At 35.3% G+C, this 72,089-nt stretch overlaps 4 protein-coding genes across 6 annotated transcripts; 3 read left to right on the forward strand and 1 right to left on the reverse strand.

Moving 5' to 3' along the window:
* Window positions 1-8,720: 8,720 nt before the first annotated feature.
* LOC145049868 (external alternative NAD(P)H-ubiquinone oxidoreductase B2, mitochondrial-like) lies at window positions 8,721-13,715 on the forward strand. Its single transcript, XM_078998211.1, has 12 exons — window positions 8,721-8,847; window positions 8,956-9,081; window positions 10,209-10,488; window positions 11,192-11,386; window positions 11,525-11,775; window positions 11,862-12,081; window positions 12,176-12,280; window positions 12,352-12,449; window positions 12,526-12,700; window positions 12,936-13,057; window positions 13,180-13,299; window positions 13,391-13,715. The coding sequence occupies exons 2-12, from the start codon at window positions 8,993-8,995 to the stop codon at window positions 13,476-13,478; spliced, it is 1,743 nt and encodes a 580-aa protein (XP_078854337.1). The 5' UTR covers window positions 8,721-8,847; window positions 8,956-8,992; the 3' UTR covers window positions 13,479-13,715.
* A 19,968-nt stretch (window positions 13,716-33,683) lies between these two features.
* LOC145049870 (transport inhibitor response 1-like protein Os04g0395600) lies at window positions 33,684-37,908 on the forward strand. Of its 2 annotated transcripts, none has more exons than XM_078998213.1 (4): window positions 33,684-33,824; window positions 34,156-34,697; window positions 35,956-36,448; window positions 36,563-37,908. In XM_078998213.1, exons 2-4 carry the CDS (start codon window positions 34,162-34,164, stop codon window positions 37,313-37,315), a joined length of 1,782 nt encoding a protein of 593 aa, XP_078854339.1. In that variant the 5' UTR covers window positions 33,684-33,824; window positions 34,156-34,161; the 3' UTR covers window positions 37,316-37,908. The 2 variants fall into 2 exon arrangements, with proteins under 2 accessions (XP_078854339.1, XP_078854338.1); XM_078998212.1 differs by having other exon boundaries at window positions 33,684-33,820.
* A 3,623-nt stretch (window positions 37,909-41,531) lies between these two features.
* Window positions 41,532-44,727, forward strand: LOC145066607 (protein FAR1-RELATED SEQUENCE 5-like). Its single transcript, XM_079013902.1, has 5 exons — window positions 41,532-41,556; window positions 42,069-42,870; window positions 42,984-43,242; window positions 43,364-43,780; window positions 44,095-44,727. The coding sequence occupies exons 1-5, from the start codon at window positions 41,532-41,534 to the stop codon at window positions 44,725-44,727; spliced, it is 2,136 nt and encodes a 711-aa protein (XP_078870028.1).
* Window positions 44,728-46,232: 1,505 nt separating this feature from the next.
* Window positions 46,233-47,551, reverse strand: LOC145072767 (uncharacterized). 2 transcript variants are annotated; one of them, XR_013691146.1, is made up of 3 exons: window positions 47,182-47,252; window positions 46,738-47,092; window positions 46,233-46,655 (listed from the first exon to the last, which is right to left on the reverse strand). XR_013691146.1 is itself a non-coding variant. In XM_079019246.1 (3 exons), the coding sequence occupies exons 1-3, from the start codon at window positions 47,498-47,500 to the stop codon at window positions 46,613-46,615; spliced, it is 459 nt and encodes a 152-aa protein (XP_078875372.1). In that variant the 5' UTR covers window positions 47,501-47,551; the 3' UTR covers window positions 46,233-46,612. The 2 variants fall into 2 exon arrangements, 1 of the variants encoding a protein (XP_078875372.1); XM_079019246.1 differs by lacking the exon at window positions 47,182-47,252 and adding an exon at window positions 47,440-47,551.
* Window positions 47,552-72,089: the final 24,538 nt, after the last annotated feature.

Below are 72,089 nucleotides of genomic sequence, written 5' to 3' on the forward strand. Positions count from 1 at the left end.
AACACATAACACGTAACATTGTAAGCATAAGCTTAGTGAGTTCCCCAAAATACCACTCTAACATATAATAGCCACTCGAGGCTGAAACTCTGTCGACCCTCTGGTCAATGTGTCTCAGTGGGGCCCTCCAGCCCCAACTCTCTGTGGGACCTCTGGCCCTAACTCTAGGGACCCGAAAGTCCCAACTCTGTAACTTTGAATCATGCATATCACATATCACAATAAATCACAACACATAAATAACATGAAAATACACTGGCATATAACTCTATAGTACTCTGTTACCACACTAGGTAAAGTATAGTGCGAAGACTCGCCTCTGGTATCTCGGTAAATCTCTGACTCGGTAAACACTGGCCTAGCCTCCGCCTAATCATATGAAATAAATACTCTATTTAATATAACTCTCAAAGGCTAGACTATGTCCTCTTATGACACTCTCAGAAGGGTAAGAGACCATTTTACCCCTCTCATAACTCAAAAGGCCCCACAATAGACCATACCCTAAAAGTCAACCAAAAGTCAACTTTCCGGGTTATGCTGCGTGTACCAGATGTGTACGCTGAACGTACCCGGTTGCATCTCATAATTGGGGAACGCCACCCAGTACGCGGCGCGTACTGGGATTACGCCCGGCGTACTCCCCAGCTCCAGCCCCTTAGCTCTTGAGGTCTTAAACAGTTAAGACCCACGTCCAAATTTTAGATCTGACCACATCTAAGCCTCTTAATCCATAAAGTTGATGACTTTAAGCCTTTGCATGGCTGAACAAGCCACCAACTCCCATAATGCTCCATCCTTTAACTCTATAAGGCTTATTACACAAGCATGACCTCAAACTAAGATCCAAGATGGAAACTTTATGGTTCTAAATCACTAATACCACTGAAAAGGGACAGATCTCAGACCATGGAGCACTTTACACTCATAAAGTCTCCACCTTTGGGGTTTTTAGGCCTAGAAATGGCACATGCAACAACAACCAAAAGAAGAGGAAAGTTTTGAACTTTATACCTCCAAGTGTAGCCCTTTCCTCTATAGATCTCAGATCCAAAATGACACCTTAAGCTTTAGCTTCCAAGAGCTCCTTTCCTTCTTCTTCACTAAGTCACCAAAGCACAATTAGCTCCAACAACACTCTCACACACTAAGGACGATGGGAGGATCTTTCTTAGGGTTTCACTCACTGATATGGATTAGCACCCTTTAAATAGTGCACAAGACGGATTAGGGTTTTTGCACCTGGGCCGGGTACGCCCAGCGTACCTTGGTGACTCCGCGTCCAAATTAAGCGCATGAGTACGCGTAGCGTACCCCTCTGGTACGCCCAGCGTACTCACTTGCTATATCCCCTTCACTCAAGGACTAATCATGACCAATCGACAAAGAATAAGGGTGAAAGAAATGCACCTGAATCTCGGGGTGTTACAGAAGCGTATGGGACACAATGCATAAGGTCTTACATAAAGATGTGATACTTTATCAATCTTCTGCCATAATATTTTATGTGTCACATTCTCACAATTCGAACTATGAAGAGGGATGCCGTAATCATAATCGAAATTTGAGAACAAACTATGTATCCTAGACTAAATTTGTTAACATTCCACAGTCTAAGCCTTTAGATTTGAAATGAAGCATTATATTCTCTCCCTTGATTATAGCAAAACAACTTTTCAACCCTTACCACTTTGCAAAGTATAACTCTTGTTTTCTATAATTAATATTGCTAACTTGCAATACTTGCCATAATAATCATACAAGCATAACATTTATGCTCCCACTATCATGATTGATTATTATCATATAATCATAACACTTATGCTCCCACTAGCTTTGACATGTATTCAGAAAACAACTTAACTTCCAGAAAATAATACCTATTGAATTTCTTAAGTTCATATTTCTAATACCTAATGCTTTGATAATCCTTTATATAAGCTTCTCAAACTTATACACCTTTGCCTTAGATAGTTCATGTGTGTCTAAACAATTCAGACTAATTGCCAAATCTCACAATTCGAATTATGGAAAAGGATACCGTAACCATAATCGAATTCGAGAATACAATTTCACAATCACTATCTTCTTAAAATCTCTCTTGGTGAAAGCATTTCCTCACAGTCATTTTCATGAAGGAGGGAATCTTATGACACCTAGATTTCAGGGTGTATGTGTTCCTATCCATGTGAATTTTCCAAAACCAAAGTTTGCGACAAATCCAAACTCATATGGACCGAACTTTCTCAATCTTGATCTCTTGCCTTATGGTAACACGAGTGCCCACCATGTATTCCAAGTAGTTAAGCAACTCATCCTTTCCTATCTATGTACTTTTCATTGATCAAGGTGCTTGCCTTTTATGCGTTCAAATGAGAACTCATAGAGCTCACGTGCATAATTAACTCAATTGGAACGGCACAAAAACAAGATAGTGTCAACACGATAGGTTGTGAACCTCAAGTCGTGTGCTAGTGATGATCGATAAGGTTTATTCTTGATTAGTTCTTGAACTTTTCAAGACCATTAAGACTCCCACTGACTCCTTGACATATAAGATTCTCTTGTCAATAAACATTTCTCGACAAACAAATATTCAAGAGTTATTGTAGCTTTTATCAAGACAAAACACTTCACAAAATTGGTCTTAGTTGGTCTTTGTCTTATCTAAGACATCACAACTTTCCACATTTGATAAATGTTATAAACCTTCTTAAGACTTGCCACTCAATGTCACAATCTTAACTCTAAGACTTGTTTTTGGAACGAAGTATGATTGACTTCTTGATTTAACCATTTCTTCAATTCTTGATTCCTCTTCTCAGACATACAATTGTACTAAGACTCATTTAGAGGATCAATTGAGATATGGTTCTTAATCATTAAGACCTATCATAAAACATAATAAAAGGTACTCTCCCTTCTTCTTAGAATAGAGAAACTTTTATCTTTCTGCCTACTTGATTCTTCTTTATTTGTTCTGCTATTTATTGAAACTCTTTCAATCAACTTAGAATTACACTTAATCTTATAAATATAATCATATTTACTAAACCTTAGTAAATCATGACGAATATCTTTGTTACTCTTGTGGTGCACTTGATCAACACACAACCTTGTGTACTCGATTTCCTAGTCCTTCACTTGACACTTTGTTAACGAATTAGTCTAACTTCCAAATATGAAATTTCTCATTCATCACGCAACCAAGTTGTATGATTCCAAGTTTCTGTCCAATTGAAACTTGGGCAATGAGAAACTCTCCCTATTTGGTAAATTCTTGACATTTCCACAAATAACAAAAATTAAGAATCAAATTCATTATTGCTAATAATAGAAACCTTCAAACATCAATTTTTCATACACGCCATTGCAAGGATAAATAAATAATATAAAATCAAAATTTATTTTATTGCGGAAAAATTTGTCCTTACAATGCAATCCAATTGAAAAACTATGTCAATACATATTTCTTAGCAATCTTATTCTAACTCCAAGTAGTGGCTTAAGAATCTAATCTTCAAGCAATGCGATCGAAATCCATTTCTTCACGATTAGATTCAGCTCACTTCTTCCCTTAGACTTCCTTTCTTTTCTTCGATCCTACAAAACATCAAAATGTAATCTTATCACATCATGTATCAAGAATCTAGAATAGGAACTTAAAAGAGTTAGTTAATGGATTTTACCTAAAGTAGATCCATATGTTTTGACTCTCCCATCTCTTAGATCTCTTAGGTAAATAGGGCAGCTTCATCTCCAATGCTCCTTCTCTTGGCAATAAAAGCAAATGGACTCTTTTGGAATGGCCCAAGGAACTATCTCAGAATCTACCTTTTCTGGATCCCCAATGTCACCATTTCAATATCCATTGAAGTTTGGGAGTTTGATTTACCAGACAAATTTGCTCAACCAGCTCGCCAAATCATCGCTGATTCAGCGGCTATAAGCAAACAGGTCAAATCAATGAGGGTCACGTCATGATCCATCATATAGTACTCTCTAACGAACTCACTATATGATTCAGGAAGTGATTGAAGAACCCAGTCAACAGCCAACTTACCTGAAATCTCGACACCTAACATCCTTAACCTATCAATGTGTGACTTCATCTCTAAGATGTGTACACACATAGGTTTCCCATGTTTACTTGCCAAAAGGGCTTGAGTGAGCTTGGACTTTTCAAGCCTTCGAACTTGTGGGTTAGGGAGAATAATTGGAGAAGGTGGAGGTAGTGAAGCATGATCTCTTGTTCCTCGATCATATCGTGGAATGTCATCTTCGTTTGGAAAGCTTGTTCCATGGGATTTTGGGAAGACCATGATTGTCATAACTAGACATCTACAAAACGGGAGAAAATTCAAGTTAAGTTGATTAGAATCCTTGATGTGACACCCAAATGAAACATCAAGGCTAGGATCCAACACAATACTCTACAACCTAGAAGAGGGATGCCGTAATCTAGTTGCAGAATATTTGAAGGTAGGTAAATGACGATTTACCAATTTCCACCATGAAAAATGAAAAAGAAATTTAAGTTTTAAATCTATTGAAAATTCCTAGATCTTTTGAGATTCATTGAACATTTCAATGGCATGTTTAAATCTCGATATGCCCCTCGATTTGTGACTGGGATGCCGAGGATCACAAAACAGGGTGTGAATAACCATGCAAACTTACATGGTGCCCCCAATGTTACAGTCACCTATTCAGTGTGCCGGTTAACCACACACTCTCCACCGAACTATGACAAACATTGAGTCACCATTTGCTACCTTTGCTTAGAACCATTAGTGTGCCGGTTAACCACACGCGCTCCACTAACGTCTTCGCAAGGGCACAAAGTGTAATTTCATGGAATTGCATCAATTCACTTTTGACTAAAGTAACTAAGATTGAGAATTTTGTAAAACATTTAGTTACTTTATACTTCATTATACTTTTAATGGAAAGGATTTTCCCTATCCTACCCGTTCGGCTAACGACCCTCCACCAATCAAGGAAGCGGTGGGTGAGAGTGGACACCCATTAAACAACCATTTTATAGGTCATAACCTTATACCCCCCTTATAGATCTGCTTCGTGAATGATGCATACTAACGGTAAGACTAGCATTTAAGTTATACATATGTAATATTAGACTTTTAATGTTATACATAGTATAAGGGTGTATTTTACACTTTTAAAATACTAGGTGGTTTAATTTTATAAATTACACTTTTAATTTAATTAAATATAAACCATATCATTATGGATTTATTAACTCTCTTTTAATTATACACTTAATTAATTTAATAAAACCATAAGGGTGTAATTTGAACTTTTCAAAATTAGGGTTTTAGAATTTAGGCTTTTTCAAAATTAAACTTTTTATTCAAACAATTTAAATTCCAAAACTTGAGGGCAAGTTTTGAAACTTTTCAAAACATAAGCAAGAACATTCTAGATCAAATTCCAAATAATAATAATTAACCAATTAATTAGTAATTATCTAAATATGACCTAATTCAATTTCTTGCAAGATAATCTATCAAATAATTCAAATAAATCAAGTTTATCACACAAGGAAATGATTATCTAATTAATTTGACAATTATCTTTTATTTTGGTAAGGATATCTTTTAAATTAAACAATTAATTTAATCTAATCCCTTAAATCCCCTAGATTTCGAAATTATGGGATGAGATAAATCAAAATCTTTAATTACCAAATTTAAACATTTAAAGGATAATTACAAGATATGACATTATCCAAATACCTAAAATTTAGGATCTAACTTAGGGAAGGAGCCAATTTCGAAATCCAAGGGTTGGATAACCCTAGATTTCAAAATCTTGGAGGCTAAGGAAAGGGTTTAAAACCCTATCAAAAAATCGCCAACTAGGGTTTTGCAACCCTAATTGCGAAACTTACCAAGCCCTAAGGTTTACTAGCAATAAACCCTAATTTTTCGAGTTCATACATTAGAATAATGCTAATTAAAAACAAAAACCAATGGCTCTGATACCACTGATGGGTTTTATACAAACAATCCTATGTGTGCATGCAACCCTAGAGTTGGATCTATGTTTTCACTATTAGTTATACAACTTTATGAACACAAAAAGAAACCTGGCATGCTACTATTATTTTTTAAATTCATATATAAAAATAGAATACATACCTTTTGTTGTTATATAGCAATAACAACTAGTTCCTTGAATTTCCTTAGCTCTTGAAAGCAAGTACCACAAGTATAGTACCTCTAATGGCTCACAAACACACTAGGTGAAAGGATGAATATGGGAGAGAGGAGAGAAGGGTATCTTGCCCTAGATTTCATCCCTTTTAGGGTTTCCCAAGGCTTGGACGAAATATTAGTGCCTTAGGGTGCTATTTATACTTAAGGCTAACTAGGGTTTCAAGGTGTAAACCCTAATCCCTTAGCTTAGGGCCTAAGCAAGTCCATGGACTCCTTTCCTTAAGCCATTGGACGAAAACTCCTAGATCCTTCTAGGATTTTCGTTCAAGCCTTAATAAAGGTGATCCAATGGCCCAAAGCCTCAACTATTGAATAATTACAAAACAGCCCCTGTACTTTTAATTAATTCATTTAATCCCGAAATTGATTCCTAATTAATTTCTGATTAAATAATATGATTCCAAATTAATATATTATTCATATAATATATTAACAAATCATATTTATACCCTAATTTATTATTCTTAACAATAAACCAGCCTCTCTCCTCAACAATCATCCTGTCTAGTCACCAGTGTGAAGGCAACCTAAAAGGACCATGCACAATCGGGTTAAGTACATACCAAAATAGTTATGGACTTAGACACTAATGCAACAATATATATATATATATATATATATATATATATATATATATATATATATATATATATATATATATATATATCGTTTATATCTTTGATACCGTTTAAGTTTTATCAATCTTCAAATACAACATTTTATTGCAATCGAACATAAACAAACGACATATTAATTAAAAAAATTGTCTTTGAATGTCATTTTTTACTTTATTATAATGTAACTTTTAGGCATGTAATCTCGATAAAATATATCAATTTTTTGATCTCACCATAACATTAATATAACACATCCGTTGTGTTTTACGATCAGATATATTACACAAAATATCATATCATCAAAAATTAATTATACTATTATTTAATTAGTTTCATAGACAAAGACGTGTTTATAAATGTCTCTAATAACGATATGAAAAATGACATAAAAACATATGTAAATCTTAAATTGTAACATATTTTAACAACATAATTGCTATTATGTGCAACATGCGGAGATTCACGTAGTTATTTATAAACATAACATATGTATTTATTATAGTTAAACAAAGAGAAAACATTTGTTGCTAATTTTTAGGAATATAATGATGAACTAAGTATGCCTCTATTGTTTGTTGACCACTTCAAACTCTCAAAGCTTCTCCTATGTATCGTTGTGAGTGTCATAGTGAGATGTATTTTGTGAATGTTCCTCTGATGTTGGTGTTTATTTTATGTTTTTTAACCTAACTACCACTCAACATCCAGACATCACCTGGTAACAACAATCGACTAACACATATATCGAATGTGAAAAGTGAACTATGAATGATAGTTTATATGGAAACAAGTGAAGGGTGCTTATCTATTTAATTTTCATTCAAAGTTCACTTTTCACTCATGATAAATATGTGTATTTCGATGGTTCTTACCAAGTAATATATCGAGGTTGGATAGTAGTTAGGTTAAAAAACATAATGAAAGATTTATATGTTCAAGAATTATTATGTAATGATATTTTTAATAACATGTCGCATGTGATCCTATAGCATCACACCTTATAGTAAGTAGACATTTATTGATTATTTATTAAGTAATTTGTATTTAATTGGAGAAACATACATAGTACATCTCACCATGACACCCACGGCGATACATATGAGGAACATAGAGAGTTTGAAGTGTTCAACAAACAATAGAAGAATACTTAGTCTATCATTCTATTTTTAAAAATTAGCAAAAAATGTATTTTCTTAGTTTATAATAAAAAATATTTGTTATGTTTATAAATGATTTATTAATAACAATATCTATTAATTTCATGGTAATTTTCAAAAAAAAAAAAAAAAAAATCTAAATATTTTGGTTATTGGGTAATTTTCAAAAAAAATTTCAATATTTTGACAAAACTAACGAAAAATAACAAAATATCGGCTAAATCTATGAAATCGGCCAAAAAATGTCTTTTTTTTTTTTGAAGTTTTAGCCAATATTTTGTATTTCTATGAACAAAATTTAGTTTGAGATTTTTTATAAATTGAACTAAAATATTAGAATTTCTTTAAATTTTTTTAAAAAAAAAATACCAAATTAATATATTTTTGAGATTGAACTCATTAAAATTCTTATTAGAAACACTTTATTATACATCTTTTTAACCTAGCCCTAACTTTTTTTTTTTTTTGAAGATTTCTAAAAATTATAATAAAATTGATTATTAAACTTGAGACGTCTCTTCCGAGAATACAAAGTAGACCCGGAGATATTTGTATAACTTTTCACCTTTGACAAAGGGCTAGTCAAAGTTAAATAATAATTTTCAATTTTCAACGAAAAAAGTGCTGAACACGTGCCACGTCCCGACACCTAACTGACGGCCGAAACATTGCTCCTCCGGAAATCCTGGTGACAACCAAAATCTTGCTTTCCAAGTCATCTAGAAGATTCGCGTTCTCCCAACGCCAAAAACTCCCTAAAACCCCTCACCATTTTTCATTCCCCTCCCATATTTTTGGCAACTATCTTACATCTTTTTCTCTCTCTAAAAAGTAAGAACTTCGTTAATGTTTGATTATGTATATGATGAATATGACGAATGACTTATCAACTATCATCGATGTTTGATCCATGTTGCTGTTATTGATGTTGTTTTGCAGATCTGAATTCTGAGTTTTTGCTATATTTGGAGCAAAAATGAAGAGTTCGAATATCTACGAGAGGTTTTCTCAAACGTTTCGTCAACATCCTTCTCTCTCGAGATTTCTCGTGGTTTTCGCCGTCAGGTAACACCAATGCTTGTTTGTTTGTTTTTTTTTAATGAACGAACTTCAATCTGATTGTTGTGAATGCTGCTTTATTTGGTTAAACGTTGATTTGAAGTCGATTAGATCTGGATTCGGTGTGAAGTAGATGTGATGTTCATACTTCATAAGATGTAACGTTTTGGAAATTTTAACCGAGTTTTGAGATGTATTATCGATTACAGCAAATCTTCAGAATCGTGTGGTGGTTTTTATCAATTTCTGTAGAGGTTGATTTGATCTTGCAGGTGGTTAGTTTAGGTTGATGGCTCCTTTGAGTGGTTAATTCTGTTTAATGTGTTTAAGATTGATGGCTCCTGTTAGTTCTGATTGTTTTTTATAGGAACACAAGGCAAAATATATGTGGAACAAATTAAACATCTAACAGGATTCAATGAAGCAATTATCAAGTAATGACATCATATAAGATCGAATCATTAAAGTAAAAAACTTAGTTGATGATAATACTGATTTAGGATTCAAGTTTGATGATGAAACCATTATGTAAGAATGAGTCAAACTTGAGGAATTGATGCCGATAATATAATGGAAGGGTTCTCTAATGTACATTATGGTGTTCTTGAAGGAAAATTTCTTAATTAACAACTCCCAAGAAACAGACCACAATCTACTATATAATTTAGTTAGTTAACAGCTTTTGTGATGATTAAACCTATAAAAGTCAGAAAAGTTTAAAAAAATCATTTTGGCCATACTTCTCTTTCCAGATCTGACTTTTTTCTTCAAGGGATAACACCTCCCTCTCTTTCCTTGATTTAAGGAGTATGTGATAAATTTGCTAGATGATTACCTTTTGCTTGTTTTCTACAGCAGCAAAAACCCACTTTTGTTCACTCATTTCAGGTTCTAATATCAGCTTTTGGCAAAAGCTCATCACTTTTGTTCACTCATCTCCCCTGTTTTCTCTTGTTTTCTTTAGGAACATACTTTCAGTTAATCATTCATTATAATTTATAACATCCTATTCTCATTTCTTTCTGTTACAACAATGAACATCCATTTTTTTTCTTCATCTATAAAACTCTACTTTCTTTGATTTGTTTATTATGTACACGAACTTATAGCTTTTCATATATGTAACTTTGTAGTGGTGGAGGTCTTGTGGCTTATTCAGAGGGAAACATATTAAGTAGTAGTCCAAAGATTGATGAATTACCCGAGGCAGGTAACAAGAAAAAGAGGGTAGTTGTACTTGGAACTGGTTGGGCTGGAACAAGTTTCTTGAAAAATTTGAAGAATTCTTCATATGATGTCCAAGTGGTTTCACCTAGAAATTACTTTGCTTTCACACCTTTACTACCAAGTGTCACTGTTGGCACTGTGGAAGCTAGAAGTGTTGTGGAACCCATTCGCAACATTGTCAAAAAGGTAACTGAATTTGTTATATGGTGTTTTGCAAAAGACGTAAATACCCCTCTCATCATCATCATCATCATCTAAAATAGTCCTAGAAAGTCTTTCCACTTCCTTCCAGTCGAGTCCATTCCTATTGTGTTGTGGTTGGACAAAAACTTTCTAGGGCTATTTTCGTCTTTTCGATGACATGGATGAAAATGGGCATTTATGTCTTTTTTCACAGACGAGTTTTCAATAGCAAAAGTTTATGTTCTATCTATTTGGGCGGGATAAAGAAAATTGTAAATTTTGTCCCATTGACATCAATATGAAAATTTCTAGGGCTATTTTCGTCTTCTTGATGACGAAGATGAGAAAGGGAATTTATGTCTTTTTCCACAGAAAGAGATTTCTTGAGAAAGTTTATGTTCCACCTTTTTGGGAGGAATAAAGAAAATTGAAAATTTTGTACCATTGACATCAATATGAAAATTTCCAGGGCTATTTTTGTTTTTTTGATGACGAGGATGAGAAAAAGAATTTATGTTCTTTTTTTCCACATATGAGATTTCAAGAGAAAGTTTATGTTCTATCTTTTTGGGTGGGGTGAAGAAAATTTATATATATATATATATATATATATATATATATATATATATATATATATATATATATATATATATATATAATATTTGCTTATTGGGTACTGATTAATGGCTGTTTTAATATGTAACAGAAGAATGTAAATGTTAATTTCTTGGAAGCTGAATGTTACAAAATTGATGCAAAAAATAAGAAAGTATATTGTCGTTCAACTCAAGATGAGAAAGAAGAATTCATTGTTGATTATGATTACCTTGTTGTTGCCATGGGAGCACGTGTTAATACCTTCAACACTCCTGGTGTCGAAGAAAACTGCCTCTACTTGAAGGTAACTCTTTCAAGCTCATCTTAATATCTTATTTGTAACTAATCAAATTCATTTATTATTATTAAATAATGTAAATAGAGTAAAGTTAAAAAGTTCAAATGAACATTTATTCGATTTCATTACTTTGTGTTATTTCAGGAAGTTGAAGATGCTCTAAAGATCCGGAGGAGTGTAATCGATTGCTTTGAAAAGGCAAGCCTACCAAACGTAAGTGAAGATGAGAGAAAAAGGATGCTTCAGTTTGTTGTTGTTGGTGGTGGGCCCACCGGTGTTGAGTTTGCAGCTGAGCTTCATGATTTTGTTTCTGAGGATTTGGTGAGATTGTATCCAGCTGTTAAAGATTTCGTCAAAATATCACTTCTTGAAGCAACCGACCATATTCTCAACATGTAATGTAACTAAACCTTTTCTACACTTGTTATATGCTACAAACGAGAGATATGTAACATTAATTATTCCACTTTTTTGGTTGCAGGTTTGACAAAAGAATTACAGCTTTCGCAGAAGAAAAGTTTCATAGAGATGGTATAGATTTGAGAACAGGATCAATGGTGGTGAAGGTGACAGATAAAGAAATTTCAACAAAAGAAATCAAATCTGGAAAAATCTCTACAATACCTTATGGGATGGCTGTCTGGTCAACAGGTATTGCAACTCGCCCTGTTGTCATGGACTTCATGAAGCAAATTGGTCAGGTTTGTATTTTTCTCTTCTTTAAATCAACATGACATGTCAAAACCATTGTCATTTCAATAAGATGCTGACGCCTTATTTCTTTCTGTTGTTTAGGCAAATCGACGTGTATTAGCAACTGATGAATGGCTTCGAGTTGAAGGAACCAACAGCATATATGCTCTAGGCGATTGTGCCACAATCAACCAACGCAAAGTCATGGTACCTTTTTTATAAAACGAAATCAATTCAATAGGATCCCATAAACATCAGAATTACATTTGATTTTGCAGGAGGATATTTCGTCTATATTTAAAAAGGCTGACAAGGACAACTCTGGAACCCTTACAGTTAAAGAATTTCAAGAAGCCCTTGATGACATCTGTGACAGGTAATCAAGTATTTTACAAAAATACATACGTTTTCCATTTAAGTAGTGAATAACGTCTTACAACACTATCTATCAGGTATCCTCAAGTGCAACTTTATCTAAAGAACAAGAAAATGAGCAATCTTGTTGATTTACTAAAGGAATCCAAGGGCGATGTTGCAAAAGAATCAATTGCACTCAATGTTGAAGAATTTAAATCCGCTCTATCTCAAGTTGATTCTCAAATGAAGAATCTTCCCGCAACCGCTCAGGTAAAAACCATTATCTAAAACTTACCAGTTAGCAACTAGCTTATCAGTTATCAGCTAGATGGAAAATGTAAAATGACATCAAATGACTTTAATGCTCTCACCAAACACTACATTGCAATAAGCTTTATGTTTCACTATACGCAACCTTAAGTGTTTATCTATTTGTTGTTTTCTCAAATATTTTATAAACATCATTTATCCAACAACACTTAACTTAATGATAATTGGTTTGCAGGTTGCAGCTCAGCAAGGGTCATACCTTGCGGATTGCTTTAACCGCATGGACGAGTGCGAGAAACATCCGGAAGGTCCTCTCCGTTTCCGAGAGTCGGGACGCCATCGGTTTCGTCCTTTCAGGCACAAATTCAATTTTAATTTAAAATATATATATATATATATATATATATATATATATATATATATATATATATATATATATATATATATATATGATGTGAATTTATTGGTTGTTTGTGTAGATACAAGCACCTTGGCCAATTTGCTCCATTAGGAGGAGAACAAACAGCAGCACAACTCCCTGGGGATTGGGTTTCCATTGGCCACAGCACTCAGTGGCTCTGGTATTCTGTCTATGCAAGGTACCTACGTATTATAATTAATTAATTAATTACTTGTAATTATTTATGTTGTTTTAATTTTATTTTGTATTTGAAAATTGAAATTGAACAGCAAGCAAGTGAGTTGGCGTACAAGGTCGCTAGTGGTGTCCGATTGGATGAGACGTTTCATATTCGGCCGAGACTCAAGTCAAATATAATACCACACCAAACACATCATAGAGTTCTTCCAATTTTGTACGCCGATTTATTATTATTATTATTTTTTTGGTTACAGAAAATCATAATTATTCTTCATCTATTATTTACCTTTTTGTTTTTGTTTTGGTTAAATAACGGAAACAATGTTTTCCAGGCATACACTTATTTTTTTACCTGAGCTGTTTTATTTCAAATACAATTATACAAATAACTACCTTTGTCATGCTTACATGCTATTATCGCTTGTACTTGTTGTTTGTACTTGTTGTTTAAATGTTTTGACCAAGTCAAAGTGAAGTGAAGATTGCATGTTTTAACATGTGGCGTAATAATATTCGGCCATAACTGTTTTGCATGTACCTTCTCAATAATCATGTAAAAGGTTTTCATCAAATTCAAAACATAAATAATAAATAGTTTAATTAAAATAAGAGCCCAAGTAAAAAAAATGTAGAAAGAATATTAATTGATTTTGGTAACTATTATTTCTTAGTTAAAAAGTTTTAATAAAATTTATTTTTATTTATGTGATTTTTAAGTAATACTAATATTTGACTATTTCTAAAAAGGTTGAATACAAAAAACTTCTAGTATAATCTTAATTTTGTGTGATAAGGTTTTGTTATATATTAACTTTTTATGCTTTAAGAAAAAATGATTAGTTATAACTTATAATTGATATACGAATTAAATTAAAAAATTATATGGTTCAATTGCTTGTCCCATCTAGTTACTTTTTTATTCTATCAAACCATGCAAACCATTACTTGTGGCATGTGGAATCGAATGTTGTACACATTAGTCACACTTCAGTTGCTGTGATGGGATGTCTTATGGTACATATCTCTCTCTATATAAACTCTATGTGTTGATACTTCTCATTGTGGTTCTACCTATGGGAACAATAGAGGAGGAGGTCTCTGGCGGCAGCCATGGTGGTAGTGCTTTCAACAATATAACAAACAACGGTGGTGATGGTGGTGGTGGCGGCGGCAATGGACGAACAAAATTGAAACTAGCATGTACCAACTTCTTGAGCAAACTATACAAAATGGTTGATAATAAAGCGACCAACTCCATCATATCATGGGGCTCGTCTTCTAACACCTTCATCATATCCGATGAAGGACGATTTATATCAGAGATTCTCCCTTGCTACTTCAAAATCAATCATCTTGATAACTTCATTTATCAACTTAATAACTATGTTAGTATTTCTTTCTTTGCTACAATGACATACATATAAGGGTATATAGATGCATAATCTTTTTCAAGTGTGACAGAATAAAAAGAAAAAAACTCAATAGTGGAAACAAATAACAAGAAAACCCTAAAAGAAAGTTACCTATGTTGGTTTTCTTAGATAGATCGAGTAGATTTGATCAAACTCAACTTTTATTTTTATTTTTTCTTTCTTCGTGAGGACAAATAAAAAGGATACCCATTGTCTGGGGTTAGACCATCCTTGTAAACATTTTGAATCGATTTGAATAGTCATCTAGTTGAAACTAACTGTTGAAATCCAATTTGAAAAGGGTTTCAAGAAGAAGGAAGGAGATCACTTATTGGAGTTCGAGCACGAGTATTTCCAAGAAGGGAATCAACTCTTGCTAAAACACATCAAGAGAAGAAACAAACCACTTATGGCCACCAACAACATATCAACACTTAGTGTTGCCACAAACGAGCTTGAAGCCTTATTTGCAAAAGTTAGACATTCTCAACAACAAATCAAAACGAAAATACATTGGCTTAAAGATGATATAGGAAAAACTTTCTCCGAGGTCAAAAGTATTATTGAAGATAACTCTCATAAACTGATATCAACATTTTTCGAAGGCCGTAAAAGAAAACTTGTTGATTTTAACCTTGGAACTGATTTTGTTGATATCGAGAAAGATTTTGAACTAATGTATGGTCAATGTGAGGCATCGATGACTCATATCGATGGTTTTATGACCTTGAGTGATTTGACTGAAAAACTTACTAAAAAACACAATGATAATAATAGAGGTAGTGTGGTTGGTGATGATCGACGACGTATACCTCACTTTTTACAAAAACTATATGACATGGTACAAAAAGAAGAAACTGATAATTTTGTTTCATGGAACCTACCTAATCGTGATAGTTTCATCATCCGAGATATTAATGAGTTTGCTAGTCAAGTTCTTCCTATGTATTTCACTCATGCAAATTTTAGTAGCTTCAATTCACAACTTAACATATATGTAAGTCTCAAATTAGAAATCTATACTTTTTTAGTTTTAAAATCAAATTTACCCACGTTGGAATATAAATTATATAACAATGTTTTCATAAACACCAACATATTCCTATCCTAGCCATATATTGTACTTTTTTTTTTAAAACTTAAGTGTTTTTCACAAATTCCTCATGAAATGACATTTATACGTATCAGATTTTGAAGATGAAAAGTTATTTTGATGTCATAAGTCATAAGGGAGCGTATAAAATCTTTCACGAATTAGTGACATTTTGCAATTGGAAAAGCTTGAGTGCATTTATGTGTAACTTTACTTCCATTTTGATAATCTTTCTTGCACTACAATGGATTGTTTTCTAACTATTATTTTGGTTTGTTTCAAAGGGTTTCCGAAAGATCAGTTGGGAACGTCATGAATATGCGAATGAATGGTTTCAAGGAGGAAGATACGATTTGTTAGTGAATATCAAGAGAAGAGGCAAAAATCCATTATTGACTCGCTCAACTATAAAGTTTTCTTTAACACAAGTAGAAATGTTTAAGGACCAATTGAAAACTATAGAACAAGAGCAAGAGAAGAATATCATATGTCTCTCAAACTATGAAGAACAAATGAAAAGTTCGGTATATGAGTTTAAGGAAAAAGTCATCAACATGGCAAACATTGTCAACAAAATGATACTAACAAGCAATGATAACCCTGAAAACATCAAGAAACCTAAAACGAACATTAAAGACAAAGGTAACCGATATGTTTGGCATTCAAACATATTACATTAATAAATGATCACTTAGATTTTCTCTATTAAGTCGTTAATTGCATTAAATTGAAAAAACATCAAATAAACATGATTGATGGTTTGTTTCTTTGTAAAACACGATCTTATAGGTAAAACGGAAGAACATTATTTGAATGTTGATGAATGCATGACATCAATTGATAACAATAAGGCCGAAGCACAAACTTATTTTTTAGATCTTATGGAAGACACTTGGATTGTCGAAAGAGAAATGGAGCCATATTTATCTCTTTATCTTGGAAGAGAGAGTGAGATAGAAAAAAAAAAGTTTAATCTTGATGATGCTTAACTCGTGTTCATAGAATATGTTAGTCTCACAATATGTATGTTTTAAGATGATCATTAGCTTTATGTTTATATTGAATTGTTTTATTCGACATCAAATTTATTACTTATATATATATATATATATATATATATATATATATATATATATATATATATATATATATATATATATATATATATATATATATATTATGTTGAGTATTTTAGACATAAATATATGTATTGTTTATCATGGATGAATACGTCGACAAATATGATGAGTTCTATTGGCCTTCGTATTCTTATTAAGAGTATATAAGTTGTTGAATGAACGGGTATTTCACTATTTTGTTTTCGTTGTTTTAATATAGTATTAAAAGTTATATTTAAATAATTATCAATATATTATTTTATTTATATAATTCTCAAAAAAATAAAGTTTTTTCGAACAATGGGTGATTACTAAAGAAATACTATGAAAATATATGTGTCCCTGGTTTACTCGCCTTAGAAATTGATAAAATAAAATTCAAAAATATTAGAAAATAGTTTTTATTGCAAACTACATACAACTTATCATATTTCATTTATTTTTCCGATTAAAATATTGTATATTATATTTTTACTAATTAATAAAACACCATATTTTGAAGAAAAAAAATCATTGCTGACCACTATAACCTTTATTGCCGATTTAACAGATTATCACCATTAGGCGTCATCCAAATTCTATAACAATTTTTATCTAATTTGACTACAATAACAAATGTTTAGTATTTTTTTAACGGTGGGTTTTTGTTAAGAAAAGTTGTTAAAAGGATTTTTTTTTCAAATGTTTGTAATGTTTAGGGTTGTAACAAAAAAATTCACATCAGAATAAATTTTCAAATGTTTCTAAATGAGTTTTATATTTTTTTTTGAACTTAATATTTTTATTGTAAGATATTATTTTCATTTTAAAAACTATAAAATTTGCATAATTTACTAATTAATTAGTTCCATTTTTTTGCCGTTTGATTTTAATAAAAGATTACAATTAAAAAATCTTAAATGTTGCATTCAGTCCCTTTATAGAATCTTATTATGCACATACCCGTTGTGATTTCATAGCAATAATAATTTCATTTGTTATAGTAGATGATGTTTGCATTCATAATCATTCAAATTATGACAAGTTTTTGAAAAAATAAATGTATTTTCTTAGCCTTTAGAGCATCCACAATGTATAGTTTAATGGAAGAATTAAATGAAATGGCATGCTTAATTGACATTCAATGGATTAAACTCCATCATTATGGGATGTCATGTTGGCATTCAATGGATATGATGTTCAATGACAATTGAACTCTTCAATGAAAAAAAAACCTATTAACTATTAAATATATATTTCATTGAACTCTATTGAGTTGAATGCATTGTAGGAAAATTAATATAAAATTATATAGTAAATAAATTGATGATGTATCAATCCATTAAAATCTAATAAATTTAATGTATTGTGGATGTCCTTAGATATAGTTTTTAGTATGAGTACCATAGCCTTCAACATATGATGCTTGCAATTTTTTTGTGAATTCGTTTGATTATGAGGCTGCGAAGTTTGGTTAGTTTCTGCATACAGATCATCTTCAACTATGATGGAAAAATGAAATATCTGAACAATGTGATTGAATTTGTTAATATCAAATTATTTAATATCAAATTATCTAAACAATAAATATCCTCCTTTAAATTATAAAATATATCTTATAAACAAAAAAGAAAAGTTGAAAACATATAATTATAGATCAAAATTGTGAAATTAGAAAAAATTGTTATAGAACCAATAACTCATTTCTAAAACAAGTATAAAATATAAAACATGTACATATTTATTATGCTGCAAGGGTAGCACGAACTATTTCTCAAATTTTTCCGTCAAATCTAAATTTAATAAAAATTCATCAAAAACCGTCATAAATCTGTTGGAAATCCATCACAAACCATCATGAATTTATTGGCAATCATATTATCTAATTTCCTGATTTACCTTTATGCACTAGTCGGTATATAAAAGGCAATTAGGAATCCTAGTTCGAGTAGGATACTAGGAATTATGGTAAGGATCAAGTTTTCTTGGTGAGCAAGGATTAGGATCAATATATATATATATATATATATATATATATATATATATATATATATATATATATATATATATATATATATATATAATCCGTAAGAACCACAGTTACAAAATTAATTAAATTTTTATAGTCAAAACTCAAAATTATTAATTAATTATTTTAAATAAGTTATTAATTAAGAGATCTTTTTAGTTATATAAATTTTAATCATTAATTTAAATAAATATGTGAAATTATATCATTTTATAATTTGTATTAATTTAATTTTAATTTTTATTCTAATGTTATTAATTTAATGTAATTAGAGTGAAAAATTTAAAATTGAAATTTGAAATGGAGTTGACAAGTGACATTAATTAATTATGAGATATAATATGGTGACACATGACAAAAGGAGAATAAAATATGTATTAATTATGAAGCCTAATAGGATGACACATGTCAAAAGGAGAATAAAACTATTCTTTTATATATATATATATATATATATATATATATATATATATATATATATATATATATATATATGGGCTATGTATTGTCTTCACAGAGTGATTAAGAGAGCTCCTGTAGCATTGTTTTGTAACCCAAGTTTTGAGTTATTTTCTTGAGTTATAATAAGAATCTCTTTTGTTCATCTGTTAAATACCATTTCTGTCTTACAAATCCATCATAAAGTTTGATAATTGTGAATTTATTGTAAATTTGTAGGTTTATTAACAATTGTGCTGGAAACTTCTTTAAGAAATGAGTGTTTTCTGATAGTAACCCCTAAAATTTTTATGAAAACCCTAACTCTTCTTTCTAGATCTGACATTGATATAAAATGAACCAAAAAAAAAAATACAAAACATGCATTTTGATGAATTATTTTATTTTTATTTTTTTAATCAAAAGTCTATCACCTTCTAACAAGATAATAATAATAATAATAAAAAACTATTATTTTCAAATTAGATTTTTTTTTTGCTAAACATGGATGAGTTTAGTGAAAACAAAATAAACTCACTTTACCTTAGTGATGTGCTAAATCGGCATGGTCATAGTGTATTTAAAAAAAATCTAAAAATAAAAAATATGGTAGCTTTAAAATAGGGAAATCTCCAATAAAGTCTTAATACTTTAGGCTAGTTTATGGTTTAATCAATGATAGTTGGGAGGACAGGTACATGGGGTTCTTCTTCAACAAATCTCTAAACTTTTTTTTCAAGTCTTTTTAAATATCTCTCCATTTGTTAAGATCAACGATGATATTCACTTGCAATAAATATTGGAGCTAAATTATAACCTCCAACACTGTTAGATATGTAACACCTACTTTCCAAATTGGATCGGAGTAGGGAATAAAGGAATCAAAGGCATGATTTTTGGTAAAAATCATGTGTCGTGACGAGACCTTGGGGAGGTCACGATGTGACCAGACAAATGAGGAATGTGTATCAGGAAGCGAGTCACGATGTGACATATAGACATGACAAGGGGTACAACCCAAGCCTATGATCTTTTAGATTTTCCTTCGTATTTAAACCCCATAAACTCGAACTTAGGGTTCATTATTAGCCTCTACCACTCTAAAACCTCAAAAACCTTAACCTTAATTCCTCTTGGTGGTCCTTGGCTTATGTTGATGGTTTTGGTGCTCTTTGAATGAGGTATAAGGAGAATTAGTGTAAGGATCAAGCAGCAACAACTTCTCATCGTTGATATCACCTTCTTGACCATTTGTAAGGGTTCAAGCTTATACCTTTATGGTTTATTCTCTTAAATTTAAGTTGTTGTAGTCCTTTGTTATTCATAGTTTTGATTTGAGTGACTAGATGGAATAAAGTTGGCAACCTTATGGTCCTCTGGAGTCCCTAGAGCATCATATCTTATGGATCTAAATATTGGTTGTGGAATTGTGAAGCTTACATGAGTTTTAGGTCATTTTCTTGGCTTTTGACCTAGGTTAGGTTGAGTACATGCATGGAGCATGCATGTCCATAAAGTTGTCATTTTTATGAACCTATGAAGTCCCTTAAAGCTTTCTATAAAGTTAGAGTTGAAGACTTAATGGATTAAGGACTCAAACTATTAAGATGTTGCCTCAGACGGTGGTCATGACGTGACATATGGAATGTTACGACTATGGAATGTTACGATGTGACATGTAACAACCCAAAATTTTTCGAAGAAATTTAAACTTTCAAAAAAACCATTTTTACACAAATAAAGGTTATTCAAACATCAACAAGTTCTAATTGCTTTCAAAATGTTTTCATATCAGAGTTCCCAGAAATCCAAAATCATAAAAACGGGGATGTGTACGTCACGTCTTCGCCTTGCCATGGTCAACTGATGTACCTGAAACAATAAACGATAAGATGTAAGCTCGAAGGCTTAGTGAGTTACCTCCAAAATACCAACCTCTAGCATCTAATAATAAATAATAACTAACATCATGTATAATGAGTCTTCAGCATGACTGGACCGCCTCCTACGGGCCTACAGCCTATCTGGACCGCTCCCGAGCCTTCGGCATGACTGGACCGCCTCCTATGGGCCTACAGCCTATCCGGACCGCTCCGAGTATGTTGGCCTCAACCGCACAAAGCAAGACACCGCCTCAACCCAACCCATCCATGTATGTCGACATATAAATAGCACATAATCATACAATAAGCACAGATCATACTAACTGCTAAACATAGCACAATTCTATCCATCAAGGTACCAATCCAACTGATCATGAATATAGAACACATACTAACTCCAGGATAAAATCCCAAGGGACCGGCCTAGTGTCGTAGACCCTGTTGGTATAGTGAGGAGAAATCACTTAGCAATAGTGCAGAACTGAACTGAGAGTCCTCAACTGCTACGCCCGACACCCTCGACTGAGAGATAAAGAATACAAATTAATTAACGAGACCCAAATTGTCCAAATCTATTATTGGCCCAATTTATTAAATTGGGCCCATCACTCCATTGGCCTACACGAAACCTACAAGTCTAACCTAGCCCAAACAACATTATATCCATAGCCCATTAAGGGATTAACCCAATTGACCCATAACCGGCCCAAAGCATAAAGCCCACAAGCCAAAAGTCCAACAGGGAGCGTATGTGGGGCGTACCTCCCAGTTACGCTGGGCGTGGCGTAGTTCTTCATTGACCATCATCGGGACCGCTAACCACATACGTTGGGCGTACAGATCTTACGCGGGGCGTACGCGGGGATTTACCAAGGTCTTAATAAGTGCTTAATGGGTTGAGCTCTTGAACCCATATTCCAGATCCATTGACCAAATATGCCATAGAATCATAAAGTTTCAGACTTTATCACTTTGGACGTCCAAAAAGTCCTTAACTCATAGTCTTAACCCATTAAGACCTTCTTATCACAAGCATGGATCAAGTTTAGCTAACAAGAACTGATTTTTATCACTTAAGGCCTCTCAAAACGTCTGAAAGGACAACTTATTTCATCTATAACTTCCCATGCATCAACTTGGGAAATCTAGGGACCAAAAGACCTTCATAAAGCTAAAATGTCTAGATTTAAGGTAAATAAGCATAAAGGTTCAATCTTTTTACCTTCTAGAGTTCTAATGGTGTAACCCAACTTCAGATCCAAGGCCTTGCTTTCCTCCTCTAGCTTCTTGGTGCAATAACTCCACTCTCCAAAGCTCAAGATGCACACTAACTCACTCTTCATACACAAACTAGGGTTTTAGGGCATTCTTTGAGGTATGGAGGTTGAGGTGACGGTAAATAATGAGCCATAAGGGTGTTTATATAGTCCTTACCCCGAACATTAGGGTTTTTAGCTGACGCGAGTATGCCCAACGTACATAAGCTTACGCCTAGCGTACTAGGGCGCGCCTAGTACGCCCAACGTACTCTTATGTACGCTTAACGTACCCCTCTTTGGCCCAAAGTTTCAACTTAAGACCCTAAACTCCCCGGGACCCAACATAACTTCTCTGAGGGCTATAAAAGACAATAATCAAAAGAAGACGGGTTTCGAAATATACCTGCTAGGTTCGGGGCGTTACATGACAATGGTGGATCTTTCGTCTATATTGTCATGTTGCATTCACGACGTGACCAAGGAGGTTTCACATCGTGGTGCTTGCTGAGTGAGTTTTCTGTGACCAAGTTGGCAAAGTTGGTGCAAGACCGAGTTAGAATCGATTTGAGTGTGTTCTCACGACGTGACCAAGTGTAACGACCCAAAATTCAAGACAAAAAATTCTTTTAATAAAACATTACTTAAAGCAAAATCATCAATCCAAAACATAAACAGAGTATTAATTTCCAAAACACATGTTCGTTATCAGAGTAAAACATTCCCAGGCTGTCTAATCAATGGTGTGTGCCATGCGATCGCCTTGAGCTCTTCCCTCCGCTACCGGAAGTACCTAAAACCAAAACTTAAAACCGTAAGCACGAAGCTTAGTGAGTTCCCCACCCTACCACATACCATGCATAACCACATACTGCACATACTGGTCCACACCTGCTATCTTGGGCCTTGCTCCTACCTCGGGCCTCGCCCGTTACAACGGCCCCGCCGCTCCAGGCCTCGCCTGGCTTCGAGCCCCGCTCGGATACAGATCTGTTTCACTTAGGCCTCGACTGTCACAGGGCCTCGCCCGCTAACATATAATAGCACATAATCATACCGCAAAACATAAGCTAAACATATACAATGGATCCTGTCCTAAGGCCTCGCCTATCCTGGGCCTCGCCCTTGTCCTGCTACTGATGAGACATGGAACCCCGTCCACACTCCTACTGATAGTGAGATACGGGCCCAGCCCATACTCACTCCTTCCCTAACTTGGGCCTCACCCCTGTTATGCTGCTAATGAGATGTGGAACACCATCCATACTCTGCTATTGGTGAGATACAGAACCTCGCACCACACTCACCTCCCTACCAGGCACATACATGTATCACACAGACAACAAGTATAAACTATCATATAAACCAATCCTTGGGCACCCGCCCGCTATCATTGGACCTCATCCTGAATATCGTACTAGCATACTGTGCCTAGTGCTAACCCCCGGGTCTTCTACTCATAACTACATGGGCCGACATTATGGCCTTAGACCCATTCACACAAAGGGAAACTCACCTGCACTTTGCTGAACTTGCTAATAACCCCTCTAGCTGCTGCCCGGCAATTCTCTAAACTCTTGCTCCACTAGCTCCCCGAGCTACCAATATCAATGCAATACTTAGTCTAACTGTCCCCCGAAAGTCAACTAAGTCAACTCTGGTCAATGACAAATTCCTGGTCAAAGTCAACCTTCCTGGTCAACCCTACTTGCCGAGTCTGCCTACTGACTCGCCGAGTTCATATGCTCAGAGTCCTTCCAATTGCGACTCGACTCGCCGAGTCAGTCCATGACTCGCCGAGTCTACCGATTTGACCTGTCCAACTCACCGAGTCCCCACTCAACTCACTGATCCGAGTCTTAACTCGAAGGGTTTGGGGGTTTCGCGACTTGACTCGCCGAGTCCAAGAACAGACTCGCCGAGTCCAAGAAAACCTTCAACAGACTCACCGAGTTGTTCTTCCAACTCGTCGAGTTCCTGCCCAACTTCATCCGACTCGCTAAGTCTACCCATGTGACTCGCCGAGTCACTCCAGCTCTTAATCCATGTAGTGGCTCTTTGAGCCAAACAGGGGCTCCAACACATAGATCCATACTTCTAAGGCCTATTCCTCACGTAAAGTGGCAAACTTTACGTGTAGATATGGAGATCTAGGCTCAAAACACTCAAAACTAGGGTTTATGACAACCATGCTTCACCAACATACCAAGAGTTGATACTTTACGGGATTCTAGACCAAAACAAGCATGGATCTGAGGTAGCAACCTCAGATCTGAACCTCTAGCTTGAAATGGTTACTATCATGCCAAGAATGCCCAAAACACACAGATAGATATAGGTACATAGGAGTCCAAGAACTAGTTTATTACCTCAAAATGCTCAGAAATGTCTTCCCAATCCCGGATCTATAGCCCCCTTCTTGCACCTCCAAGATTCTTCTTCCTTCTCCAAGCTTTAATGCACTCTTCAAGGCAAATAATTAGCTCAAAAATGGATATGGCGGCTAGGGTTTTGGTGTTCTGGGTTAGAGAGGCTGTAAAGGAACCCTAGGGAAGAGAATGAGGCGCTTAAATAGGCTCCAAGTCCCGAATTTAGGGTTTTCCTCGTTCAGACCAGACTCGCCGAGTCGGTCACTTACTCCTTGACCCGGATCCCGCTCAGACTCGCCGAGTTCCTCCTTGGACTCGACGAGTCGTCCCTTAAAATTAGGGTTTTCTTTCCTTTCTTGGCCTTCCTGACTTTGGGTGTTACAACTCTCCCCCACTTAAACTAAACTTCGTCCTCGAAGTTTGCTATGGCCCACCGCCTGCGATCTGCCTCCAATACCCTACTAATTATTCCAACACCAGCTGCCTACCTTCGCTGGTCTTCCACCCGGTCATTCCGACTAACATTAAACCTTGCGGATAATAATCTTGGGTCAACCCTGACCCTGAACATTCTGGAAACACAACTTACTCAACCGACAATCCTTCTGGTACTCTCCAAGTACTGCACTGACCCCATAGGGGTTCACCCCTCTTTCCTTGCTCGATTCCCTTGCCTTCCCAAGGCGATGCTCCATAATCAACTATTTCCTCTGTCACTGTGAAGATCCTATCTTCACCAAATCCATTACTCCCTCTACTTCCAGTACGGGTCATTATCGCCAGTATCCACTGGGCATTTCTTTATACTATAATTTGGTGTCGAGCACCCCATGATCAACTAACTGAATTTCACCATAGACTGCTTACCAGCACTACTTCTGAATGAAACTTTCTACTATTCCTTATCTGCCTTCTGGATTAACCGAGACCACCCTGGTCCCTACCAATCTATCAATATCTGGATTACCGGCTCCCACCGGTGACTAGACCCAACACAACTCCTAGTCGCTCCCAGCAACTTTCGAAGAAACTTCAACCACCTATAACTGCTCAAACTATTCTGCCATATAGGCACTATAATTCTTGGGATCCCCGATCCCCTATCTTGACACTAAGGTCCTTACCAGGTCTCACCTGTACTACTAAAACTCACGGGCCTCGTCCACGGGTCTCACCCGCCTCTATCCTTCTAGTCTCACTTATCTAACCACTCTCGCACGGGCCTCGCCCACGGGTCTCACCCAATCATACTACTGAGCAACCCTGCTCTTAGGTCTCACCTATACTGCTACTCTCGTACGGGCCTCGCCCACGGGTCTCACCCAACTACATCCTGGAGTGGCCTCTCCCAAGGTCTCACCTCTCAAGGGCTATACAGGAAAACTCCCTATCATTCCCATCCACTACCCATTCCTGATCCTTATCTGATCACTAGGAGATAAGGGCCTCGCCCCAACTCCGTCAATGAAGCTACTATGGAATGCTATGACTTACCCGCAGTCTTACATCACCTTCTATCACCGACTGCTAGTGAATGCTACGGCTGCCTCGTAGTCTGACAACACTTTCCACCACTAACTGCTGATGAATGCTACGGCTGCCCCTTAGTCTTACAACACCTCCCATCATTGACTGCTAGTGAATGCTACGGCTGCCCCGTAGTCTTACAACACCTCCCACCACTGACTGCTAATACGCAAGCACCCCATTCTATCAGTTCTCAAGATCCTCCTTCTGACTCACTCGAGCCCTACAGGCGATCCTCCAGCCTGAATTCCCAACCACATACTAACCATCACCAATACATGCACCGGTTGAGGAGGGAGTTTCTCAAACTCCTAAACCTGAACTCCTTAATCCATCAAACGCTGTACCATTTTTTCCTTCTCGGAGGCTACGCACTCATTCTGGATCTGCGTGCTCTTACCTTTGCATGCTCGGAGGATTCTCCCCCACTTCGATCCTGCTTAACCCTTGTTGCTCAATGCTCGAAAAGAAATCCCAATCCTCGCTACCATTCCATAATCAACCTGCTGAGGAACCCCAAGCTTACCATAGCTAGGGATCTAACCAATCCATTTCTACAACTATACGGTTCCAAACTAGCAAGACATACCAAGTCCCTCTCACGCGTGCTACAGTTACTGCATCCTAAGCAACCTCCCCCAATAGGGCACATCCCCTAACTACCATTCAAATATCCCAGGTATGCAGATGGCATATAACTCGATCATGATCAAACCGCCCAAAAATAAAATACTCATACCGATAATGATGCAGAACCATAACAATATAATCAAGCACAAATAAAAGAACTGAAAACGGAAGTCGCATACCTGCAACGTCCGATGCTGCTCGCGTCTCCAAGGTAGTCATCTGAAAAGCCCTGCCTCCTACCGCAGGCGCCTCTGCACGGCCCTGATGGCCGTCTGTGATCCTCAAAGTTGCAGGGGCAGGTGCCATCACCCGTCCTGCTGAAAACAAACTGGGGCACTGGGCCTTCTTGTGGCCCCGCTGATTGCAGTGAAAACATATCAAGTCGGATCCCTGAATGGTGGTAACAGTACAATCCCTGCTAAAATGACCAGTCCGACCGCACTTGAAGCAGCCAGACTCACCACCGCTACTACTCCTGCACATGCTCCCGTGTACCCTGCCACACTTCCCGCATCGGTTGCGGTCCTGATAATCCCTCGATCTCGAATCCGTCCCTTGGGCCTTTTGCCCGAACCTGTGGCTACCTGAACCTCATTCGGCTTCCTCTTCCGGATCTGCTCCAAATCAATTTCCCTTTCTCTAGCCCGAGCGATCATATCCTCCAACGTTTTGCAGCTGGACCTGCTCACAAATTGCCTGATGTCATCCCTCAACATCTCATGGTATCGGGCCTTCTTCATCTCCTCACCTGCGATATACTGCGGTACAAGAAGAGCTCTCTCCCTGAACTTGGCGGTGATCTCCGCCACAGTCTCAGTGGTCTGCGTTAAATCCTGAAACTCCTGTGCCAACTGTTGCACCTCAATAATCAGTGAAAACTCAGCCTTGAACCTGGATGAAAAATCACTCCATGTCATCGCGTCCAACGCGACATCATCCCCCAAAGTATGACCAATATCCTCCCACCAATACCTCTCTCTTTCCTTCAGAAGACAGGAGGCGAGTCTGACCTTGTCCCCATCGGGACACCGGCTCGTACGAAATACGTTGGCGACATCGGCCAACCACCTGCTGCTAGCAATGGGGTCCTTAGCCCCATGATAATCTGGAGCTCCGCAAGCTCTAAACTATTGGAATGTCAAGGTACGTGCTCCCATCAAAGCCATCATCTCGATACGGAAGGCTCCCAGCCTCTCATCCAAAATCTCTAATATACCCTCCTTGACCGTGCCAAAGATCACAGGAGTCTGATCTAGAATACTGCGCGTAACCTCCACTGATATCAACTCCCTCATTCGCTCCTCGAGCTGCTCGGCTCCTGAACCCGAGCCTGATCCCTCTCCGGCGCCTGATCCGCCCACTGGTCTCTCTCGCAACGTCACCATGCTGAAAATATAATACATCCTTTATCAGAATACTTATCACTGCTGCGAGACCAAACACACACCCTACCATGTTCCCGGTCTTATCTCGGCCTTTCCCGAATCGAGTACGGATCCTCTGTTTTCAGTAGTACGGGCCCATACTACCTTCCACATCTATCCGTACTGTTCTCAGGAATTGCTTCGACTCCAACAGGTCCCTTTTCTACTACTACTGCTCCCAGCACTACTTCATCATAGGCTTGCCCTAGGGAAACCCCTGACTCAAACCAAAACCAGTCCTCAGCTGCTGAAGGACTCCTTGTGATGCCAATAAGCCATCACCTGAATACCATCACATGTGACGAGGCTCAGATAATCCTTCGAGTAAAAGACTCGTCCCCACAACGGTTAGACTCAAACAAGAGCTGCACAATAGGGCCAAATCCAGAACTCTGAGATTATTCAACCCTGATCACATGTGACGTGACGTATCCACCTAATGGCTAACTCCCACCACTCAGAATCCCTCATTGCACAAAGCAAGAAGCATTCAGAGAAGGGAAAATCTAACCATAACATACTCAAGCAATCATAATATCACACCAAGAATCTGTACTAGCATGCAACACAAACTCATAAACTCAGGCATAACCTAAACAGGCTATCCTACTATTGTCTAATCAGCACTATAATGCAGCTCAAAAGCACATATAACAGGCACATAAGGCATCCTCCCTAGATACTTAGCCCTAATCTAGCATGCTGTTCTATTAACTGATAATCATAACATAAACTTGTATGGGTATTTTGGGGTACTTATTTGAGCTCGGCTGATTGCATGCACCACACCCCTTTTCTCTTATCAAAATTCTTTTCTTTCTGAATTCTTTTTGCTTTTCTAAAACTGTTTTCCTTCTCAAAACTCTATTTTTACAATATGTCTTTTCATTTTGAAAACTTCTATACCAATTCCTCAGTTTGAGTTCAGACACACCCGAGAGCATGTCCAAATCCCTCAAACCAAGGCTCTGATACCAACTTGTAACGACCCAAAATTCAAGACAAAAAAATTCTTTTAATAAAGCATTACTTAAAGCAAAATCATCAATCCAAAACATAAACAGAGTATTAATTTCCAAAACACATGTTCGTTATTAGAGTAACACATTCCCAGGCTGTCTAATCAATGGTGTGTGCCATGCGATCACCCCGAGCTCTTCCCTCCACTACCGGAAGTACCTAAAACCAAAACTTAAAACCGTAAGCACGAAGCTTAGTGAGTTCCCCACCCTACCACATACCATGCATAACCACATACTGTACATACTGGGCCACGCCTGCTATCTTGGGCCTCGCCCCCTACCTCGGGCCTCGCCCGCTACAACGGCCCCGCCGCTCCAGACCCCGCCTGGCTTCGAGCCCCGCTCGGATACAGATCTGTTTCACTTAGGCCTCGCCTGTCACAGGGCCTCGCCCGCTAACATATAATAGCACATAATCATACCGCAAAACATAAGCTAAACATATACAATGGATCCTGTCCTAAGGCCTCGCCTATCCTGGGCCTCGCCCTTGTCCTGCTACTGATGAGACATGGAACCCCGTCCACGCTCCTACTGATAGTGAGATACGGGCCCAGCCCACACTCACTCCTTCCCTAACTTGGGCCTCACCCCTGTTCTGCTGCTAATGAGATGTGGAACACCATCCATACTCTGCTATTGGTGAGATACAGAACCTCGCACCACACTCACCTCCCTACCAGGCACATACATGTATCACACAGACAACAAGTATAAACTATCATATAAACCAATCCTTGGGCACCCGCCCGCTATCATTGGACCTTGTCCTGAATATCGTACTAGCATACTGTGCCTAGGGCTAACCCCCGGGTCTTCTACTCAAAACTACATGGGCCGACATTGTGGCCTTAGACCCATTCACACAAAGGGAAACTCACCTGCACTTTGCTGAACTTGCTAATAACCCCTCTAGCTGCTGCCCGGCAATTCTCTGAACTCTTGCTCCACTAGCTCCCCGAGCTACCAATATCAATGCAATACTTAGTCTAACTGTCCCCCAAAAGTCAACTAAGTCAACTCTGGTCAATGACAAAGTCCTGGTCAAAGTCAACCTTCCTGGTCAACCCTACTCGCCGAGTCTGCCTACTGACTCGCCGAGTTCATATGCTCAGAGTCCTTCCAATTGCGACTCGACTCGCCGAGTCAGTCCATGACTCGCCGAGTCTACCGATTTGACGTGTCCAACTCATTGAGTCCCCACTCAACTCACTGATTCAAGTCTTAACTCGAAGGGTTTGGGGGTTTCGCGACTTGACTCGCCGAGTCCAAGTACAGACTCGCCGAGTCCAAGACAACCTTCAACAGACTCGCCGAGTTGTTCTTCCAACTCGTCGAGTTCCTGCCCAACTTCATCCGACTCGCTAAGTCTACCCATGTGACTCGCCGAGTCACTCCAGCTCTTAATCCATGTAGTGGCTCTTTGAGCCAAACAGGGGCTCCAACACATAGATCCATACTTCTAAGGCCTATTCCTCACGTAAAGTGGCAAACTTTACGTGTAGATATGGAGATCTAGGCTCAAAACACTCAAAACTAGGGTTTATGACAACCATGCTTCACCAACATACCAAGAGCTGATACTTTACGGGATTCTAGACCAAAACAAGCATGGATCTGAGGTAGCAAACTCAGATCTGAACCTCTAGCTCGAAATGGTTACTATCATGCCAAGAATGCCCAAAACACACAGATAGATATAAGTGCATAGGAGTCCAAGAACTAGTTTATTACCTCAAAATGCTCAGAAATGTCTTCCCAATCCCGGATCTATAGCCCCCTTCTTGCACCTCCAAGATTCGTATTCCTTCTCCAAGCTTTAATGCACTCTTCAAGGCAATAATTAGCTCAAAAATGGATATGGCGGCTAGGGTTTGGTGTTCTGGGTTAGAGAGGCTGTAAAGGAACCCTAGGGAAGAGAATGAGGCGCTTAAATAGGCTCCAAGTCCCGAATTTAGGGTTTTCCTCGTTCAGACCAGACTCGCCGAGTCTCCTTAGCCGACTCGCCGAGTCGGTCACTTACTCCTTGACCCGGATCCCGCTCAGACTCGCCGAGTTCCTCCTTGGACTCGACGAGTCATCCCTTAAAATTAGGGTTTTCTTTCCTTTCTTGGCCTTCCTGACTTTGGGTGTTACACCAAGGGTTGGTCACGACGTGAGGGTTAACTGTTGGTATTGTTGGCTATTTGACTGTTGATTTTTTTGGCATGGTTGACTTTGGGTCAAATTGCTAGATTCAGGGTACAAACTAAGGTTTGACCTTGTTTGTTTTGTTAGGTGTGTTTATAGCACCGGTTGGGTGCCATTGCGCTATGGTTTAGCTGATTTCGTGAGTCAGGTGAGTCTTGCCACTATATTGTAGAGGATGCTAGCTGTCTTTGTATATCTTGCATGTGTATGTTGGGTTGGGCCTATTGATATGCTGGGTTGGACCCATTGATATGCTGGGTTGGTTTCATTGCATTACTGGGTTGGGCCCAACGATATGTTGGACTGGGCCCGTTGATATGTCGAGTTAGGCCCATTGTATGGTATGTGGTATTTTGGAGAACTCATTAAGCTTTGTGCTTACAATTTGTGATTTAAACATTTTCAAGTACTTCCAGTTCTAAAGGGAAGAGGACGACATGATCGCACAAAATCTCTTTGATTTTATTCCGTATTGTTATATGGTTTCACTCTGATGTTGAGATTATTTATACTGTGATTGGCTTGGAACAACTGGTTGTATTTTTGGGTGTTTGAAAACTTAAAAATTTTACAACTATTTTTGGGTCGTTACAAGATATATTTAAAGAGTGATGTTGTGCCATTTTCATATTAGTTTTGAAAATGAGCTAAGTGGTATAACACGTTGTTTAAATCAGAGTTTTTCTAAAACATAACAATGTTTTTTTAGCAAAATTAAAAAGCAATTAATGACTCTAATACCAATTGTTGAGAGAGGACCTTTATGATGGAGATTATGATGCAAAATTAAGTGAATTTCTTAGATCTTTAATTAGCTTCAACAATAAATAGATACATAAACTAAGAACAACAATATCAGAAAACATATCAACAACGTAACTAAATAAATATAAGCAAGTAATAAAATACTTTGTTGAACATAACTTGGCTTGCATGCAAACACAAAGTTAGTAAGCGATGGACAACAAAAGTATAAACGGAGATGAAAAAGATTTGTATTTCAATGAAACGATTACAAGAAAGATATGAAGATCAAAGGCACTTTTGAGATAACTAAAACCATATATTTATAGCTAAACAAAGTACTAGCTATTGATTGAAAAATAGAAAATGTATAGAAAACAAGCGACTATGCTTGCCATGCTTGTTCTGACAAAAACCACCAAACACTCTTCATCAGATAAAGATGTAATTAGTACTTTTCTTCGCAACACTCCAAGACAAAATGCAGCTTTAACTCTTCGCACAACCTCTTTCACTCCAATATCTGCATAGCTTCAGACTTGACAACTAGCAACTCATCACATATCACAAAAAGAATTAATTCTTCACACATCTTCATCAAAAACGACGATGAGGATGAGGATGAGGATGATGATATTGATGATACCCCTAACCCTATCCGAGAGGCGGAACAACACGAAGGCAAACTAGAAGTAAAGATCACAAAATGAAGACTATATGACAAAATGTTTTAACACACTTTATTATTATTACTAGTTTAATAGTTTAAATTTAGCATCCAAAACTCTTTCATCGGACGATTTGATGCATGTTTTAAATATTTTAATGAACTAATGCATTTTATGTTCTATTTGAGTGTTTATAAACTTTATTTAAAAAAAAAATTCAAATTTTGGATCAGATTAAACCGGTTTAGAGTTGTTTGAGGAAAAACCGGTTGGAACCGGATCCAAATCAAATCAAATTTAATGTGTATCACATTATTGCTTACGTCACCAAAATTGGATCGGATCAAATATCATATATAATAATATGTGTGCATCTCTACGTGGAACAACATTTTGTAGGTGACACCAACGAATTTCATGACTATCTTTACAAATTCCTAATTGTTTGTTTAAATATTGTGAAAAAACTATTAAAATTAGACAAATTTGTAGTTTAATCTAAAGCACATGTAATCCTTGGTATTTTATGTAGAAAATAAAACGTTTGAGGCTACAAAGTGTGTACTATGACGTAATTAAGGTGCTATTATGTAACTTGTTTCATATTTCTCCGTCACGTCAGTAAAGCTACCTGTTGGCTTCCTGGCTCTGGTGAGAGAGAGAGAGAGAGAGGAGAGAAACTCAGAGTTCCATTATTGGGTTCTTTCATCATGTAAATCCAATCTCCTCAACCTCCCGTATGTACGTTTACTCACTTTGATTCTCTTTTTCCCCCAATTATTTCACCCAATCTAGAGTTCTTCTACTGCAAATCTTCATAAATTTGTTCCAGATTTCTCTTATTTTGTTTTTCACTTTCAAATTAGGAGTAGTACAGTTTCTCTCGTTTTGGTTTTGAGTTTAATAAATGAAGGTTTTGTCTGTTAGTCTTGAACCGAAATCAGTTCCACGATTGATTGAAGTTTTTGGAGAAATCTCGGCAGTGAATTTCATTCAATTCTAGTTCTGAAATATGATGATTTAGCTTTGAATCTTATTGAAATGAGCTGAATCATTAATTGAAATTTTGCAGCGAAGTATGGATCTAAATCAGAAGCGAACCAAAACGGTTGACCGAGTCGATCCGGTTGATCCTGCTGCGGTGTCGCCGGAATCAACTCCGGTGTATCCGTTTCCTGACGAGGTTCTAGAACCGGTGCTCTCGCTGATAAACTCTCACAAGGACCGCAGTTCCGTGTCTCTAGTATGTAAAGACTGGTACAACGCAGAGCGGTGGAGCAGACGTCATGTGTTTATCGGAAATTGCTACTCGGTGTCGCCAGAGATTGTAGCCGGGAGGTTTCCTCAGATTCGGAGCGTGACCTTAAAGGGGAAACCGAGGTTTTCGGATTTCAATTTAGTACCGGAGGATTGGGGAGCTGATGTTCATCCATGGTTGAGTGTTCTCGCCAAAGCGTATCCATTCCTGGAGGAGCTGAGACTGAAGAGAATGGCAGTTAGCGACGAGAGTTTGGAGTTTCTGGCGACGAACTTTCCAGAGTTTAAAGCTCTGTCTCTATTGAGTTGTGATGGATTTAGTACTGATGGGTTGAAAGCTATTGCTACTCATTGCAGGTAAAATTTCTACTTTTCTTCTCGATATTAGAGCTAAATATGTTCTCCAAGGTGCATCAATCAGTTTATCTGTTCAACATCTGTCGTCCCAATTCATATGAATTTGTCAAATTAGGTTTCGCTTGCTGTAAGAGACATAAATCCGATCACTTTACTCTTGTGTTTGATCTCAATGTTATCAGATCACATTAATTTTGTTGTTATTGTTTGAAAATTTTGAAGATCTGGATTACAGTTTTAGTGAATCCTAATTGCAAAAGATAACAACAAACAAACTCTTATTCTATATCCTAATTTGGTATCTTTACTTTAAATCGTTGCATAAATGATTCTAACTTGCCAAAATTACTTTGAAAATCAATTTCATAAATGGAACATGTAACATGTGTTTTGGTCAAGATTAGGTAAAATTGTCAATTTTGAAAAGCATGATCGTTTTCTTTCGGTTTTGGGAGACCAATCAAAATTAAAAAAGAATCAAGTCCCACTATGTTTTTATTCATTTCAAATTTCCCCTTTTCTTCTTCGAAGTCAATCTTATAAATAAGCCGTTAATGGAAATGTGTAGGTCAAAGAACAGTATCTCCTTGTCATCAATCAGTATAAACAGTAGAATATGTTGTTTGATGAACAGAGGTCAAATGGAAATATAAAAAAGTAAAATTTTATATGATTTGGGTTGAAAATATCACATGTTTGTATTTGATTTGGCTGATAAAGTTAATGATGGGTTCCTCTTAACACATTCTGTATGGATACCCTTTGTGTCTAAAAATACATTGAAGGCATTTTCTTTTTCTATTTCCTTGAATTAATCCAATTGTTTTTACCTTTATTTAGTTTTGGGAACATTGGAGCATAACTTTTAGTGGAAAGCTACTTTATAATTTTATATTTCTTTGCCTTTTTAGTTGCTTTCTTGATGTGACACATGACCTGTCTTTGAACATTAATGGCTGCCATGTTCTTGATGTCATCTTCTGCATAAATATCTTCATATCTCATAATTGAGCCATGAAACTTGAATTTAATTTAAACTTATATTAATTTTTGATAGTTTGCTAAAAAATATTTATTGATTCTTTTTTCATATATCATTGCATAAAAGAAATTCATTTGTTTACTTTATTATCCTACTTTCATTTCCTCTTACTAAAGCAACATACTTTGAAAAATCTACCTAATTGACTATAATGCCCTTAAAACAGTATGATATAATTAAAAAATATATATGAAAGTAGGTTGCTATTTCTTACAGGAATTTAACAGAGCTAGACATACAAGAGAATGGAATCGATGATCTTGGTGGGGATTGGTTAAGTTGCTTCCCAGAAACCCTAACCTCATTAGAAGTACTAAATTTTGCAAGCTTAAACAGTGAAGTTGACTATAATGCCCTTGAGAAGCTTGTTACTAGGTGTAAATCATTAAGGGTTTTGAAAGTTAACCGAAACATAAGTCTAGATCAATTGCAAAGACTTCTATTACGGGCCCCACAACTAACTGAACTTGGCACAGGAACCTTTACACAAGATCTTGTCACCCGTTCAGTATCTGACCTCGAGGGTAGTTTTGGAAATTGTAAAAATCTACTTACTATCTCCGGTTTATGGGACACTACTACACTTTTCTTACCAGTGATCTACCCTGCATGTGCTCGACTTACGTTTTTAAACTTGAGTTATGCAACTTTGAGGAGTGTGGAATTAGCAGAGCTTCTTACTCATTGTAAAAGTCTGAAACGCCTTTGGGTAAGTGTTAGAAATAGTAAAAATACTTTCATTAATCTGTTGAGTAAATTACACGAATGGTCCCTATGGTTTGAGGTAGTTTGCACGTTTGGTCCCTAACTTATTTGTCTACAGGTTCTTGATACTGTGGGGGATAGTGGTTTAGAAGCGGTTGGATCATGCTGCCCGTTACTTGAAGAACTGAGAGTCTTCCCGGCTGACCCCTTTGACCAAGAAGTCGCCGGGGTGACCGAATCCGGTTTCGTCTCGGTTTCCCGTGGCTGCCCGAAACTCCATTACGTTCTTTACTTCTGCCACCAAATGACAAATGCCGCCGTAGCCACCATTGCCCGAAACTGCCCGGGCTTTACCCACTTCCGTCTCTGTATCATGAACCCCGGGCAGCCCGATTACCTGACCAACGAACCCATGGACGAGGCTTTCGGTGCGGTCGTCAAAACCTGCCCGAACCTCCAACGCCTGGCGGTTTCCGGGCGGTTGACCGACCTTACGTTTGAATACATTGGGAAATACGCAAAAAACTTGGAAACTCTTTCGGTTGCTTTCGCGGGTAGTAGTGATTTAGGGTTGAAGTATGTTTTGGGCGGCTGCCCGAAACTGAGGAAGCTTGAGATCCGTGACTGCCCGTTTGGAAACGCGGCGTTGCTTTCGGGTTTGACCAAATATGAATCAATGAGGTCTCTTTGGATGTCGGCTTGTAATTTGACTATGAATGGGTGTAGGGTTTTGGCTAAAGAGATGCCGAGGTTAAATGTTGAAGTTATGAAAGATGAAGATAGTGAGGATAGTCAGGCTCATAAGGTTTATGTCTATCGAACCGTGGCGGGACCTCGAAGGGATGCCCCACCTTTCGTCCTCACCCTCTGAGTTCCCTGACCCGTCATTTGAGATATCATATCAGATGACTAAAGTATAACTGGAGACCAGTCATCTGATATGATAGTCATCTGATATGATATATTGATATGATATATGAGATATCATATCAGATAACTAAAATATGACCGGAGACTCGTGCTCCGGTCATATGATGTTGGATCTATGCTCTAGTTATCTGATATAATCCGATGACTAGGCATTTGTACTTTGGAAAATAAGGTTGTATTGTGGTAGAGTATAAAAGATGGGAAACATATTGTTATATTTGAAGATTGTTCCTGTCATTTATGTTGAAAGTTCGAGTGTGGGACGGGTGTCAAAGCATGAAATGATATGGGATAAGTTGTAGGTTTTTCTTGTTTTTGTTTCGGTTGGGCAAGTTTAGTATGTTGATGTGTAGTTAAAAGTAGTGAATTGTTAAAGTTTGAATCTTTAAAGACAAAAGTTGGACTCTTTTTGTGTGGGACTGATGTCATGTATGTTTGATTTAGAGGTAAGGAGGTGAGAAACCGAGGATCATGTATCAATAATATGTGGTTTCTATCATAAAATCGAATGTATAATTTTATTAATTTTATAAATAGCTTTGTAAAACCTAAACTTTGATCAAATGAAAATCAGAATCAGAGTTGTAAATTATGAAACAATAATTTAACGAAGATATTGTGCGAGTTAGTTTTACATTTTAAAATATAATTTAATGAATGATGCTTTGCTAGTTAATTTTAGGACAAAATTGCAAAAATGGTTTTTATAGTATGTATTTTTTTCGAGGTTTAGTTGAAACGTTAGCTTTTTTAGCTTTGTGGTATTTTTAGGTTACTTTTGTTGTAGATTTGGTTTTCCAGGAAACTGAAATGACTTGAATATTTATTTTAATTTTCTTTTATTATTTTTTAAATCTAATATTTATGACTTGAATAAATATCATTGGGATATTTATTTTCTAATTTTCTTTTATTATTTTTTAAATCTAATATTTATTTTAATATTTAAAAAATAAAAGGGGTCTATCTTCTCTCTCTCTCTCTCTCTCACACACACACATACATACATAGAAACAAATTGTCACTCAAGAAACAATACAAGAAAATGGTTGTTTTTTCACCCCGATAAGAACAAAACCATAAGAGCAGATGAAGCTTTTAAATTTGTTTTAGAATCATGGAGTGTTCTTTTTGAGAACACAAAAAGAAACTTGTACCATCTCCAAGGAAGAAGAACTAGAATGTGTTGGTGGCTCCGATTAATGTCAAAAATAAGAAATCAAACGCTGGTTGATCCAACCCCACCTGTACCTCGTATAGTTGAATCAATATCATCGATCTCAACGACTTCAGGTGTGATTGTCTTCTTAATAATCATCTGCCCAATTCTATCGCCCAATTTCACTTCAAAATCATTATCAGAATGGTTGAATGAGACCAAATCTCGAAGCTACAAATAGATGAGTTGTAATCCGTAAGAACACAACCCTAGTATGCTATATAAAAACCAGTCAAAGAAGGTATGAACGTACTTTTCGAAACTAAAGGATCTCAAGAACCAGTTTTTGAGTCAAATTAGGTCATAAAAACAACAATTGACTACTGAATTCACATAAGCATAGATTCAACTAGCTCTTAAAGTACCTAAACCAGATTAAAGAAGAAAAATACCTCAATTTATCAGAACTTCCTCGATGGTTTTGGTGAAGTCAATATCTCCTGATATTCAACAGCCAAAAAAAGGAAATGGTTGCAACCAATCCAAAATTGTGTGGTGCAAAAAACCATCTGTAACACCAGTTTCGAGATATTTGCATTGTTGGCCTTGCTTTGTGATTAATTTGGCATTTTGGTCCCAAACTCCAGGCGTTAGGAATGGAACGCTAGGTGTAAGTTTATGGACGCCAGACATTCACACACAAAGGACAAACCCTAATTTTAGGGTTTGCACCCTATTTAAAGGCCATTATAACCGCAAAACATTTCTTATCTCTAGCCCCCATCCCTTATAGCCCTCATTTCGAAACCCTAAGTGAGTATGAGTGTTTTGAAGCCTTGGAGTAGCATTTTGGTATCATTTTAGTGTTCTTGGTGGAGGAGGAAGATCTTTGGAGTGTTGGTGTAGCTCTCTAGCCTTTGGATCTGGACTCTTGGCATCTTGGAGCACATTTTGGAGGTATAAAGTTCAGATCTTGATGACTTCTTTATTAGATCTTGCTTAAACGTAATTTTATGTTCTTTTGGTCCCAATAACTTGACTTTTGTGAGTTTGGAATGCTCCAGAGGTTTGGGCTGTCCTTTCAAGCATTTTGGAGGGTTTAGAATTATAAAAATGCAAGCTTGGACCTTGATACTCTTCTATGCAAGAGTTTTGGAACTTTAGAGTGTGATTTAAGTTAGATTTTGGTGTTGGGCTCTTCGTAGCCATGCAAAGTCATAAATGTTGCAACTTTATGACTTTAGACATTCTTTTAGCATTGGATCTGAAGCTTAAACATTAGGTCTTAAGCAATTAATACCTTAGTTAAGGATTTGGGATTCTGTGGTTATGCCAGACATTTAGGTTAGAAATGTAACACTCAAAATTTTAAAATAAAACTTTTCATTTTCAAAACCACACGAAACACAGTTTCACATTTCTCAAACCCAAATTTATAAGTTGTTCAAAACACAAGACAACAAAATGTTTGACAATATCCCAGAATCCTCAAAACATAATCTCTAGCTAGTGTGCACAATCATGCCGACGTCTTCTCGCAATCCTGATGTCACACCCCCGAACCAGACGGCGGAAACGTCCGAGGGCTCGCGTGACTTAAATTGAATATCGTCACAATGAATATACATGAATCATAACATAAACGTCACCATGCATCAATATATTACAACTGGAATTGTTCATATCAAGTACATTGTTTTAACACTACACATTCATAACCTAAATAGTTTGAGTACATTTAACAACATAACATCTAACATAACTTCCTATAACTCTTCCGCTTACCTGTTACCTGAGAATACAAGTTATTTTGGAAAAACGTCAACATATGGAATGTTGGTGAGTTCATAAGCAATGTTGTGATAAAATGATTTGTGTAGTTTTGTAAAAACCCAGAAAATCCGATATTTTCTGAAAAGACTTTTGTTTATCAAAGTGTGAGATCCATAAGTTGATGCATGAATGATTTCAAAAACATATATATATATATATATATATATATATATATATATATATGTGTGTGTGTGTGTGTGTGTGTGTGTGTATATATATATATATATATATATATATATATATATATATATATATATATATATATAGAGGTAGGTTCAATTGAGAAAATAAAAAAGATTGAGAATGAGGGAATAATTCTCAGCCAATCATTTATCTAACATGTTCAAATTAAAAAAAATACGCGTGTCCATTTTCATTAAGGGTATCTTTGTAAATTAGCAACTTTTTTACATAGAACTTACCTGTTTGTGTTATCAGGTTCCAATTTGATGATATCTTTATATCGTTTGAATCGGATTTGAGGAATTCATTATCAAGATTATTTTCTTTATATAACTCGTTAGCAATTATACGTTTTCATTTCATTAATCGTGAAGTTTTGCATCTGTGTTTCAGTTTTCTACTTCTTTATCAGCTTCCAATTTGATCAGGTATGTATATCGTTTGAATCGGATAGATCGGAGTTATTTATATAACTCGTTAGCAATTATACGTTTTCATTCAATTAATCGTGAAGTTTCGCATCTGTGTTTCAGTTTTCTACTTCGTTTTGAGTTTCCGATTTGATCAGGTATGTATATCGTTTGAATCGGATAGATCGGAGTTCATTATCAAGATTATTGCTTTTTATAATTTATTTTGAATTACGCTTATTATATTCCTTTTGGAGTTGTTTCATCGGAGTTCATTATCAAGATTATCAAGTTTCGAATATGTATTGAAGTTATTTCATCGGATTTTTGTTAAGTAGTTTGAGATATTTATTTCATCAGTTTTTTCGTTGTAGTTTTTACGTTCTATATTGAGAGAGACTGCTTAATTACATCATATGATCATATATGATTTAAGTTTCTTTAAGATATTTTGTACGTTGATCTGAGATATATTCGAAATTAACCAGGTTTTCATATTTACGACTTTTTTTGTGAGATATATTCGATATTAAGATTGTTTTTGTTTATTTATATAGATCATTTGGTGTATTATGTCGAATTCTAGTGTTATTGATGGTGATTTGTATTTTTCTATGAGTGAGAGTGAAGAAGAAGATGTTGAGAACTCATTTTTTTGAAGGTATCAGTTATTGAATTATTTTGTTGTTTTTAATTTTATTGATTATCATTTATTTACAAATGAATATGTTAATATGAATAAATTGTTGTCTTATTCATATATGAATAAACGTGTGATAATTGTAATTTCGAATTCATTATTTTTTCGTTTTATTCATATATGAATAAGTTATGTTTTATTTACATATGAATATGTTAAAATGAATAAATTGTTGTCTTATTCATATTATGAATAAACGTGTATTAATTGTAATTTCGAATTTATTATTTTTTTCGTTTTATTCATATATGAATAAGTTATGTTTTATTTTATATATTTTGAATCCTCATGAATTTTATGTATTCATATATGAATGTTTTATTCATTTATGAATGTTTTTTGTTTTATTTATATGAGTTTTATGTATTCATATATATATTATTGTTTTATTCATGCATTATTATTTTAGGTGGTGAATCTTCAAGTTCAGTACATGATGCACAATATTTTGATGATATAATTGGAGAACATGTCTATAAGCCAGATGTACCTGTTCAACTTATTCCTTTTAAGGGTTTAATCTTCAAATCATTAAAGTTGGCTATCAAAATGTATTCTGAGTATGCTGAAATTGGTGGTTTTGATGTTAGACTGAGCACACAGTCAAGGTTTGATAACAAGATTATAAAGAAGAAACATGTTATATGTAATCGTGGTGGTAAACAGAAAAAGAAATCTTGTGACACATTAGGTACAAGTGGTGTTAGGAGGAAACGAAATTCAAATTCAAGAGCTATTGGTTGTCAAGCAAAGATTATATTTGAATCTGTGTATGGAACTCCATATTATAAAGTTTTTCAGTTTGATGAACTTCACAACCATCCACTTGGGAAGAGAAGCGATTTAAAAAAGGCGAGACAAATGTCATATTCAGAAAAAGAGTTTATTGTGCGTTCTTCCACATCAAAAATAGGTCCAACTATGGCTCATAAATTGAGGGCAAGTCTGAGAGGTGGGTATGAGTTTGTAAAGCCCAAAGTAGTTATAAAAAATTTAAGGAGAGATATCAACAGGGTTATTGGTTATAAAGATGCCCAAATGATAGTAAACACAATGAATGACCGTCGAGCTCACTATCCAAATTACTCATTTGAGTTTAATTGTCAAGATGATGTTTTGGACTGTATATTTTGGGCTGATGAAATGGAGAAGGCATATTATGCTGAATTTGGTGATGTTATCTCGTTTGATGCGACTTTCCGAACAAACAAGTAAGTTATTTTATCTACTTTTGTTTATAGCTTATTCATATATGAATATTTTTATATTCACTTATTAATACATCAAAAATTGACTCTAATGAACATTTTTTTTTGTGTGTTAGGTATCGAATGGTTTTTGTTCCGTTTACTGCTATTGACCATCATAAAAAATCGGTTACTGTTGGATCTGGGTTGCTAAGCAATGAAAGCATTGAGTCTTACTCTTGGTTTCTTAAAGCATTTCTTAAAACTCATGGGAAAGAACCAACACTTGTTTTAACTGATCAAGATGCTGCAATAAAACAAGCTGTTGAGAACGTGTTTCGTAATTCAAAGCACCGATTATGTATGTGGCATATAATGAAAAAGTTGAAAAAAAGGGTATTATTTTAATATATTTCAAATATATTACTTATTAGTATATTCATTTATGAATATTGATTGTTATTTTACTTATTACAGTATTATTTATTCATTTATGAATATTTTTGTTTTAATACAGATATCAGATGATTTATTTACAAACACATACTTTAGAAAAAGGTTTTCGAAGCTTGTTTGGGACATTAATATGAAACCTGATGTTTTTGAGGTGAAGTGGGGTTTGCTTATGAAGGAATTCAATCTTGAAGACACAAGATGGTTTAAAGACATGTTTACAATACGTGATTCATGGATACCTGGATATTTTAGTGATATTCCAATGTGTGGTTTGATGAAGACTACATCGAGGTCAGAGAGTATGAATTCATTCTTTAATACATATTCAGAAAGTGGGAACTTACTTTTGAATTTCATGATGAATTACGACACTGCCATTCAAAAGCAAAGGAATACTCAACGAGAGCTTGATAGGGCATCAAAGAAAGCATCATATAAAATGCAAACACCTCGAGAAATAGAACTGCAAGCATCAAAGGTTTATACAAGTACATTATTTTTTGAGGTGCAAAAAGAAATATATAAAGCATGTTTTTTCTGTACGTACTCATATGTTGGTATTGAAGATGGTTGGGAAGTTTACATTGTGTAGCACAACAACAGTAAAAGTGATTTTAAAAATGAATTTAAGGTAATTTTACTTGTTTTTTTTATGAAAAATGTAATAATATTCATATATGAATATGATAATATTCATATATGAATATCAATATTCATATATGAATATTATATGAATATATGAATATATATGAGTGTTGATATGAGTAGTCTTATATGAAATTCCTGTATCAGGTTGAAATAAAAGCTGAAATAAAAGCTGAAGAGAAAGAAATAAATTGCAGTTGTGAACATTTTAAGTGTATGGGTGTTTTATGTAGACATGCTTTTACAATAATGATGAGATGTGGTGTTAAAGAAATTCCTGAAAGGTACATTTTGAAGAGATGGAGAAAGGATGTGATATCAAGAAATTATCGTTTTAGTTATGTTCAATCCGATTCGGGTGATTGTGAGAATGTAAAGGTAGTCAATGATTCATATTATAGTTTTGAATCATGTTTGGATATTGTAAGAGATGACAAAAAGAGATTGGCTTTGTTTTCTGAGAAACAACAAATGTTGTTGAAGGAATTTGAGAGTGATTATATTCCTCCTGGATTGAAAAGCAAGACAGATGGTGAAGTCGTATGCAAGCTTTTGGGTGTTACTATTCCTATTCCAGAAGAGATTAATATTCATGTTCCTGAAGTTCAAAGCAATAAAGGTTCTGGAATCAATAAAAGAATTCCAAGTGTAGGTGAAGTAGCATATGAAAATTCTAAAAAAGAACATAGAATGTGTTCAGGATGTGGAAAGCGAGTTCCACACAATTTACGTACTTGTCCAGAAAGAGTTGGAGCTGCTAAATCAGCAAAAGACAGTTAGGGATTTTTTTTATTCATTTATGAATATATGCAGATAAAAACAATAAACAATAATATTCATGTATGAATAATACACATTTATATTGATATGGTAAATTGATATGTTGATATTTGTTTTTTAAATTACTTTAAAATAAGTTATATTGATATTGTGAATTATTTATAAATGAATATAAATATGTGAAATTTGTTATACTAATAAATACGTAATATTCATATATGAACTTTTTTATGTTAATATCTGAACTTTGTTATACTAACATATTACTTTGAACTTATTCATAAATGAATATATCATATTCGTATTCATTTATGAATAAATAAAGATAAATTTTGAAAATATTTGAATATAAAAAAATGACATAAATAAGCAAACTTGTTTCTACTAATAAGTTATATTCATATATGAAATTTGTTATATTCATATATGAACTTTGTTATACTGACATATTACTCCTAATTAATCATAAATGAAGATATCATAAATAAACATAAATAAACTTTGAAAATATTTAAATATAAAAAACTGACAGAAATAAGCGAAGTTGTTTCTATTACACAATCATTCAACACAAGATAATAAAAGCTGTTCATAAGCATTTCACAAAATATTAAAACGATGTTCAACAATATTTAACAAACCATTTAAAACTTGTTTCGCAGAATCATCTTACATGTACTTCAAATCAATTCATCTTCAACACAAACTGTTCTATAGCATCACACTTCAACATTCTTTCATCTTCACAAGCAATCATTAATATTCTTTTAACCTTTTTTTAATTGTTTGCATAGCTTTGTATGCATGATCAGTACACACTTTGAATTCAACTTTTTGATATTTTTCAGCAAGATCCAACACCTTAGCCTTCAACATGTTAATTTCAGAAGTTAGCATTATGTGTGCATATCTTTGCCTGAGCTTCTCTAAGGTAGTTTGTTGAACTGCACTTTCTTTATGAAGACCTGGTTTCCACTTTGAGAGTGGTTGTCCCATATAGGTCTCCATATGTCTTATTGCAAAGACCCCACAATCAACTTTGTTTTTAACTGTTCTCCATGACATTTCAAGTCGTTGGGGTTTGATACTTTCTTTTGAGATTGCATTTGCTCTTGGATGGTTTATTTCTTTAAAGTATCTCACAAACAAATTTTTCTGATCATTAAATAAAATATAAGTTAGATATGTAATAAATTGGTTCTTTTATGTTGTTGTGAACTGGGTACATACCAAAGGTTTCATTATTACTCCGTATTTGCCTTCATAATCCCCCTCAACTTCACTATTGTCTAGAATTTCAATTGACGGTTTCTTTAAGTTGAAGACAATCACAAAAATGTGAGCACTTTTAACAACTGGAAAGAATACCTGTTTTTATGTATATAATGGTAAGTATTTTGTTGATAAAATATATATAAAAAACAACTTTAATTAACATACCATGTCAATATCTTTTATGTTCATGATTTTTTTGTACCCATTGGTACTGTCATGAAAGTTCTCCTTGAATTTTTCATACTTTCTTTCATCAGACAATGTTGAAGTTAGATAAGCAGTCTGTAACCAATATAATCATATGTGAATTTCGATTGAATATATATAATTATGTTAAAGAATACATCATATTTGTATAATCATATGTGAATTTAAGTTGTAAAAAAATATAATATTCATAAATGAATACATCATATTGGTGTATTCATTTATGAATAAGGAAGGAATTAAGGTTAGAACATAAACTTACAGAAACTCCAACTTTCAAGAAGAGTCTGTATGGTGAATTTCCAAAATCCCTTTCCAGTTCTTGGTGGTTAAGTAAATCAGACCAAGTGTCTAAAACTTCTCCAAAAATCTCTGTGTTTGCATATAGACTTTCCATAACTGCTCATTCTGCTATCTGACCATATTTTGTCTGGACAACCACATCTCTGCAAATATATAATCAAAATGTCATAGATTATTATCTATATAATAATCATATATGAATATATATAAAATAAAGTTACTTACGATGTATTGCCTTGTAAGTTGAACAACCATTCACAGACAATACTCTCCTGATGTGTCAGTTTGGGTTTTGTGTCTGTTATTCTGCATTTGAAAGGTGATTTGAAAGCATCAGCAAGCTTCTTCTCTCTTGGTTGATCCAGATCATGCTTTGATGGTCCTACTTCAGTAGGAATTGATACATAGATTAGATTTGGATTAAGAACATTTTTCTTTGCTAATCTGATAACAACCTTCTGATGGTCGTCTTTGATTTGTTTCTTTGTAAGTGCTTTTTTTGGTGAAGATTCATTAGATTTTTTACTTGAAGTTTGATCTGAATCTTGACTGAGACCTAGACTAAAGCTTGGATGAGTATCTGCATGCCAGGAGATTTGTCATATAAATAGTTGTAAGTTAATTATAATATTTGAGTTTATATTTTGAAATGTTTATCCAAATTGTTACCTCCTTTATTTCCTTTTGTCTTGTCAGCTTTTTCTCCTTTCTTGTTTTGATTTTCTGACTTTTTCTTTCCTGAAAGATAAAGAAATGTGATTAAGTAATTCATATGTGAATAAGTAATGTATTCATTTATGAATAAGTAATACATATCATTATTTATGAATAAGTAATACTATATTTTTTATTTATTCATATATTGTGTTATTCATTTATGAATAATAAAACTTACTATATTCATTTATTAGTGAATCAACTATTTACCTCTATCTTCTGCATTTCCTTTTTCAATTTCTGTTTGTTTTTCTTCACATCCATCTTTCATGTTCTTAGCTTCCGTTCCTCCTTCATTTCTATCTTCAGAGTTTTCCTTGCCTGAAACATATACATCATATATGAATATTTTTTATTTTTTATTCATTTATATAGTATATTATTCATTTATGAATAAACAATGTTATTAAAAAAATCAATACAAATATTGTAATATATTTTAAATCATTCATTTACCTGTATCATCTCCCTTTGTTTTTTTAACTTTTGTTCCTTGTTCATGTACACCTTCTGATTTTTCCGTTTTTGCAAGAGTATTAGTTTTACCTGTACTCATTGGTGACCCTGGTCAAAATTTAACAAACAAAATTGTTATTGTGTATTGATATTTTTATATATTTTTTTTAAAATAAAATTAAGACAAAATTTACCTATATCAATATTATCGAAAATAGTTTTCATTTCAGGGTGATTCCAGATTTCATCTTCTTGACTATTTAAACTTGAAACTCCAATTCCAAGGACATTGTCCACAATGTTGTCAACAACTTTATCCAACAAATTTTGATTTTTAGTTTGTTGAATAGTCTCTTCATGATTATTTGTTTCCTCAGCATGATCATCTTTTTCTTCTTCATCATTCTGATTTTCATTCCTCTTTGCATCTTTCTCTTTTACTCTAATTTCACATTCTTTTTGATTCTTATCTGCATCATTCTTTATTCCTTCATTATATGCTTCATTTGAATCAAGCAAATAATCTACTTCTGGTTGACTTGCACCATTATCACTGTCTTCTTCACCATTTCCCTCTTTATCTTCATTTTCTGTTTGATCATTTGTTTTTTGACCCATTATTGGTGTCAAATTGATTCCTTCAACTCCAATTTCATTAATTGGAAAATTAAAAAGTGTTGTGCTTTCAGTTTTTTCTTCAACAATCATATTTTTCATCTTTTCTTTGAAAATTCTAAAACTTTCCTTTTCAGGGAACTTTGTCATCGCATCATTGAGCTTTGAATTCAGCTTTTCCTTCATCCTCTCAAAACTATTAATCATTTTTGATATTTTTGATTCATATGCCTATGTAACAAAAAGAAGTATATGATTAGAATTTAATATAATAATTTAATGTAATCATATATTATTAACATGTTAAAACTAATTACCTCAACATAATGATCTTCATCTTTATCAGAATCACTGTCTTCGAGATCTGTATCTCCTTCATTTTGTTCATTAACAAATTCTTCGTTTAATTCTCCAACTCCAAATCTACCTTTTTCTTGTTCAAATGTCTCTCGATATCTAATCTTCTCTGAACTCCAATAACAAATTGTTGGACGTTTACGTGTTACTGTTAAAACTTCCGAGTGGATGTTATCAGCATAGAACAACTGCACATAAATGATATCTAATTGATATTCATATATGAACAAATAATATTATTTTTTACTTATTCATAAATGAATAAGTAATGTAAAGCATTACGTGTGAACAAATATTTTTCTTATTCATATATGAATATTTGCTATTAGATTAAGAATAATCAATATTATTAAAAATTGAGTATAAACATTATAATAATTTACCACCAAGAAAGCTGAAGGTCCAACAAAGAAGCTGTTATCTGAGTATGGTATGTATGAGTTTTTTGTTCTGACAAGACAGTCCAAAACATAGCTGCACCAGTCTATGTTGCTGATATATGTTTTACTTGAAATATAACTCAAGGGAAACAGGTTGCATCTTCCCATTGATGTTGACTCGCAAAAAGTGTTGACAAAAAGAACTAAGAAGTTCAATTTGAAATTGAAATCAGCTTTTGTGGTAGAAACAATAACATTTTTGATTGCACTCAGTCGGATGATTGAATCTTTTTTAAATTGTTGCTTCCATTCATCATAACTTGTATCATCCTTAGGCCATTGATCCAGTTGTGTAAGTTTGGTTCCACCAATTGGTATGCCTAACATGTCATGAACAGACTCTGCTGTTACTTTCAATTCCTTTCCTTCAATATCTATCACCATTCTCTCAGAATCAAATTTTTGAAGAACATAAAATCCCAGCTTCAGTGGTATATCCGTGATTTTCATTTTTAACAAAGCTCCAAAACCCATAGATCTTACAGATTCTTTTTGTTCTTTGCTCATCCCAAGGATTATAGATAGTAATGCCTCTGGTGAACATCTGTTTTTCATTGAGTAAAATTCTTTTACCATTGGTTTTTTTGTCTTTTTTGATTGGTGACTCCTTTTTTTTTTTGCCTTCTTCGATGGATGACTACTTTCAAAATCAGAGTCTGAATCTTGTAGTTGTTGTTTTTCAGGAGTTTTCCTTTTTGATGGACTTTTCCTGCTTTGATGCTTCATTTTCTTTGGTACTTTTGTTTCTTTTTTATCTGGGAAATGAAAACATATAATATTTGAATAAGTTACTGATATATGAATATGATATATGCTCGTTGATTTATTAATATTTATTTATTTCAAAAATATAACTAATATATACAATTTTATTATATATGAATATATTAGATATGATAGGAATTTTGTACCTTTCGCATTTTTCCTCTTCTGCATTGATCTTGTTTCTCTCATTGTTGGTGAATCTTTATCGGAAATGTTAGTGTTCTTACCTTCATTTAGAAGTAAGTAGAAGATAAATGAGTTTGATATTTACGAATGAATATTTGAATAAAACATATGTATTCATATTTTTTTATTCACATATGAATATGTTTTGTTATATTCATATGTGAATAGAACATATGTAAGTGATTATTGTTGTATTCACATTTGAATAATGTATGTATGGCAGCAAGCTATGTTCTATTCATATGATAATATAACATACATATTCACGAATGAATATTTGAATAAAACATATGTATTCATATTTTTTTATTCACGTATGAATATGTTTTGTTATATTCATATGTGAATAGAACATATGTAAGTGATTCTTGTTGTATTCGCATTTGAATAATGTATGTATGGCAGCAAGCTATGTTCTATTCATATGTGAATATAACATACATATTCACGAATGAATATTTGAATAAAACATATGTATTCATATTTTTTTTATTCACATATGAATATGTTTTGTTATATTCATATGAGAATAGAACATATGTAAGTAATTCTTGTTGTATTCACATATGAATAATGTATGTATGACAACAAGTTATGTTCTATGTGAATATAACATACATATTCACGAATGAATATTTGAATAAAACATATGTATTCATATTTTCTTTATTCACATATGAATATGTTTTGTTATATTCATATGTGAATAGAACATATGTAAGTAATTCTTGTTGTATTCACATATTAATAATGTATGTATGGCAGTAAGTTATGTTCTTTGTGAATATAACATACATATTCATGAATGAATATTTGAATAAAACATATGTATTCATATTTTCTTTATTCACATATGAATATGTTTTGTTATATTCATATGTGAATAGAACATACGTAAGTAATTCTTGTTGTATTCACATATTAATAATGTATGTATGGCAGCAAACTATACATATTCACGAATGAATATTAGTTTTGCTTGTGTTTAGAAGTAAACAAAACATATTTTATTTACCTTTTTGATTTGTTCTTGGTTTTCGTTTATATGTATTCTTCACTGTTGATGTCGTTTCTGTAAGGGTAAGTAGTTAATATTAGGAAAACATAAGCAAAATGTTAAGTAACGTTTGTATTTTGACAGAATAGTTTTGAATAAAGATGAAAAATGAAGAGATGATGTAAAATCATTTATATATCAAATAATAATGGATTATTCTTACAAAAAATTAAATAAAGTAATAACGAAGGAGGGTTACGAGAATGAACGAGTATCATAAATTTCAAGTTAAATTGAAGTAAACAACCTTTTTTGTATAATGAACAGTGTGAAAACAATGTTTTTAGTTATAAATCAACTAATAATTTTCGAACATTACGAGAAATTTCAAGTAATCAAGTGATAATTTTAGAAATGATTCGAAATCGTTAAAAACTCGAGAAAAAACGCCGATGGTTACCTTTCATTGTCAAGAGTGAGGAAATGGTCTCGTTCATGTTTTCACCGGAAGACATTTTTCTTCGTTTATGTTATTTGATGCTTCTGCAAATGTGTTTCTTCTTGTCGATTGTTCTTCAAATGGTTTTCGAGTTATGGTGTATCGAAGAGGGAAATGGTGCTTTTCTGTCGAGATTTGACGTGATATCAAATTACTCAAGTGCCCTGACGGTTTAATGTTTTTTGATTATTTACAAATTTGCCACCGCTCATTAATGTATTTGGATTATTTACAAGTTTGCCACCGTGCATTTTTTAAGCTCATTAAATGATTGGCTGAGAATGGTTCCCCCATTCTCAACCTTTTTTTTTCTCAATTGAACCCTCCTCTCTCTCTCTCTCTCTCTCTATATATATATATATATATATATATATATATATATATATATATATATATATATAAGGGTATTTTGTATTTTAGTTATAAAATTTCGAACGAGTAGTATTGAATTCCCCGGAAAACCTGATGTTTTCCGATGTTGAAATGTATTCATGATTACTGATTTTTTTGTATTGTCTTAACGAATGAATATTGATTAATTGTATATCGTCCTAATTTTTGTATACTTTGATTTCTCGTAAGCCTTAACAAATGAAGAGAAGGGAGTATTATGTCCCACTACTATCGTAAGTACCTTAGGCTGTCGTGGATGCGAAAGACATGATGGTCCAACTCGCACTTGATTACTATGACCTTACTAGCTTTTTCTAACGGGACACTTTGGCCCACTAGCACATAAAAGCTATTGAAAGTCCTTTTATAAAATATTGGGTCATTGAAGGCCCAATAACATATAAGCGTTATCCCTTTGGGCCCAAAGATCATGTTGGTGGGCTTGCATGACCAAACAAGCATGATTTGAAACTCATAAGCCCAAAGTTTGTAGGTTTATTCATTTTAGTCATCACATATCTATTGGAGAGTTTTGATTTAGGGATTGTTGTTTTGTATTGATTCGAGACCGAATCAATTCGTTTATAACGATTTTTGGTATTGAAGTTGTATTCGTTTTTCCGTTTTGTCGCTAGTCAGATATCTTGTATTTTGTCTTAATGAATTAATTTGCTTAGAGTAAATTACACGAATGGTCCTTATGGTTTGGGGTAATTTGCACGTTTAGTCCCTAAATTATTTTTTTAACTCGGAAGGTCCCTACTGTTTGTTTTTTTATGCGTTTGGTCCCTACTGTTTGTTTTTGTTACATGTTTGGTCCCTATCTTACCAAAAAAACTATTATTTAAATAGGGAAAAATGGTGGGGTAGGTAAGGTAAGATTAAGGAGGTGGGAATGGGGGTGTGTTAATTTAAATAAATTAAAAAATCAAGGGCAAAATAGTATTTTTAGGTAAGTCAGGGACCAAGCGAGTAATAAAAACAAACAGTAGAGACCTTCCGAGTTAAAAAAAATAAGTTAGGGACCAAACACACGAATTACCCTAAACCATAGGGACTATTCGTGCAATTTACTCATTTGTTTAAAAGTATGACTTTGACCTTTTCACTACCTTTCTTTTATAAAAGTAACACTTTTAGTCCTTTATATAAAAGAATTTCATTTTTAATCCTTAAAAACATTTTCTTGACACTTTTGTATCATAAACTTGTTGAAAAGACATTTTCAACCCAAATTATATTTTGTAAACAGTTTAGCCCTTCAAGAATGGTGTTTTCTCGGTTAGAACCCTAAATTTCGCAATTTTTATAGTTTTGGCCCAAAATATAAAAAGTTTACATTTTTGATCCTTTTTGAATTTGAAAAGCATTTTTGACCTTTAAAATAGTTTTATTTCACTTCAAATCCCCTGTTTTACAGAATGCTACAATTCATCCCCTTAAAACTTCAAAATTTCGCAATTATGGGCTTATTGGGCCGAAAAGTCCATATTTAGTCCAATAACCTAATTTTTTGCATTTTAAGTCCTTTGAAAATTCTAATATTCAGAAAAATGATTATAAAAACTGTTTTGACTCTTTTAACCCTCAAGAAACCATGACTTGACAGTTTTTAATCCAAGTTTTGTATTTTTGACAATTTAAGCCCTAAAATGGGTTTTATGTTAGAATATATCCCTCATAATCTTGACTTGTTTAGTGTAAAATAACTTAGATCATGTTTGTTTCCTTTCTCAAGCCATAGATCTCGAATTATCACCCTATTTTGTTACATATTTTTCACAAAAACACATAACATCACACACATATATGCATAAAATCACACATAACATACACATACACATAGATCTACACATTTTCTTGTATTCTCCCCCATAAAACATATGAAAACCGAAAAAAGAGGGGTATGAAGCTCACCTTGAGTTGTAGTTTCGGTTTTGAAAAAGAATAGAATAAGAAATTTCGATCCTAGCAAGTCTTCTTGGAGGATCTCGAACTTAGATTTGGAGAGGAGTGGAGAGAGTTTCCTTTGAGAGAGTTGGAGTGAAGTGTGTGTGTGTTTGGGTTTGGCCGAGAGGAAGAAAGAAGGGAGAGAAGAGAGAAGGTTGATGAGATAGGTGCATGGAAGTATGAGAGTGTGCATGGAAGTCCACTAAATAAAAATGAGTTGGCACCACAAAGTCAACTATTTCTTTCTTTGTGGGCTTGGGCCGAGATTAGAGAGGGAAAAGAGAAAATTTGGGCTTTTGAGTGTTTAGCCCATATTATGACTCACTTAGATGATGTTTGGGCCCAAATAAATCAAAGTGGAATTTTTATGACCTAATATGGCTAAATTAATTTGGTTGTGACCCATTAAGGCCCAAAATATTATGTTTCATGTATATGGGTCCATTTAGGGCCCATTAGAGAGTTCTAGATTCAAGATGGATAATTTGGAAGTTTATTAGTCCATTAGGCCCAATAAGGAATTCCTAGTCCAAAATGAACTCAAATTGGGAATTCAAAGGCTTCCAATTCTTTGTTGACCATTTGTAGGGCTAAAATGTAGTATTTGATGAAGTTTTGTTGTTATAAAATGAGCATCATGCATGCTTTCATGTTATTGATTCATATTTGTTATAAGTGTTGTAGTTACAAGGCGCCAAATTTTCTAGTTGTGACACCTGAGATGTACCTGAAACACATTTCACACAACACTGTAAGCACAAAGCTTAATGAGTCTTCCAAAAGACCACACACAAATAATTAGCTTCTCATGGCTATATCTCAATAAGGACCCTCCAGTCATGTGTGTCAGTGAAGACCCTCCGATCTCACAACTTGGTTTGGATCCTCCGTATTAACTCAATAAGGTTCAGAATAGTATACAACATAAATCACAAAGACAAAATGCATGATATCACATAACTCAGTATAAGCACATAAGACCCTCCGGTCAATTACTCAAATAAGACCCTCCGGTCACACAATATTACCACTCAGGTAAGTATAATGTGAAGACTCACCTCATAAGTAAGCAAGTATGTCTTGTACTCAATGGTAGGCCTAGATTCCGCCTACATATATAATAATCATTTCTAATTAACAATTTATAATAACAACTTCAAGGATGTTAAACTATTCCTCTACTAACTCTCGGAAAGGGTGAAAGACCATTTTACCCCTCCATGGTCTCCTAAGTCCATAACTTGACCAAACTCTGAAAGTAAATGGAAGTCAACCCGCAAGTCAACAGTCCATGTTGACCTAACTCGTCGAGTGCATCTATGTGACTCGTCAAGTTCCTTTGTTTCTTTAAAATATCAGGAAAACCCAACTCAACTCGTAGAGTTTTCTCACCAACTCGCTGAGTTTGTAACACATTCAGACTATCGGGAAAAACCCTAACCAACTCGTCGAGTTCCTTCAGCTTAATCACTCATTTAGACACTTTTAAGCGAGACTAAGGCCCTAAACTCTAGATCTAGCCTTCTAAGGCTGAAATACCACGTAAAGCTGTAAGATTTACATCCATGCATGGCATCTAGGGCTAAGTTTGTCAACACAAAGCTCAACAAAGGGTTTAAGGCATGGAATTTGGCCAAAGCTTAATAAAGCTTGAATCCTTAGGCTTAAGGGGCCTAGTATTGTCCAGATCTGAAGTCTCATCTTTAAAACATGCTCAAAATCAATAACGACTCAAGGAAATGCTAAAATGGCCACAAAATCTCTAATGGAGAGATCTAGCACTCAAGTGATCAACATAGTGGTTTTTTTTACCTCCAAATGGCCGCCAACATTGAAAGAATGCCGGATCCAAAGACTCCTTCTTGTTCCAAGCCTTTTATTCCTCAAGCTCCTTCAATGAATGCACCAAAACACACACTCTTAGCCTCTCTCTTTCTCTCTCATAGGTGATAATAGCTCGATTAGGGTTTCTCTTAGGGTGCTAAGGTGATAAGGGAGGCGGAATAGAGGGCTTAAGGTCCTTTAAATAGGGTGAAAAACCCTGAAAATTAGTTTTTTCCCACTCAGCTCCTACTCGTCGAGTTGGGTCCTCCAACTCGTTGAGTTAACTCTAAAAGCCGTGCGACTATCTAAATTTTTACTCGACGAGTTGGGGCCTCCAAATCGTCGAGTTGCCCTGTCAAAATGAATATAAATTAATTAAGTTTTTTTACCTGGGAGTCGGGATGTTATAATTCTCCCCACTAGAGTTAGACTTCTCCCTCAAAGTCATTGTCCGGAAACAGCTCTGGGTGCTGCTCATGGATCTCGGATTCCGGCTCCCAAGTCCACTCAGATCCCTTCCGATGTTGCCACTGAACCTGAACTAAGGGCACCTCTTTATTCCTCAAGACCTTCACCTACTTATCTAAAATTGCCACCGACTTTTCAATGTAGTTAAGCCGATCATCAACCTGAATATCCTCTAGAGGGACCACTGTTGTCTCGTTGGCTACACACTTCCTCAGCTGGGACATATGGAAGGTGTTATGGATCTGGCTCAACTCTGCAGGCAGCTCTAACCAATAAGCCACCTTACCTACTTGAGAAATCACTCTGAAAGGACCAATGTATCGAGGGCCCAACTTTCTCCGCTTTCTAAATCGGATCACCCTTTCCATGGGGATACCTTAAGGAGGACAAAATCACTAATCTGGAATTCTAGTTAGGAACGTCTCCGGTCTGCGTAACTCTTCTGACGACTCTGGGCCGTTAGTAACCTCTGTCTGACTTGATGGATTTGCTTTGTCGTCTTGAGCACTATCTCAGTGCTCCCCATCACTCTCTGCCCGACCTATCCCCAACAGATGGGTGTATGGCACCTCCTCCTGTAGAAAAGATCAAAGGGAGGCATCCCAATACTGGAGTGATGGCTGTTGTTGTATGAAAACTCAGCCAGGGGTAGGTAGGTGTCCCAACTCCCACCGGAATCCAGAACACATGCGCGTAGCATGTACTAGAGCATCTGAATCGTCCGCTTGCTCTGCCCATCTGTCTGTGGGTGATACTCGGTACTGAAATGCAGCCGGGTGCCCAAATCCTCATGAAATTTCTTCCAGAACCTGGAAATAAAACGCACATTACGATATGACATTATCGATGATGGCACCCCATGTGTAACATACACGTTCTTAAATTGTGTATTGTTATTATTAAAAGTGAATAAAATTGAGTGTTGACTTCTAACAGCTAGTTTTTACTAGAAATGAAGTAAAACTATGTTTAGAATCACTCATAAAATATTGGAAGTCTTATGAGATTCCAATTAAAAGCCAAATAGTGAAATATAGCGAAAATATAAAATTTGAAATAAGTAATATTTTATTATTATAAGTTGTAGATAATGTCGTTAGAAACACGTAGGCGAAAACCACGTCAAAATCCGAGTTATAACGAAGAAGTTATGACCAATCGAAGATTCGCGACAAAACCGGCACGGTGCCGAATGACGTAAAAAGTGAGTTTTTGATAAACTAATTTTTAGCCTTATTAATCTAAATGAAAGTTGTAGTATTCGTTAAACCGAGAAGTTCGATAAAAAGAACGCCAAAATCTGACTTCGTATGAGGAAGTTATGATTTTTCGAAGTTTCAGTTTAGCAGTAGACAACTAAAAACTCGAATTTTAGATCGAGTGATTTTTAGCCGACACAACCTAAACGAGAATTGAAGGTCTCGTTATTTATAGTACAACGGTAAAAAGTCTGACGAAAATGGATGTAGGATGAAGAAGTTATGAATTTTTAACGGATTTTCTTGTCCCGGTCTGTTAAAAATAATAATATTAAAATTAAATTCAGAATTAGCCGATGAAGTCTAAACAAAAGTTGTAGAGCATAATTTTAGCTACGTGTGCATATAAAGAACGTAAAAAACGGAGCTCGTATGCGAAAGTTACTGATTTTAGAAGAATTGGGTGCAATTTTCGAGAAATTAAGGATAAGACCCAGAATATTCGTGTGAACAGTACCAGCCACGTCACCCTTATCCACCCGAGTCCGAAGCTGCTGCATGTCGTGCTTTGATTGGACCAAACTTCGGTCAGGAGCTCTTTAGAACACATGTTTTGGCGTCCGAGGAGACGTCTAAGACGCCTCCCTAAGACGCCTCGCACCAGGCCTCCACCGAGCTGCTTGCTGCTGAGTCACCCCTCGATGCCACCTGCCTCTTCCGGATCCGACCACCTAGCCTTCGTAGCTGCTGACGCCAAGCTCCTTCTCGGCCGAACCCTCACATCTTCTCCCTATAAATACAAGGCCTGCGAGCCTTGCTGAGAAATTTTAGAAAATTGCCCTTTTTGGCCCCTTTTTCCATATTTTGACTATTTTGACATCCCCCGAAGACCCGGCGTCAATTTTAACACCCGAAACACGCCCCGAAGTGCCGTGAAGCCCAAAAAATTTATCTTTTCGATTTTGAAGCTCTACCTTTTTAGAGTCCAGTTTTTAGCTAATTCTCCCGGTTTTCAACAAATAAAGCCATATTTGGAGCCGATATGCTGCTCAAATTACTATTTTAACCCTCGATTATTTTAAGGCGAGTTCAATATATAGGAACAATTGTATGTTATGTGTTGTATGTGCTATGTGCTTTTCATTGTTATTATTCTGAGTTATTTTCCCGTGTTATTTTTATTCGCTATTTTTAATAGCAAAGTTATACCTATGACCATATGATCAGTGAAAGGACTTAGATTCACGGTGGTACTGGTATGTAGCCTCTGGCCATGTAGAACATGTCTCGTAAGAGAATGACTTCTATTCTATGGCATTGGCAAAAGGTTAGATAGGAATGGTATGTAGCCTCTGACCATGTAGAGCATGGCTCCGTAAGAGAATGACCTCTATTCTATGGTATTGGCAAATGGTTAGACAGGGTTATAAGCCTGAAATCTACCAAAATGTTAATAAGAAATTATATGTCTTCTGTGCCATTTGGGCCAAAGCTTTATTGATGCATATCAAGTATTGAAATTGTTATGTCTCATTGATCGTAAATCTTTGAATCAAATCTTGAGTTGATATTGAAAGCCTGACATATGATACGCATATGCTATTATTGTTCTTGTTCCCTTTTGCTTCTGTGATATGGGTATATATAAGGCATAAGATTATAATGTATCTATTTATTGAATTCACTAAGCATTATCGCTTATCCCTCTTAATATTTAACAATTGCAGGTGATGAGTATCCAATATAGTTATATACTGCTGAAAGATTTAGAATAGTTAACACTATTTCTCTGTATTTTAATGTTCATGTATGTATATGAATAGTAGATTCCTGGGTAGATATGAAATGTAATAAAACTTAGTCAGTTTGTATCCAATCTTTTGTAATCAGTTTATCAATATAAAATATTGTTTTATAAATATGCATGTAACATGTTTTGAGGAAGTATCTTAAGAATAATGTTGGAATAGTATGAAAGTTTGGGTCTTTCATAAATACAAAAGTTGGGGTCTTTCAATCACGGTATCATAGCAATGGTTCAAGTGAACTAAATATCACGGATTGGTATTTAGACTTAAACTGTTGGAAGCTCAATATATGACCTGATTCATAATAAGTATATGGATACAAACCATAGGAAATATTTAAGTGGGGGATTGGGTAATGATAAACCCTAGTATTCTAAGATATTAAGTTACTTTAGAATTTTAAGAAAATTAGTTTAAGTGAACTAGGAGTTTTGAGAATTTCTAAGCTTAAGCAAGAATTGCTAAGTAAAGATGATACGATATGTATCTGGTATATTTTAGGTTGAATACCTAATGAAGACAAGCACTAGAATATTAAGAGGAGATATGCCTTATATTCTATTATGTGCTAAATGATAAATGAATATAGCATGCCTTAGGGTGCTTATCTACAATTGCTATTATTTGAGAAAGCTTAAGGTCTGTTGCCGACCTTGGTTTAGAAAATTTTATGTTCAGAATTCTAAGAATTTTCGTAATAGAATTTTTCGAAGTGATAAAGAGACTTATGATAGCTGACATCGATAAGTTTATAAATAAACGATCGCGAGATATCGTAAAATAATAAATATGAATTGTTATCGTAATAAGTGTATTAATACCAATAGAGTGGTAATATACATTTAAAGTATGTTTGATATATAATAACATCTTTGGAAGACAGATGTGCGTTTGAAACATGTTTGGGCGAGACAAATGTGTTGGTGCAAATCCATGAAGTTGTTTCCACCGCTGTTCAGATTGAAGCAGTGATTGTTTAGAGAGTCAGAAGAACCGAAGATGGCGGTCAATACTTCGATACTATCTCAATCAATGTTGTACAAGATTTAGAAGAATTAAAGGAAGGACTAATGAAGTTTTCAGACTCAATAGGCCAAGACTTTGTCAAAAACATTGTGATGTACTATGTAGTTCGAGTAGTAACCCTATAAAAGATGTTCAGACTTTGTATTTAATAATACTAAGTGATGATTGACTTCTGTCCCATCCTTATAGAAGTTCCATTGTGTGTTAAGCCGACTTTAACATACAAGATTGGGATGGTGAATTGAGTCATTTAGTGGTAAATGGTTAAGCAACTTACTTGTCTAAGTAAGGTAGAATGTTTAATTGAAGAAGAAATACACCCATAGTATCGTATGAGAAGAGATGTTGTAGGCAGGAATGACAGAGAACCAAGTTGAATCTAGTAGAGCTTGCTGAGACGCAACTATGATGCAAACTTTTTAGGATAGAATCCTATGAAGTAGACTTAGACTTACTCAGATACAAGAATGACGATTTCAAGGAAGAATAATGAAATGAACAAATGTGCATGATGGTTTGCATGAGTTAGAAGATGATGCAGGTAGTAGAAGACCGTTTGTATCCATGCTGCTAGAGTAAATTTTGGAATAGTGTGTCTTGTAGAGTAGACACTACTCGAGAAAGTATTTATATGAAGAAATGGAAGTAAAATTTCTATCGACCTATGGAAAAGTATTAGGATATATTAAAGCGAGCATATGTATGAGAAGAATCCTAGAAGGCGAGTATAGGTAATCCAATATATGTTTAATAAAAACGTGAAAACGCTAGTTGAGTCTAGGAGAAACTGTTGTATGTATTTGTGTGAGCACATTCATGTGTGATAAGTTGCTTTGAGAAAACTTTTGAATTGTGACTCGGGAACTGCGAGACAATACTTGGGACGAGTATGAGTAGGTGTGAATAGTAGTAGAGGCCTATACTACTGGAAGCACAGGACTCACACTTGGATCAGGAAAAAGTCACAAGGTTACCAAGAAGCTAGTAAATGATTCCGTTTTATTTATGTGTGTCGTTACCTTCGATTCGGTAATGACTAAGAAGATATGTATTGTTCAACTCTGTCATAAAGAATCGAGTCCGATTAGTATAAATCCGCGAAAAGAGGTGATTGGTTCAGAGAACCATGTATTATATAGTGATAAAACTTCAGTAGGAATACTGAAGAAGTAAATGGTTGAGGTAGTCGATAGAAATATAACAATCTTCATTAAAGAATTGAGCAATCATTAGCCAGAGATGTGACTTGCTATGTGGTGTTACTGACCACAAGAAATGTTTTTGCCCTACTCTTACTAGTCAAATGGCGGGGAGTCAAGTTTCCGTTCAACAATCAAAGAGTACTCCAACTAAAAAGGAGGAGGTGCCAAAAGCTAAAAGATATGTAGGTCCGAAAGCACGAATTAGAGATACGTGGTGCTATTCTTTCTGTTCCAAAGCGTCTACGTGTTGATCAAACTCTTTTCATTCTCTTTATTCCATCAACTTGATTTATTTGATCTGATTCTAATACAAGAGTTTGGTTCGTTATGTGTCTTGTGTGTTATAAATACAAATGTCATTAGAATAAAACCATTCGAGTTGCTGTTATAGCAAAAGTAAAGACCTTATCGTGGGTTTAGTTTATAAACCAAGAAGGAGCAGGAGTCTGCAATGAGAATTGAGTTTTAACTCAAAAATTAGGATCGAAAGCCCAATAGAGAATGATGAGCGGGTGTAGGTTTGAGCACCACAAGTAATTAATAAGTTTGAAGAGTTTGACAATCGTTTGGCAAACTAAAAGTTAAATATCGTACATTTTAGATTACCACAAAGGAAGTAAGTTAAAACTCGAATGTTGTGACTAGTAATTTTCTCGTAAACTCTAGATCTACTCACATCTTATTTGATTTCAATGCCTCAGATTCTTTCGTGCCTTAGAAATTCGCATATTCTTTTCAAATTGCTTGTTACGCAGTTGTCCAATCATTTCATATAGATAACATAGGAAATATATCATTACTTGCTGATAAAGCCTATAGAGTTAGTGTTATATGAATTGAAAGTTGTAATCTTCCTGCTAACCTAATTCCTATCTTTGATATTATTCTCGACATGGATTGGTTGTTAAAGAACCACACAGAGCTCTTGTGCTACAAAGAGATGATATGCATCCCTATCGAAAGGGAAGATTCTATTTATGTGTACGGTGAAAATAATAAATTTCTTTCTTAAAAACTCGTAAATTATGTCGAAGGGATATTCTACTTATCTGGCTTATACAGTTAATACCTTGAAAGAGGAGAAGAAAACTGTGAATGATAACCTTTGGATAATTATCGACTGGCTGATGAAGAGTGCATATATTCTCGCCACACGTGAAACGACTCCATTGGAGAAATACGCGTAAGTTACTTTGACGAAATCATCATGAGACATGGTGTGCCACTAAAGATTTTTTTTTCTGATCGTGATACTCGCTTCACCTCTCACATTTGGGCGAGTATGAAGAGTGAATTGGGATCTCGAATTACTCCCAACACAACTTATCATCCTCAGACAAATGATCAGAAGAAGAGAGCAATCCAAATAGTAGAAAATATATAAAGGTATATAAAGTACTATATGAGCATAAATGTCATACTCAAATATGTTGGCGTGACGTAGGACAGAAGATCTTTGGAGGATCTAAAATGATTCAATACATCACTGACAAGATACAAATTTTGCCGAGAAAGAATGAAAGTGGCCTAGGATCGACAAATGTCCTATGCAGAAAGAGGAGACGACCCATAGAATTCCGGGTGGATGATTTAGTAATACTGAAGGTATTTCATGAAAAGGCATTATTCTACTTTGGAAGAAAGAACAGTTAGTAAGCAAGTTTACTACTTGGAATTGCCTGAAGATTTGAAAGATATTCATGAAGTGTTTCATGTGAGCTATCTGTGTAAAGGTCAAGCATATATGATGAAATGGTTCTATTATCCGAGGTGAAACTGGATAATAAGTTAAGTAGAAGAGATCGTAAATGAAAGAACGACTAATTTACGTAATAAAGAAATGAAGTTGGTGATTGTCAAGTGGAAGCACCATCGAGGCCCAAATTATACTTGAAAAAAAAAAAAGAATGAAATAAGAGTGAAGTATCCCTAATTGTTTTAATCGTTATGATTTCGGGGACAAAATCCTCAAAAGGGGGAGGTATTTGTAACATACACGTTCTGAAATTGTGTATTGTTATTATTAAAAGTGAATAAAATTAAGTGTTGAGTTCTAACTGCTAGTTTTTACTAGAAATGAAGTAAAATTATGTTTAGAATCACTCATAAAATATTGGAAGTCTTATGAGATTCCAATTAAAAGCCAAATATTGAAATATAGCGAAAATATAAAATTTGAAATAAGTAATATTTTATTATTAAAAGCTGTAGATAATCTCGTTAGAAACACGTAGGCGAAAACCTCGTCAAAATCCGAGTTATAACGAAGAAGTTATGACCAATCGAAGATTCGCGACAAAACCGACACGGTGCCGAATGACGTAAAAAGTGAGTTTTTGATAAACTAATTTTTAGCCTTAGTAATCTAAATGAAAGTTGTAGTATTCGTTAAACCGAGAAGTTCGATAAAAAGAACGCTAAAATCTGACTTCGTATGAGGAAGTTATGATTTTTCGAAGTTTCAGTTTGGCAGTAGACAACTAAAAACTCGAATTTTAGATCGAGTGATTTTTAACCGATACAACCTAAACGAGAATTGAAGGTCTCGTCATTTTTAGTACAATGGTAAAAAGTCTGACGAAAATGGATGTCGGATGAAGAAGTTATGAATTTTTAACGGATTTTCCTGTCCCGGTCTGTTAAAAATAATAATATTAAAATTAAAGCCAAAATTAGCCGACAAAGTCTAAACGAAAGTTGTAGAGCATAATTTTAGCTACGCGTGCATATAAAGAACGTGAAAAACGGAGCCTGTATGCGAAAGTTACGGATTTTAGAAGAATTAGGTGCAATTTTCGAGAAATTAAGGATAAGACCCGGAATATTCGTGTGACAAGTACCAACCACGTCACCCTTATCCATCCGAGTCCGAAGCTGCTGCATGTCGTGCTTTGATTGGACCGAACTTCGGTCAGGAGCCCTTCAGAACGCGTGTTTTGGCGTCCAAGGAGACGTCTAAGACGCCTCGCACCAGGCCTCTACCGAGCTGCTTGCTGCTGAGTCACCCCTCGCTGCCACCGGCCTCTTCCGGATCAGGCCACCTAGCCTTCGCAGCTGCTAACGCTTGGCTCCTTCTCGGCCGAACCCTCGCATCTCCTCCCTATAAATACAAGGCCTGCGAGCCTTGCCGAGGAATTTTAGAAAATTGCCATTTTGGCCCCTTTTTCCATATTTTGACATCCCCCGAAGCCCCGATGTCAATTTTAATAACCTAAACACGCCCCGAAGTGTCGTGAAGCACGAAAAATTTATCTTTTCGGTTTTGAAGCTCTACCTTTTTAGAGTCCAGTTTTTAGCTAATTCTCCCGGTTTTCAACAAATAAAGCCATATTTGGAGCCGATATGCTGCTCAAATTACTATTTTAACCCTCGATTATTTTAAGGCGAGTTCAATATATAGGAACAATTGTATGTTATGTGTTGTATGTGCTATGTGCTTTTCATTGTTATTATTCTGAGTTATTTTCCCGTGTTATTTTTATTCGCTATTTTTAATAGCAAAGTTATACCTATGACCATATGATCAGTGAAAGGACTTAGATTCACGGTGGTACTGGTATGTAGCCTCTGGCCATGTAGAACATGTCTCGTAAGAGAATGACTTCTATTCTATGGCATTGGCAAAAGGTTAGATAGGAATGGTATGTAGCCTCTGACCATGTAGAGCATGGCTCCGTAAGAGAATGACCTCTATTCTATGGTATTGGCAAATGGTTAGACAAGGTTATAAGCCTGAAATCTACCAAAATGTTAATAAGAAATTATATGTCTTCTGTGCCATTTGGGCCAAAGCTTTATTGATGCATATCAAGTATTGAAATTGTTATGTCTCATTGATCGTAAATCTTTGAATCAAATCTTGAGTTGATATTGAAAGCCTGACATATGATACGCATATGCTATTATTGTTCTTGTTCCCTTTTGCTTCTGTCATATGGATATATATAAGGCATAAGATTATAATGTATCTATTTATTGAATTCACTAAGCGTTATCGCTTATCCCTCTCAATATTTAACAATTACAGGTGATGAGTATCCAATATAGTTTTATACTGCTGAAAGATTTAGAATAGTTAATACTATTTCTCTGTATTTTAATGTTCATGTATGTATATGAGTAGTAGATTCCTAGGTAGATATGAAATGTAATAAAACTTAGTCAGTTTGTATCCAATCTTTTTTAATCACTTTATCAATATAAAATATTGTTTTATAAATATGCATGTAGCAAGTTTTGAGGAAGTAACTTAAGAATAATGTTGGAATAGTATGAAAGTTTGGGTCTTTCATAAATATGAAAGTTGGGTCTTTCACCATGTCGTGCCACCACCTCTCGAATGTAGATCTCGACCAATTTCACTACAGAAGAGCTTTCACTTATAGCCAGGAAGTGAACACGCTTCATCAACCGATCTACAATCACCCATATCGCATCGACACCTTGCACAATCGTCGGTAACTTGGTAATAAAATCCATGGAGATCTGTTCCCACTTCCACATGGGAGTCTCCAAACGCTGTAACTAGCCATGGGGACGCTGGTTCTCTGCCTTGAACTGACGATAGGTCAAGCATCTCTCGACTACTCATGCCACATTTGTCTTCATACAGGGCCATCAATAATCTTTTTTCAAGTCCAAATACATCTTGGTGGCCCCAGGATGGATCGAGAATCTCGACCTATGGGCCTCCTCCATCACAATATGTCGAGCTCCACCCGAATATGGCACCCATATCCGCCCACGGAAGGTCATAAGCCCCCAACTATCAGTCTCAAACTCAGAAATCTGCCCAATCACCCGCTCTCTCTTATGGTTCACTGGTCTCATGGACACTGCTTGGGCCTCTCGGTTGGTATCTAAGACTAGAGTCATTACCGTCATTCTCATACACACATCTCGGATCGGAGCACTTGCTGCCCTACGAATCAGCGCATCGACTACCACATTAGACTTGCCAGGGTGATATATAATATCGCAGTCATAGTCTTTCACTACATCCAGCCACATCCTCTATCTCATATTCAAGTTGGACTGATCCATAAGGTATTTCAGGCTCTTATGGTCCATGTATATGGTACATCGGACACCATAAAGATAGTGGCACCAAATCTTGAGGGTGAATACCACCGCCCCCAACTCTAAATCATGGGTGGGATACTTCGACTCGTGAGGCTTCAGCTGCCGCGACATATATGCTATCACATGCCCCCTCTGCATCAATACGACACCCATCCCATATATGCATGCATCACAGTAGACTACAAAGTCCTCTACTCCCTAGAAAAGAGTTAACACTGGAGCTTTGCACAACCTCTGGCGAAGAGTCTCGAATGATGCCTGCTGCTCAGGCCCCCAAGTAAAGATAACACCCTTCCTGGTGAATTTGGTGAGAAGAACGACAATCTTGGAGAAATCTTTGATAAACCTCCGATAGTAGCCTGACAGGTCGAGAAAACTCCTGATCTCGGATGGGGATCTCAGCACCTCCCATCGCATAGTTACCTCAATCTTGGCCGGGTCGACCATAATCCCATCCTAGATAACAAGGTGGCCCAAAAACTGGACCTCTGGTAACTAGAAATCACACTTGGAGAATTTGGCATAAAGCCTCTCCATCCTCAACACCCCAAGAATTTCCCACAAATGCTCCTTATGTTGTTCCCTAGAACTGGAGTACACCAAAATTCCATCGATGAACAAAATCACCGACCTATCCAACATGGGCCTACACACCCGGTTCATAAGGTCCATGAACGCTGCCGGTGCATTGGTGAGCTTGAAAGGCATCCCCACAAACTCATAATGCCCATAATGAGTACGAAAGGTTGTCTTCTAGATATCCTCCTTGAAGACTCTCATCTGATGATACCTTGATCTCAAATCAATCTTGGAAAACCAAGACGCCCCCTAAAACTGATCAAACAAATCGTCGATCCTCGGTAGTGGATAACGGTTCTTGACCGTCAGCTTGTTCAACTCCCGATAGTCGATGCACATCCGGTGTGTACCATCCTTTTTCTTGACAAAAAGGATCGGCGCTCCGCACGACGAACTACTCGACCTAATGAAACCCTTTACCAACAGCTCCTGGAGCTGCGAGGATAACTCATGCATCTCAGGCAGTGCAAGGCGATAAGGTGCCTTGGAAATAGGCGCCGCCCCCAGAATCAAATCGATCTAGAACTCTGCCTGTCTCTCAGGAGGCACACCCGGAAATTCCTCGATGAAAACATCCGGGAACTCACATACTACAGGAACATCAGAAACAGAAGTCGGCGTTTCAGTGGCAACCCGTGTATCCATCACACATGCTAAAAAGCCCATGCATCCCTGCTGTAGACTCTGCCTTTCCCTAGCGGCAGAGCAAAAACCTGATCCCGATCTAGTTCCCTCACCATAAACAGTAAGTACTCCCCCACTAGGGTCTCGTATAGTCACCATCTGACGCTCACAGCCAATCACTGCTCCAAACCGGCTAAACCAATCTATGCCCACTATGACACAAACATCACCCATCGCTATCTAGATCTTGTTGGATTTGGTGTCTAAGCCCATAACTATAACTGGGATGTACTTAACCCGATTGTAGCATGGTCCTTTTGAGTTGCCTTCACCAGTGCAATTTGATAGGATGGACTTTTGAGAATAAGGTTATTTATGATTTATTAATATATTACAAGTATAATATATTAATACGAAATCATATTATTTAATTAGTATTGATCAAGAATTAATTTTGTGATCAAAAGAGACTAATTAAATATATGGGGATTGATTATCTAAATCAATTATTCTTATAGTGTGGGCTAATGATCCATGATTATATAGGATGTGCTAAACTAATGAGATAATCCATGGATAGTCCATGGAGGTTAACCCATGGAACCAAAGTAATATGAAAGGTCATTAGGGTTTACAAGGTGTAACCCTAACATTTGCTACACTATAAATAAACCCCCTTAGAGCAGAAAACGGTTGCCACAATATTCTTGGAGAGTGTGTATTGATTTTGTGCTAAATAACTTATTCTCTCAAGCCTCCTCTTGCATATTGGTATTTATGAACCATTAGAGGCATCACACTTGAGGTGCTCAAGCTTTCAATGGTCAAGAACTACAATTCCTTTTAAGAGGTAAGTCATCTAACTAGTTGTATTGTTCAGTTGACAATTTGTATGCTAGTTAGGATATATGCTTTGGAAAATGAAAATATGCATGTATAATTAGAGAAAACATAGATCCAAAGCATTTAGGGTTGCATGTGCACCATATGAGTGTTATAGTGCTCAAAACCCAACAGTAGTATTAGAGCCTAGGGTTGTTTTCTGTTATACTTGATGCTTGTTAATTTTCAAAGTTGAAAAAAAAATCGATTTTCTGGCCTCTGACTGGTGAACTCGCTGAGTCCACTGGCTGACTCGACGAGTCCACTCAGTAACAAGGGCAACTCGACGAGTCAGTTCATGTACTCGTCGAGTCCATGGCTCTAGTTGTAGAATTTCGAGTTTTCTTGGCCTAGATTGGATTGGAATCACTACTACAGACTGTTTTACATCATTAAATCTGTTTTTTATGATATGGTAGTGATTATGCTCATCCAATCACAAGATAATTGTCAAAGTTGTAAGATAATTGTTGTTTTATATGATAAACAAAGTTGCTTGCAAATTGTTGACTTGATATTATCTTGTTTATGAGTTTAGATAGATCAATCTTGAATTATATGATAATTTTAGTTGTTGAAAATTGATCTAAATGAATTTTAATGACCTCCATAACTTATCCTCAAGTTATGGAAAATGCAAAGTCGCATCTTTAAAAATGCATTAAACCCATAAGTTATAAATTCCAAGAGTCATCAAAAGATAGTTGTCAAAGTTATTATGATAGATATTAGTTTATATGTTAAGCTAATTACTTGTATCATTTGATTTGAAACTATTTTGCCTTATGAGTTAGTTTAGATCATGATTAAAAATTATATGATAATTTTCCTTGATAGAATTGATCTAAATGTTCTTTATTGAGTTCCATAACTTGTCCTCAAGTTATGAAACATGAAAAGTCTTATCATAAATATTTTAATAAACTCCATAACTTGTCCTTAAGTTATGGAAAATCAAGAGTCTTTTCATAAAACCAACATTGAACTCATAAGTTATTGAAATGAAGAGTTTTGACAAGTTTGAAAACTTGCCCTCAAGTTTTGGAATTCGTAAAGTCTCACTAATGAAACTTTAATTCCAAACCCTAGAGTTTTAAAAGTTAAAATTCAACTCTTATACTTTATAATATTATAAATTTAATATATATATATATATATATATATATATATATATATATATATATATATATATATATATATATATATATATATATATAATACAAGCTGGTCTTACCATTAGTAGGACTCATTCACGACGCCGGTCTATAAGGGAGGGGGGGTATAAGGTTACTGACTATAAAATGGTGGTTTAATGGGTGTCCACTCTCACCCACCGCTTCGTTGACTGGTGGAGGGCCGTTAGCCAAACGGGTAGGATAGGACATTAATTCTCCCTCATTAAAGGTATAATGATAAATATAAAGTAACTAAACTTTTATTAAATTCCCAATCTTTGTTTCTTTAGGAAAATGTGAAAGTGGTGCTAATCCATGAAATTACACTTTGCACCTTGTCAAGTTGTTAGTGGAGCATGTATGGTTAACCGGCACACTAATCTGGGACTGATAATGTGTGGCAAAGGGTAGCTTGATGTTAATCATAGATCAATGGAGCGTGTGTGGTTAACCGGCACATTGGTTAGGTGATTTGTAACATTGAGTGTACCATGCTAATTTTCATGGTTATTCATACCTTGTTTGTGATCCTCCTCGGCATCCCAGTTACAAACTTGAAGGGCACAATCGAGAGCTAAACATGCCATTGAAAAATTCAATGAATCTCAAAGGATCTAGGAATTTCAATCCAATTAAAACTTAATAATCCATTTTGTTTTTTCTTGGTGGAAGTTGGTAAATCGTCATTTACCTAGCTTCAAATATTTTACAATTGGATTACGACATCCCTTTCCGTAATTGTAAAATATTATGTTGGGTCCTAGGCTTAATATTTTTTTTGGGTGTTATATTAAGGACTTAAATCAACTATCTTGAATTTATCCCTTTATAGATGTCTAGGTCAGACAACTATGGTCTTCCCAAATCTGTTGGAAAAGGCTTTCCACATGAAGATGATATTCCATAATATCATACTTCACTTCCTCCACCTCCTCCAATTATTCTCCCTGACCCACATGTTCGAAGACTTGAAAAGTTCAAGGTCACTCAGGCCCTATTGGTGAGCAAACATGAAGATGGAAGATCTGTGTGTGCACATGTCTTGAAGATGAAGTCAGACATTGACAAGCTAGGAATGTTAGGAGTCGATGTATCAAGGAAGTTGGCTGTTGACTTGGTTCTTCAGTCACTTCCCGAGTCGTATAGTCAGTTTGTTAAAGACTACTATATGACAGACCGCGACGTGACCCTTATTGATCTTACCTATTTTCTTATTGCTACTGAGTCTGCAATGATTTGGCGCACTGGTAAAGCAAATTTGATTGGAAGATCTACTTCCCATACTTCCATGGACATTGACAATGGAAACATTGGAAGTCCAGATAAGATTTCTCTTTCCAAGGGAAAAGGAAAATCAATGTCTGATATTGTCCCGTGTACCATTCCCAAAGAGTCCATATGTTTTTATTGCCAAGAGAAGGGGCATTGATTGCGAAGCTGTCGTATCTACCTGAAGGATTATAAGAATGGTAAGGTCAAAAAGTTTGACTCTGCTTCAGGTAAGTTAACTATGTAACTCTATTTAGTTCCTCTTGGTAGATTCTTAATACATGATGCGATAAGATTACAATTTAATGTTTTGTAGGATCAAAGGAAGCTTAAAGGAAAGGCATACAGATTCTGATCGCGAAGAGATGGATTTCGATCGCGTGGTTCGATGATCGGATTTTTGAGTTGCTGCTTAAGAGTTATGATAGATTGTTGCGAAATTTGTAATAACATAGTTTTCATTTGTAATTGCATTGTAAGGAATTTTTTTCCGCAATTATATAAATAAAGAAAAAAAAATTATTTTATCTTATTTTATATTTCCTTGCAATGGCATATGTGAAAATTGATGTGTGTATTTTTAATAATATGGATTTGATTCTTTCGTTTGTGGCAGTGTCTAAATTTACCAAATAAGGAAAGATTCTCATCACCCAAGTTTCAATTGGACAGAAACTTGGGATCATGCAACTTGTATTGTATGATGAATGAGAACCTTCATCTTTGGGAAATTAGGATTGATTCCTTGTTCACATACATAGGTGAGTTAAGTGAAGGACTAGGGGATCGGGTACACTTGATTATGTGCTGGTCAGGTCCACCACAAAGAACGATAAGACAATTCATTATGGTTCACTAAATTTAGTAAATATGGTTATGCTTACAATATTAAGTATAATTCTGAGTCATTGAAAAGTCTCATTGTATACCAGAACGAATAAGAAGAATCAAAGTCAGCAGAAAGATAAAAGTTTCTCCAATCTGAAATGATGGGAGAGTACTTGAGTATCATGTTTTATGATAATCTTAATGATTATGAAAAAACATATCACAATTTGATCCTC

This window comes from Lactuca serriola, chromosome 1 (assembly GCF_051521515.1).
Source record: "Lactuca serriola cultivar US96UC23 chromosome 1, Lser_US96UC23_V15, whole genome shotgun sequence".
In the NCBI taxonomy this organism is placed as follows: Eukaryota; Viridiplantae; Streptophyta; class Magnoliopsida; order Asterales; family Asteraceae; genus Lactuca; species Lactuca serriola.

What these genes read in the sequence shown, in the direction of transcription:
- LOC145049868 (XM_078998211.1), top strand. Translation starts at nt 8,993, where the DNA reads ATGAAGAGTTCGAATATCTACGAGAGGTTTTCTCAAACGTTTCGTCAA. An exon ending in AAAACTGCCTCTACTTGAAG is followed by an intron (nt 11,387 to 11,524) that starts GTAACTCTTTCA and finishes GTGTTATTTCAG; the next exon opens with GAAGTTGAAGATGCTCTAAA. An exon ending in ATCTTCCCGCAACCGCTCAG is followed by an intron (nt 12,701 to 12,935) that starts GTAAAAACCATT and finishes ATTGGTTTGCAG; the next exon opens with GTTGCAGCTCAGCAAGGGTC.
- LOC145049870 (XM_078998213.1), top strand. Translation starts at nt 34,162, where the DNA reads ATGGATCTAAATCAGAAGCGAACCAAAACGGTTGACCGAGTCGATCCG. An exon ending in GCTATTGCTACTCATTGCAG is followed by an intron (nt 34,698 to 35,955) that starts GTAAAATTTCTA and finishes TATTTCTTACAG; the next exon opens with GAATTTAACAGAGCTAGACA. An exon ending in AAAGTCTGAAACGCCTTTGG is followed by an intron (nt 36,449 to 36,562) that starts GTAAGTGTTAGA and finishes ATTTGTCTACAG; the next exon opens with GTTCTTGATACTGTGGGGGA.
- LOC145066607 (XM_079013902.1), top strand. Translation starts at nt 41,532, where the DNA reads ATGTCGAATTCTAGTGTTATTGATG. An exon ending in GAATTCTAGTGTTATTGATG is followed by an intron (nt 41,557 to 42,068) that starts GTGATTTGTATT and finishes TTATTATTTTAG; the next exon opens with GTGGTGAATCTTCAAGTTCA. An exon ending in TGAAAAAGTTGAAAAAAAGG is followed by an intron (nt 43,243 to 43,363) that starts GTATTATTTTAA and finishes GTTTTAATACAG; the next exon opens with ATATCAGATGATTTATTTAC.
- LOC145072767 (XM_079019246.1), bottom strand. Translation starts at nt 47,500, where the DNA reads ATGAAAGATGGATGTGAAGAAAAACAAACAGAAATTGAAAAAGGAAAT. An exon ending in AGGAAATGCAGAAGATAGAG is followed by an intron (nt 47,093 to 47,439) that starts GTAAATAGTTGA and finishes CCTGGCATGCAG; the next exon opens with ATACTCATCCAAGCTTTAGT. An exon ending in AACTTACAAGGCAATACATC is followed by an intron (nt 46,656 to 46,737) that starts GTAAGTAACTTT and finishes ATATATTTGCAG; the next exon opens with AGATGTGGTTGTCCAGACAA.